Here is a 71,062-nt window from a genome sequence, read left to right on the forward strand (position 1 = left end):
TTGTGAATTTTGGCACATACCAGAATGACATATTATTATTGTTTAGTAATCAACCCAGATATTGTTAGCATTTGGGAGGCTCCTCTAAAGCCCTTAAAAGCAAAAACTGCACTGTATGGTGTGAATAAAATCCTTGGTATAATTCTAATTTTGCTTAGGATACACTTTATTAGTGTTTTCTGTTTGCTTATCTATCCTTCTGAAGACTATAAATTACTTAAGGCTATAAGAGTGTCTTAATGAGAGTATATTTATGGAGGCTTTAATTGTACCAAATGCATTACTAAACATTTTATGTACATAAACTTAATTAAGATTACCAGTAAAAGTATCCCTATGAGGTAGGTACTATCATATATGCATTGATAATCCTAAAATAAAATAGTGAACTGGGCCAAGATTTGATTTAAAGTTTATCCAATCCACTGTTCATTCTCTCACCCACTTAAAAAAGCAAATCTCTGTAATTTTAAACTAAGTGCATGTTCCTGATACTTAGTAAGTAGACAATAGCATCTTTCTTTCTCCATCTTAGTCTCTCTCTCACTATTTACTTACTTGTTTCTTGCTTTTCCTTTCTCTTTCTCTAACATGCATACACACAGACACACAGAAGCATGAGGGAAGGAGAAAGATTTTTAATTAAACTTTTCCTCAGGTTGACTTGTAATTTCTTACCAAGGGGATGAATCTGTCAAATCTTTAAGGAACAAAAACAGACAAAGACTGCTTTTATTTAAAAGAAAAGTAACCGGAAGTGCTAACTTGAAAGATGAACTATATTATTAGAAGATTTTAAAAAGTATAGATTCATCAGAATAATATCTGATTATTCAAAATGATTAGGAAGATGATCTGAGAGGGGAAAATATATTTTTTTTTTTCTGTTAAAATTTACTCTTTGCAAATGAAAAAAAAATCCTTGAAAATCACTGATAAGCACCTGTGTGTACTTTTCAGATCAATTTTAGATTAAAAACTGGTTTTAAATTAAATATTGCTTAAATGTGTACTTTATAATGTGTTGTCTTTTCAACACTATTAGCATGTTGTTGATTTCCATTCTATTTTTCCTATGTTATAGGAAATTTAACATTATGTGGAAACAAAGACTATGGGCACAATGGGTTAGGTGATGGCCTTTTCCCCTCTTTGAAGCAAATGTAATTGATGTAACTACTTCAGCAGTTAAAAACAGACACTTAGATGTTCTTATGCTAACATGTCATGTTCTTTATATGATTATGACTGCTAAAATCAATTTTTTATTGCAGGAGTTATTTTTCATCAATTTCATTTACAACTGACAACTTATAGTGTGGAGTGTTTTGAGATATTTCCTGTCGCCTTCATTTATTAGTGATCTGATTATAAAATATGCTATTTCAGTAAGAGATAGATTTTTTTTTCCCCATAAATTTTGTTTCTTTTCCTTCTGCTGAAAAGTCTTTAATACTTGCCAATTAAATTAACACATAAGCATGAAGCTGATTGTCTTATAGGCCAAATAAATCACTGCTAGGTGGCTTTATTATATATATAATTATGATGTACATTTATGTATATTTCTTTGAAAACTATCATCTTGATCATTGATAGATTAAAGGAATTTAAATAGTCCAGGTTGCTGAAATACAAAAGAGTAATAAAAAAATTTCCCCTGAGAGAACTGGTATCAAAAAAGATTAAAAAAAAAAAAAAAAAAAAAAGGCACTAAGTAGATGGTGAAAAGGACACCTGTTTGCAGTATGACACCTGAAATGAGGGTACATACAGCATCATCACCTTGTTCAGCCTCAGCTGGGAATGTGCATGTTAGATGACTCAATTTTATTACTGAATATGCAATAAAGCAGATTATGATGAGTATTGCAAGCAATATGCTAAAGAGATTGCAAAGACAGAAAGTAATTTTACCCTTTAAGTAGCCAAGCAAATGCAACCCATTTCATACATGTTCTCAAGATAAATAGATAGTCTTCAAATAAGGACTTGGCCAACATCATTTGTCATACATGATTCATCCTGAATTCACCTGGTAATTGGGATAGCCACCTGTTTGCTAAGTGCCTTTATCCAAAGAAAAAAGTTTTGAAGAGACACATCTGACTCCCGGTTCCACAATGTACCGGCTGTGTTGCGCAGGTAAGAAAACTCCGACCTTGCCTTTCCTCTACCGTAAAATGAGGCTCAACCAAGAAGAGTTGAAGGTTCTTAGTTTAAGACAGTTACTGCATCCCCTCCACCCAAGAGCAGAGGCAGGAGTACTCACTGGACGCACTCGTTTGCCCGGCCCTTGTTCTGATACTCCACGATACAGCGAATCAGCTGGTCATTCTCCTCCAAGAGCTGAAAGATCAGAGAAAGGGTCGGTGCAGAGCAACGGGAGGGCAGCGGGATGACTGCATGCTCTCTGCCGGCTGTATTTTCCAGGAATCTTTGCTGACTCCGTCCCTATCTCACCCTGTACGCCTGCAGGTCAACCATCTACACAAGTCTAGGCTCGGATGCCAATCACTTCAGGAAGCTTCCCGCTACCCCTCGGGATCCTTACTAAGGAACCTTTTCTCTAAGCCCGTGTCACCGCTCACCCGCTGGATAGTCTCTTGATTCACTTCCGCCTTGCCCCGCAGCCAGTCGGGTACGAAGGCCACCGACATCGCTGGACGCCTGGGTTGAACGGGACCTCAGGCCCCACAATCAGTTCTACACCTCGCCCGTGATCAACCTGCAGTCCCAGTCACAAAACCACCGCAGCAGGAACACCGGATAGATAGGGCTGACGCTCTCGACATTGATTGGGTTCTCCCGTCTACGGGGCAGTGAACGGAAGGGACGTCATCTCTGATTAGACGCCCTTGCGCAGCGTTCTTCTCGGGGCTACGCCTCTAGTGGCCCGGGTCGGTCAGGAATGCTTTGCACTTGCGCACTCTACGAAGCTGGCGGGGCCGGAAGGAGGGGCTAACTTGCTGGTGGTCAATTTTTAGCGCTTTAGGGGCTGTGTTCAGTTCATTTTCGGATTTCTGGCACCAAGTCCTCTGCAAGTCACTAAAGCATCTGACTGCTAACCAGAAGACTGGTGGTTCAAAATCCACCAGCCACTCCTCAGAGGGAAGACTGGGTAATCTACTTCCGTAGAGATACCGCCTGGGAAACCCAAAGAGGGCTCGCTATGAGTCAGATTTGACTGGATGGCAGTTTGGTTTGGTTCTGGTGCTTCCAAACCTGCATCTGGGCATTGCCACCTACCAAACCTTGGTGACTCCATGGGGGAGGAAGGGAAGGAGAGAGAGGAATTAGGGATGACTCCTGGGGTCTGACTTGGACAACTAAGAGACTGGTGATGCCATTTATGGAGGTATGGAACGGTAGGGTAAAAGCTGGACTGTAGGTGAGGGTGAAAAATTCAGCCGTGGACACGTACAGTGGAGATGTGCGAGTTGTGGTCCGATACTTGGGTCTGGAACTCAGGACTGAGAGCTGAAGTGGAAATAACAGCTTTAAGAGGCATCATTTTGGGAAGCTAATTGGAATCATGCAGTGTGTAGGACAGTGAGGAGAGTGTGTTGGTTCACCTCCTCACAGAGGAAAAGAGGCTTCAATGAAACTGGGAGTGAGGGGAGAAAGAGATTAGAGATTTAGAGGGAAAACCAGGAGAATGTGCAGTCATAGAATTTAAGAAGGAAGAATGACAGAGAAGGAAAGCTAGGACAGCAATACCAAATGCTGTTGGAAAGTCAAGCAAGGTAAGCATTAGATCTTTGATATCTGCGATGAGAATTGTTTCAGTGATGTGAGGGCATAAATCAGAATTGCAGGATGTTGAGAAATGATGAGAAAGGTGAAGTAATGCAATCATCAAATGTAGACCACTTTTCCCAAGAAGTAGGCAGTACAGCAGAGAAGGAAAAGAAACTAGTAACTTGGGGGAAAGGGGTTGATGAGAGAAGAGGAACATGACCTGAAAGAGGAGGCACCTTAAAGAGCAAGGGAGGATGAAGAGTAGATCTGGGAACCATACAAAAGACTTTGAGGTTGGTGTTGTGTTGAGTTAGGGAGAGAGCTGAATTGGCAGGTATAGGATGGCTAGGTGGTTTGAGGACCTGGTTGAGATTGGCAGTGTACACAGCACTGATCTCTGTGGTTGTATAAGTTTGTCTACTGGCATTTACTGCCTGGAATCAGGTTCAGAGAAGGTGGAAGGTTGGATTCTTCCAGGGTTGGAGTGTTGGCATGTAGGTATGACAGAAAAATAACTGTGTATGGGAGGCAAACATATTGGAAGAACGTGATGGGAATGATGAACCCTGGGCTCTCAGCTGGATGGGGAAAAAAGTTAAGACTGAAGAGAGTTGATAAATAGGAACACAGTAGTTAGGCAAGTGGACTGGGGATTTTTCTACAAGCCAGAGTACAGTGAGAAGAATTGAGTGAGCTAAAGGATAAGTCAGAAATCAGGTGTCTGCATTTATAACTTCAGAGGTGGAGCTGTTCTGTGGTAATGCAGAGGCCTACGGTGTGACTCTTGGGAATGAGGGTGCTGGAGAGCCCTGCAAGAGAAAGCCTTTCAAGACAATTGTGATCCTGAAGCCACAGTGACCAGTGGGTGGAGAGGAGGGCTAGTACTTTGGGTACCACAGCTCACCCCTGCTGCTCAATCCATCATTGTGTCTAAGCCACACCAACTGCTCTAGTCATGTGGTTTGGATCTGATTCTAAGCACTCAGACCTTAGGTTCTGAGAGGTCTGGCCTCTGTCTTTGAAAGCTCTGAGTTTTTATAGGTCTAGTGCCAATTTTTCCCTTTCCACCTAGACCAGAGCCGTTTATTTGGTGAGCTGTAGTGGGAAGAGCAGTGAGAGTGTGAATGTCTTAGACAAGGAATTAGTCCTTTCCTGGTACATACACTGCAAGGTTTTCCATTTCCTTTACTAACTACTGTGTTCCTATTTATCAGCTCTCTCCTGGTAGTTCTTCTTTGTGTTCTCTGCAGACTCTTCCTTCTCTTCCAGCCAATATTTGGAGATTTTTAGGGTTCAATCCTAGGCCCTTGTATTGATTAATGCCACATAACAAATCACCCCAAAGCTCAGTGGCATAAAACAACAATAATTTATCGTACAGTTTATGTGGGTCAGGAATTTGGAAACAGTTTGGCTGGATAGTTCTGGCTCAGAGTCTCACAAATGAGTTTGCAGTCAGGTTAGCTGGGGCTGCAGCCAAATGATGGTTGACTGGCGCTGGATAGATGGCTCACTCACATCTCTGGCAAGCTGGTGCTGGCTATTGGAGAGAGGAGCACTCATTTCTTTTTGTGTGGGCCTCTTTATAGAACTGCATGAGTTTCCTCAGGGCAAGGCAGCCAGAATCCCCTTGAGCAAGCAATCCAAGACTCCACAACAATGGCTTTTATAACCTAGTCTCACTGTCATTTCCATAGTCTTCTATTAGTCACCGCAGGCCAGCCTTGATTCAGTGTAGGAGGAGACTACACAAGGGTGTGAATACCAGGAGGTGAGGATCCCTGGTGACCATCTTGGAATCTATCACAACTCTCTTTTCATCTCTCTAGTTTTTCTTTGGCTATGTAAACCCTGCCCTTGGCTTCAGTTTCCACCCCTGTGCTGATGACTTTTAAAAGTCCTTGTTCCCCCCAGAACTCGGCATTGAACTGCAACCTGCAAATCCAATTGCCTCTGTTGAGATCCCAACCAGAAGTCTCAAAGGCATTTTCATATAACAGTTGTCTAAGATAGAACTAGTGATCGATCTTCTTTCCCAAATAAGATCCTCTTCCAGTGTTCTCCATATCTGTGAATCTCTCCACTATCCATCTATTCACCAAAAGTGACATCATCCTTGACCATTTTTTCCTCACCCCTTCACATCCAGTCCATCACCAAGTCCTGTTGATTTTGCTCCTACATTTCTCTCTAGCTTGTCCAGTTCTCTTCATCTTCAACATCATTCCAGTTCCTGCCGCAGCTCCATCCTCTCTTGCCCAGAAGAATCAGCTTTTAGGCTGGTCTCACCACACTTAGTCTGAGCCTTCTCAGATTTGATCTTCACTTCAACAACCAAAGGGATTTTTACAAAATGCACATTTGATCTGCTATTCACTGTCCAAAACTTCCCACCATGGCCTAAAATATACTACATAGTCTGGCTTCTTCTATTTTGTCCAGTGGCTCTAATCCCCTTCCTTTACTCTCTAAATTCTGCCTTTCTTTTAATCTAGCAGAGGAACCATGTTATCTTCTATACAAGGTTCTTCATACATACTGTTCCTTCTATCTGCCTCATCAGCTGCTACTTAGCTGGTGTCACATTCTTAGAGAAACCTCTGAGTCTCAGTTCCAGGCCAGAAGCGCCTGTAAATGCCTTCCAAAACGTTGCTCCTCTCTGAAGAACATGCACCTCAGTTTATATTTCCAGATATCTGTGTAATTATTTCATGGGTGCTCTCACACTGTCCTCCTCTCTTAACGTAGTTTTTAGTGCCAGGAGTTCCTCGCTGTGTTCTCTGTACGTGGTACAATGCCTGGCACACTGTAAGTGTTCGACTCGTTTAATGAATAGAGACAAAGTCTGCCTCTCAGTCTCCCGCCAGCAGGCCCTCCGTCAGCGGGTACCTCCGCCTCCAGACTGGGGCGTAGTCACTACGGGGTCGGACTTTGGCTTTGCGTCCAGGCTGGCAGGAGTCCGTGCTCTTTGGTTTGTCTATCTCAGGCCTCCAGCCCAGCCTCGAGAACCGCAGAATCCACGCCCCAGGCGTGTCACACTGTCACGCGGAGCCTTTCCGCCTCCGAACGTCAGCTCAATTCACTGCACCCGCAGGAATCGAGATTAGATGCTGAAGACTCCTCGCACCTCCGGACGTGGGACTTTCAGGCTTGTAAGTGCCTCAAACTCATGGGTGAGAGCCAGGAGGTGGGGAGGGAGTTGGGAAGGGCGCTCCCAGCCACGCCCTTCTACTTTTGGGTCTCAGCCCTTTAAGAAGCATTCTATTCGCGACCGTGAACACCACGATTGGCCAGTTCAGGAGGAGGGGGTGTGGGTGTCGCTTAGCAGCAGCCAATGACGTCGTAATGCTCGCACTTGCGCAGTACTGCCTACCTGCGCTCCGGCCGCCGGTGTTCCCAACTGGGGCTGCCGGGTGGCTAAGGTTGCTGGGGAGGCGTTGGGTAGCCTGGCGGTGAGGCAGGCGGGCGCTGACTCCGGAGGCCGCCGTCGGGGCAAGGTGAGGGCTGGCTCGCGGAGGCGGGCGCCGTGGCCCGTTAGTCAAGAGCAGGCGGGGTCGGGTGTGGCGCGGGGCGGGCTTGGAGGTAGTAGCAGCCCCGAGTCTGCCCCGCCTTCAGTCCCGGTCTACCCCTGTGGGGCTTTCCGGCGCCCTTTGTCACCTTTTGTACCCCAGGTTACTCCCCAGACCCGGGGCGACCTGAGGCGCGTGCCTGCAGGGACGCTTGGTTAACAGATGCGCTCTGAGCGCTGCCCCCGTAGGAGTAGACTGGGTGTGTCCAAGAAGAGAGCCCTGTGATTGTGTCCCTAATTATCCTCGGAGCGCACATCAGAGAATTGTTTAATTTTAACATCAAACTCCTGTAGCGGTCATATACAGACTTAGTTTACACTTCAAGTATTAGATGCACTGGAAAGAACCCTGGTGTCCCAATAGGTAAGCGCTGGGTTGCTAACAGAAAGGCCCGGCCAGCCGATCACCCCCGGAGAAAGATGTGGCGGTCTCCTTCATTAAAGATTTAAGGCCTTGGAAACTAAATGAGGCACTTCTGTTCTGTCCTATAGGGCTGCTATGAGTTGGAATCAACTAGAGAGCAGTGGATTTGGTTTTTGGTTAGATGCATAACTTTTTTGAACATCAGCTGTAGGCAGTGATGGACCTTTGTGTCCATTGTCGGTTTACACATATTCTAGCCAAAGCTAGAAGGATAAAGCCATTGGGTTTGTAGAAATCAAAGCTACAGAAGAATATTCCCACTAGTGCAAAGTAATTGGTGAAATTTGTGACATGATCAGAAAAAGAAAAGCTCAGAACCAAAGGATAGGGTAAGTCTTCATTAAATTTTACACAGAAATGAATAGATTCTGATAAAATTTTAATAAAATAAAGATGATAGGAAATGGTTTAACAATGCTGTATAGAATTATATTGGATTAATAGCATGTACTCTGGAAAAGGTATTTTAGACAATGTTGGTATAGCTCTGGTTAAGTGTTTGTATTACAACAGTGAACATCTTGGGGTCCTAGGGTTTTTATTCTTTGATGGAGCCTCAGGGATCAGCTACTGTCTCCCACAAGTTATTACTGATAGAAAAACTGATTTATTCAAGGTAATCCAGTGAGTAAAGGGCAGTTGTAACAAGTGTAACCCTAGGCTAGGATCCTTCCCCTATTAACAGATCTCTGATTAGTTTTGTGTATAAATAACATGATGCATGCAAAAATTCCCAGCACAGTGCCTGGTACATGAATTAGTGTAGTCCCTTAACACTTCTTAGCTCCTAATGACAAAGTTGACTTTCACCCTCGTCTTCACCCCATCCACAAGTGATGTGGAACAAGGAGTCTACGTGATACACAAATTTAGGTAAGCAGTTTCTAAGTCCTGTGGCTAAAGTGAATTAATTCAGTAAGGGTGACACACCTCAGTTTTGTCTTCTGTGTTTTGTGCTTTAGAGGGTGAACAATATGCCTTGTGAACATTTGTGCTTGAATATTTATGTTTTAAATGAAACTCATTTTTCGCAAGTCCTGGTCATTTAATGGAAGTCCCTGAGTGGTGCAAATGGTTTACACTTGACTACTAACTTAAAGGTTGGCAGTTTGAAACCTCTCCCGCCCCCAGCAGTTTGCAGAAGAAACCTGGCAATCTGCTTCTGGTAGGAGTAAAGCCAAGAAAACCCTATGAAGCAGTTTACTCTGTAACATACAGGGTCACCATGAGTTGGAATTGACTGGATGAGACAGTATGTTTGATTTTTGGTTTTGTCATTTAAAGCTGTTTTCTCTTTTACTTTATCTCTTTTTGGAAAGGGAAGAAGTGGTACATATGGGAATTTGAGGGAGAATTTACTGTAAAGGGAGGGAAAACAGTGGCAATGAGGGTGGCTTTCAGCACAGGCACCACCTCTGCCAGTAGAATAGGGATAATCTGTCGCATAAGCAGTCTACCAACAGATGCTGGGAAGAGGATTTAGAAAATGGGGGGGGGGTGCAGATTAAAATATATTTTATAAAACCTAGGTAACCAGTTCCAAAGGAGGTTTTTTTTTTTTTTTTTTTTTCCAATTGCTCCTTTACATTCTATTTTTAAAATTCCATCTAAACTTCTTTCTCTTTTTCTCTCCAAGTAGAAATTTATTTTGGAAGAGTATCCAAAATATAGATCAGAATTATGGCAAGGAATCTGGAAACTTATATCTTATTTCAGTGAGCCAAAATAAGGCAGGCCTTAGGTCATTCATTCATTCGTTTGTTTGGCAGTTTTTATTGGTTTTCCTAATGTGTGCCTGGAGCTCTGGTAGCACAGTGGCTAAGGCACTTGACTGCTAACCAGAAGGCTGGTGGTTCAAACCCACCAGCCACTCCTTGGGAGGAAGATGGGGCAATCTACTTCCGTAGTGATACTGCCTGGGAAACCCAAGAAGGGGTCGCTATGAGTTGGGTCGGACTCAATGGCACATAACAACAACAACGTGTGCTGTACATGGTGCTAAGTTACAGAGTCCACTGGCCTGGTGGAAGGAGCTGGAAAGTCCTGGAAGATAAACAGTCTCTCAGTCTTGAGTTCTGTGAGGCTGCCTTTGTCCTTGTTAAATTGTTAACATTTTTTCCTGTAAATATGACATAATTTCCTCATTCATAACCACTACTTTTCTTTTTTAAATTAAATACTAGTTATCTGCTAGCAGCTTCATTCTGATGAACCCTGAGATCAGAGTACCTTCCAGGTTGGAAATGTCATGTTTTGTAGTTGCTCATTATAGCACATGCTCTTCAACATTTGTGGATAAACCAGTAGAACTGCAGTTAATTACCACATACGATTACTCTTATTCTACTAGTAGAGATATTAGGGAGCTCTGGTAGCGTAGCGCCTAAGGCACTTGACTGCTAACCAGAAGGCTGGTGGTTCAAACCCACTAGCCACTCCTCAGAAGGAAGGTTAGGCAATCTCCTTCTGTAGTGATACCAGCTTGGAAACCCAAGGAAGGGTTGTTATGAGTTAGATCCGACTCGACGGCAGTGAGTAAGTAAGTAGAGATATTAAAATATGACATCTAAACATAAAAAGCAAGTGTGAGCATAAGTTAGATAAGCAGTACATAAGGACCTTTTCAACTTTTTATTTACAATAGTTATAGATTCACAGGAAGTTGCAACAGAGAGGACTTGTGTACCCTTTACCCAGTTTCCCCTATTGGTTTTATCTTATGTAACATGTCAAAAACACAGTATCAAAAACAGGAGTTTGACAGGTATAGAGAGGAGCTCAGGTGGCATAGTGCCTAAGGTGTTTGACTGCCTCAGATACCCAAGGAGGGGTCACCATGAGTGGGATCCTATTCGATCACAGTGAGTTTTTTTTTTTTTTTTGAAATAGGTATGGAGTGTGTGTGTACTGTATAGTTATCACATGTGCAGATTCCTGTAACTATGATACTACCCAAATCAAGATAGAGAACTATTCTGTCATCACAATGATATCCTTTATAGCCACACCCACGGCTGCCCCCTCCACTATCCCTATCCTGCTCTCAAACCACAAATCTGTTTTGCATCTCTATTATTTGGAAACTTAGATAAATGGAATTATATAGTATATAAATGTTTGAGACTAGCTTCTTTTTATTGCAGAGTGTTATTCCATGGTATGGATAACACATGGTATGTGTGTACCCCAGTCTGTTTAACCATTTGCCACTTGTAGAACATTTTGGAAGTCTCCAGTTTTGGACTGTTATAAATAAAGCTTCTGTGAACAATTGTGTGCGGGTTTGTGTAGACCTTCATACTCAGTTCTCTGGAATAAATGCCCAGGAGTGCTGTTGATTGATTGTACAGTAAAGGGCATGGTTAGTTTTTGAGAAACTGACAAACTGTTTTCCACAGTAGCTGTACCATTTTACATTCTCACCAGTAATGTGAGATTCAGTTTCTCCGTATACTTGCCAACATTTGATATTGTCACTGTTTTTAATTTCAGCTGTTCTGATAGGTATGTAGAAATACTCATTGTGGCTTAATTTGCATTTCCCTAAATAGCTAGTGATGTTGAGCATCTTTTCATTTGCTTATTTGTCATTTGTGTATCCTCTTCAATGAACTCTCTCTCCTCTTACCTATTTTCTAATTGGATAGTTTGTTATTATTTTTTCTGGTTGAGTTTTGAAAATTCTTTATCAAGATAGGAGTTCCTTATCAAATATGTAGGGAGCTTTTGTGGTGCAGTGGTTAAGGCGTTCAACTGCTAACCAAAAGGTCAGTGATTCGAATCCACCAGCTGCTCTGTGGGAGAAAGATGTGTCAGTCCGCTTTCCTAAAGATTTACAGCTTTATAATGTTACTTTTTATATGAAATCCATGATGTATTTTGAGTGTTTATGTGAGTTGTGAAATTTAGGGTAAGTTTTTAATTTTTTTGGTATATCCAGTTGCTCCAGAACCATTTGTTTTTTTTAAAAACTCTTTTTCCTCCATTGAATTGCTTTTGCACTTTTGCCAAAAATCAGTTGGCCATACTTGTATAGCTCAAGTTTTTAATTCTCTATTCTTGTATCTCTGGAATAAATTCTACATGGCCATAGTGTCTAATATTGCCGAATTCTATTTATTAATAATTAAGGAATTTTGCACTTAAGTTCATGGGGGATATTAGTCCACAGTTTTCTTGTTTGGTATTGTCTTTGTCTGGTTTTGGTATCAAGCTAATACTTGCTCCCTCCTCTCCTATTATCTGAAAGACATCGTGTAGAAATGGTGCTAATTCTTCTTTTGTGTGTGTACTAATTGTGTTTTAAAATACTTGGTGGATTTTGCCAGTGAAACCATCTGGTCTGGAGACTTCCTTTCTGGGAGTTTTTATATTATGAAATTTATAATGAAAGACATTTAGTTACAGGATTATTTAAATTATTTATTTATTTCATATTGGTTGAATTGTAACTCAAGCAACAGTTAATATCGTAGCCTTCAGTTAAGCATCATAAATATTTTTTACATGGGTATGGATTTCACTGGTTTGCAGTAGTAGTAATTTGATAGAACTGAGAATAGTAAGAGTTTTATTTATTTTGAATGTTAATGTTTGAGGAAAAGTAGATTTGATTACCAAACGGTGTGATGGTTGAAGTAGAAAACCAGGAGCGAACTTCTAGATCCTTGAGAGAGTGGCAGGACTGTTTCTAAAAATTGCTGCCACTTGGAAACATTACCAATTTCCTTTTTAGCACAATACCTGGCACCTAATAGATGGTCCAGCAAGATAGTACTAGATTCCTGTGTTTGTTCAGGAGCTGATTGCAGCCAATTGAAGATGTTTTGGCACTGACAGTGGAATAAATGCATACTGCTTTCCCTTAGAAGAGCATAAAGTTTACTTAGACCCACCCCTTCCCCCAAACGTCTTATTTTACTTTGTGGGGTTTCTGTCTAGTCTTTGACTCTCTGGATGTCTCACTGATTCACTATCTTTTTCTTTTGGCCTTAGTTCTGTATATTTTGGTTTAAAGCTCTTTTTGGAGTGATTGTGTAGATTCCAACCCTTGGTCTCAAATTGATCTTGTAGTCTGCACTTATCTCAGTTAGGGTTTTGTCCCCTGTAACTCTTTAAAAGTTGCTTTCAAATTGTGTATTTTAAAAAGTCACAAAAATATGGAAGGTAGTGCTGTTGACTTCCATATACCCACCAGCTGATCCCCTTTCTGGTGCTAGAAATCCAGAGTGGCTGCTTTACAACCCACAGTGCCTCTGGCCTTTGGCCTGGCCCTGCTAGTAGTGCTGGGAACTTAGTGGTCTCTGTGTGTGGATGTGCACCTGCAGGTACATGTGTATGAAGGAGGGGGCTTATAAGAGGGGAATAAGCTCAGTGAGGTAGGTATCCTTGGTGGCAGTGTTGATTGGATGGCAAGGGTATGGTTGGGGATACAGAAGTCAGGGGCCAGTTGTGCTGTCTGATTGGAATTTACCAGCTGCATGGGCCAGAAGGAGTGTCCACCCTGGAACATGAGAGTCTCATCAGGTTCTCACTTTGCAGGGAAGCTATAAAACTTAAAGGAAGTAGAAGGTGTGATTTTCTAAAAAATAGCTTTAATACTTCTCAAGCTATTTTATTAGTTTGACATTTAAAAATATACTACATATACTTTGGGTGGCTCATAAAGTATAATGGCTTTTGGAAATAGGAATGAAAACTTTTAGGAAGCGTTTTTATCGTTACTAGGAGTGGGTGAACCGAGGAGGTGCACATGCATGGTTAGAGACAATCAGAATGTTTCTGTATTTTTCCTAAGGCTTTTCACAGTTTACTCCCCAAATAAAAGCGTAGGGGGATGGACTGTATGAAGTCTGTTGACTGATAGATTAATATTTCTCTTTGCCTTTTCCGCATTCTTATACCATCACAGTTCCTACATGTGTAATATGGGAATAATTACTTATTCATTCCAGGTATGGTCTTTATTCTCAGTATTTACACTTAAGTAGTAGAAATGCTAAGTCACTAAAATAGAGAACAAAGAGGCAAATTCTCTGGGAACTTGAAAGAAGAAGGAAGTACTTCCAGCTGGGCAAGTCTAGGAAGGTTTCATAGAGAATAATGCAGGCAGAGATAGGATTTGGATTGGGGAGGTCTGGGAAAGGGCACTGTAGGCAGGTATGCAGAGGCACAGAGATGAAAAGAGCAGTGTGTCCCCCAGGGGGTGCCCATTCCTCCTGCTCAAAAGAGTTGGTATTATGAATAAGGTTATATCCCTACAATACTTTGGAAGAAATGTTCACCAATGTGATGGTCAACCTATTAACACCCTATCAAGTAAAGGACCTGACAGATAGGATCTGTGAAATAGGAGTGTGAATACATGGAGAAAGACTCATTAGAGCTGAAAATGGCTGCTTCACTAATCACTAGTCACAGGACTGCCATGTACAGTTGTACATGCTCTACACGAGCATCTTGCAGAGTTTACAACTGGAAAAAAAAAACAAAACCACTGCTGTTGAGTTGATGCCGACTCATAGCAACCCCCATTGGAGTTCTGAGGCTATAAATCTTTACAGAAGTAAATTGCCCCATCTTTGTTCCACAGAATGGTAGGTGGATTTGAACTGCCAACCTTCTAGTTAGCAGTCAAATGCCTTAGGCATTGCACTACCAGAGCTTCTTGCTGAGTTTAACAGATGGTGCTGAAACCCAGCCAGTGCTGTGCTAGCTGAGCTGCTGCAGGGCTGTGTTGACCCAGAGAGGTACCATTTTCTAATTGCCAAGGCATAATGGGGCCCCAGTTTGTTTCCTTTTGTTTTTAATGATGCTCACATATCATGGCCAAATATTTAGTATCTTCCTGTAATATAATTTGCTGAATGGCTTACTTTAGCCATCTGTAGGAACTCAGTCATCATTTTGAAGACTGGCTTTGTATCAAACATTTGCAGAAATTCAGGCCATATTCTGTTGATCCCATCTTTGCTTTCTGGTCTCCTTGCCACTGGCATTCAGTTAGATGCTCAGAATCTCTGCACTCTCCTCCATCTCCCAGGAAGTGAGGACATGCCCTGATCTTTCTTTGGTGAATAACGACCAGGGCCTTAAAAGCTTGCAAGCAGCCATCTAAGATGCGAGAATTGGTGTCTCCTCATCCGTAACAACCACCAGCCACTCCTCGGAAGGAAGGTTGGGCAATCCTACTTTTGTAGTGATACTGCCTTGGAAACCCAAGGAGGGGTGGCTATGAGTCGAGGCCGATTCGATGACACACAATAACAACAACAACAATATCCGGAAAAAAAAGAATGAAGAAAACCAAAGACACATGGAAACAATTGGCCCAAGGGACTAATAGACCATGGGAACCTCAGCCTACCTGATTGTGAGACCAGAAGTACTAGATGGTACACGGCTACCACTGTCAGCTACTCGGAAAGGGATCAAAATAGGAGATCCTGGATAGAGTCAGAGAAAAACATGGAACAAAACTCAAAATCTTAAAAAAGACCAGGCTTACTGCTCTGATAGAGACCGATGAAATCCCTGAGACTATGGTCCCTAGTCACCCTTTGGGCCTGGAATCAAACTCACTCCCATGGCTTCCAGCCAGACAGTAGACAGGCATATAAGGTGAACATTTACATCAGGTAGGTACATTGCTTAGAACAATCAATGATGGGAGATCAGAAGGGCAGTATTTGTACAAGGAGATAGCTCAGAGGGCAGAAATGCATGGGAATGAAGGACACAGGGAAAAGATAACCACAGGGAGGACATGGGAAGAGAGCTGTTACATTATGGGGTTTGCAATCAATGTCATGAAACAAAATGTGTATGAACTGTTGTATGGAAAATGAATTTGCTCTGTAAACTTTCACCCAAAGCACAATTTAAAAAATAAAGCTACTATGATCTTGGGTGAGCTTTACTCAAGCCCCTGCTGCTTCAATGTGAGGCACTTCCTGTCCCTTTATGGCTGTCTTGCAACCTGTGTTCTTAGTTTGGTTGCTGCTGTTTTTCCTGAGCCCTTCTGGTCCTGCTTCCCTTGCGTCTCTATTCCTTTCTCCTTCATCTTGGTTGGCTTAGTTCTAGAGAGAGAGAGATTCATTAGAGAGAGTGAAGAAGAAACCATTAGGATAATGAGAGAAGAAAGTGGGAGTGACAAAGCAGTAGAAGACAGGGAAATAATCATAAAAGCAGCATTTGCAGTTGTGGTGGGGTTGGCAGTTGGACAGCCCAGAATCAACTTTTCGGGAGTGTGTCTGTAGCATCCTGACCTGGCCCTCAGTAATAAGGTGTCTTTCTTTCCCTCAGGTGTCCTCATGACTTCTCTTGTGGACCATGTCTATGATCCTTTTTGCATGTGTGGTACGGGTGAGAGATGGACTGCCCCTCTCGGCCTCCACTGACTTTCACCATACTCAAGATTTTCTGGAATGCAGGAGATGGCTCAAGACATTAGCCTTGCGGCTGGCCCAGTATCCAGGTCGAGGTTCTGCAGAAGGACGTGACCTCAGTATCCAGTAAGCAAACATACTCACTTTTCCCGAACATTAGCAAAATTTGCATTACTTTTAACCACAGGTTGAGGTAACATTATGCTTATCACCAAACAAAAAACAAATTCACTGCCACGGAGTCAGATCTGACTCATAGTGACCCCTCCTTGGATTTCCGAAGCAGTATGGAAGTAGACTGCCCAATCTTCCTTCTGAGGAGTGGGTGGTGGATTTGAACCACCAGCCTTCTGATTAGCAATCAGATGCCTTAGGTACTACGCCACCAGAGCTCACATGCTTATCACATTGTGTGCTGAAAGTAGATCTGGCATCAGATAGTGGTCTGAGGTTGTGGGTGTTTACAGCAGAATCAAGGAAGAAGTGTTTCCCAGAACCTTGTGCATTGCTGCTCTGACTCTGCCCATGAGCATGGGGAAACCCAAGTTCAAGCAATTTTCATGCCTTTAGTTCCCCACTAAGATGCAGAGAGGTGGGAAAAAATGAGGCAAGAGTAAATTTTGGATTATAACATAGGGAAGGAAAAGGATGAGAATGAGAAAACATAGAAAATAAGGAAAAAAAGTAAGAGCTTGCTTACAGCTCTTATTCAGGAGGACAGACTCCATCGACTCCATCTTTGCCTTCTGCTTTCCTTGCTACCAGCATTCAGTTAGATGCTCAGAATCCTTCCACTCACCTCCATATTCCTGGAAGTGAGGACATGGCCACCAAACTGCTCAGACCTGATCTTCCTGGTGACCTGGAAAGCACAGGTCAAGGACCACACAAGTTTTTGATTTTTAGTTATTTCAGCATTTATTAGTTGATAGGAACAGTGGAGTGAAAAATAAACAAGGCTAGGTCTCTCTTCTCAAAGAGCTTAAAGCCTAATGGGTTATAAAAGAAATATATAACTGAATGGAATACAGTAGGGAAAGTGCTCCAGTAGAAGTAGGGATCAAGTGGTCACCATGACCATAATAAGAATAGCTAATACTATTGAGTGCTTTCTACGTGCCAGGCATTATTCTAAGTGCTTTAGGTTGCTTGTGAAGTATGTAATAGTATTACATCTGTTTTATAGAGGAGGGAACTGAGGTTAAGTGACTTACCTACAGTTATACCATTAGTAAATGGTAGAGCCAGGATTTGAACCCAGGTGATCAGGCCCCAAGATCTGTGTTATATCATTTCCTGTTCTAAGATGATGGAGAGTAAGAAGCAGGCCACTCTGTGGCAGGGCTGGTGGTGAGGTAGGCTTTAAAATACCAAAATGGCTTTTATATTAGTGTTACAGGTTTTATATCTGTCTTCCAGTATTTAGGCCCTTCCTTATCAAGTCTCTCTTTTTCTCTCCTTGCACAGTAAATGTTTAGTTGACCTAATAAATTGGGTCTCTTTTAAGGGAATTAAGTCTCAGAATCACAACACCAAAAGTAGACATCCAGGCTAGACACCAGTCTCTGGAGCATTGTCTGATGAGCAGGACCATGGTCTGTAGGGGGCCTGGTGGCAGATGCAGGCAGCTGTCATATTGGGGGGTGCTAAATGCTCAGGAGGAAAGGCTAAGCTGCCTCTGCCTATATTTACAACTCCTTTTCGGGGGGTCAGAAGCCACCTTCCTTGGTGGTCCCTTCCTCATTATGCTGTCATTGACTAGCATTCTATGGGGACTTTGTGCTATACCTCAAATAGGAAACCTCTGCTCTGTCAAGGATGGGTTTTCACAGAAAAGATGCTCTACTCATTTGTGTTTTGAATTAAATATTCATCTTATTTTCACAGAGGATAACAGGATTTCCTTTTTTACAGGTGAGCAGTACCATAGCTTATTTTATAATTGAGGACTTCTCTTTCATATGGAACTATCTCCATCCTAGAGAGATGTAGAGCCTTCTGGAGAATTCTTTTTATAAGCAGTGGGGGTCATCTTTTTATTTTGATTGAAAAAGTTTTTATGTACAGACTTTGTAGTTACAAAAAGATGGTAGATTGATATAATCTAAAAACTTTCTTGCCAGGAACACCTAGAAATGTGGGTAAATATATGTCAACAATTATTTTAAATGTATAGCTGAGCTTACAAGAAAGAAACCCCAGGTGCCAGAATAAAAGAGGAGGGGGAAATCAAGGTCAATTGGCATAATATAGTCCAAAAAGACAGTATTCTACATCCTACCTTTATAAATAGTGACAGAGGTCTTAAAAGCTTATGAGCCATCTATTGGTCTCTCTCTGCCTGGAGCAAAGAAGAGTTAAGAAAATCAAAGACTCATAGACACAATGAATCCAAAGGACTAATGGAACACGTGAACCCCAGCCTCCATAACCCTGAGACCAGAAGAACTAGATGGTGCCTGGCTAACACTGCCAACCACTCTGAATGGGATCACAATAGGAGGTTCTAGATAGAATAGGAGAAAATCATAAATAAATTTTAAAAAAAGACCAGGCTTACTGGTCTGATGGAGCCTGGTAGAACCCGCGAGACCTGTGGCCCTTAGTCACCCTTTAACCTTTTAAGCTACCCCCTAATTATTATAATTACTGTATTTGAGCCTAATAATAGAGAAGCCTGTAAGGTGAACAGTAACATCAGGGATGTACATACTCCCTAGAACAACCAACCATGCGAGATGAAAAGGCAGCATTTGCCCAGGGATAAAGCTCAGAAGGCGGGAAGGAATAGGAAAGAAGGATGAATGAAAATGGTAAACAGGGAGGAAATGAAAGAATGCTGTTGATATTGTGGGGATTACAATGAATGTTACAAATCAGTATGTGTATGAATTATTGAATGGAAAACCAATCTGCTCTGTAAACTTTCACCCAAATTGCAATAAAAAAATTAAAAAAAAAAAACTGGAAAGGGGAACAGAATATCAAGATAGTAAATCAGGATAGCAAATATGTAATGCTATGGCACTGGGGTAGAGTCTTGGGACTCAGACCCATGCATAAAGGAGAAGATTCTTGTCAGCTATCATATAACCCAGGAGCTCTGGTAACATAGTGCCTAAGGCACTTGACTGCTAACCAGAAGGCTGGCGGTTCAAACCCACCAGCCACTCCTCAGAAGGAAGGTTGGCAATTTACTTCTGTAGAGATACCACCTCAGAAACCCAAGGAGGGGTCGCTGTGAATTCGGTCCAACTTGACAGCACACAACAACAGCATCATATAACCCTAGTGAAATGATAATAGATGAGGGTAGCTCATCTCTACTTGGCTTTGGATGGGAAGGAAGAATAAAATCTTACTGAAGAAATTGAAACCCTGATCCTTTGCCTCATACAATGTTAGAGTTTGAGTTTATATTCCCTGAAGTCTAGGAATTCCCAAGCTGAGGGTCAGCAGCATCAGTGTTGGTCGTAGTCTGATGCCTCTCCTGGGGTAGTTGGCCAAAGCAAATGCAGAATCACTATGGAAGAAATGTACCACAGTGCAGGCCTTGAAGGATTCTTGAAATAACCCCACAGTGATAAACTCTCAGTGAAAAATGACAAAGCACATAGGAAATAATCCATAATCAGCAGGGAGTCAGTAGACACTACAGATAGAAGAGCTAGAGCTTCCAGAACGTGAAAGCATAACAGTCTGGAAAGGAGTAGAAAATCCCCATATTCATTGTATCAGACCAGAATAACCTTGATACCACAACCAGATGAAGAGAGTACAAGAAAGGAAAATTATAGGCCAATCTTCTTAGCATAGACATGATTTAAATAAAACATTAGCATCTAAATCCAGCAGACAAGTGTGCATGAATATGTATAAATTCACAACCAAAAGGAACCTATTTTCAGGATGCCAAGATGATTTAACATTAGAAAACCTATCAATGTATATTAAAGAAGAAAAACATTGTTTTGAGAAGATGCATAGAAGTCTAAGGCTAATTCCCTCTAATGGGACATGCATCCCTCATGCATGAATTAATAAGAGTAATCACACACTAAATTGAACAGATCATGAAAAAATTACCAACAAAAAAAGTCCTGGCCCAGACGGTTTCACTGGAGAATTCTTCCAGATATTCAGAGAAGAACTGACATGAGTCCTATTCAAACTGTTTCTGAAACAGAAAAGGATGGAATCCTCCCAAATTCATTTTATGATGCAATCATAACCTTGATACCAAAGAGTGATTGCACACTGTCAGCGATTAATAGTGCTAGACATTTTAGAAGCAGTGTGAGAAAGGTACAATCTGAGGAATAGGTCTAGCTGAAGATACAGTATATATGCCACAAACTGCTGCAAGGTTGTATATGAATGTGGGATGGGAATACATAGGGTCTGGTTCCTAGTAGAGGTCCCTGAGTGGCACACATGGTTAAGCACTTGACCACTACCTGAAAGGTTGCTAGTTCAAACTCACCCAGAAGTGCCTCAGAAGACAGGCTTGATGACCTACTTCCAGAAGGTCACAGGCTTGAAAATCTTAGGGGAACGGTTCTTTTCTGCAGCATGTTGGGTTGGTATGAGTTCAAATCTACTGAATGGCAACTGGCTTTTTGGTTTTGGTTCCCAGTAATGTAGATTTTGCCCTTTTGTTTCAGTTTTTCTTCTTCGGGGGACGTGGCCTGCATGGCAATCTGTTCCCGCCATTGTCCAGCAGCCATGGCCTTCTGCTTCTTGGAGACGCTGTGGTGGGAATTCACAGCTTCCTATGATACCACCTGCATTGGCCTAGCCTCCAGGCCATACGCCTTTCTCGAATTTGGTTTGTAACCTTCTTTCAAATTTATCATTCTCTTCTCCAGCATTGTATGTGTATGGCTTAGAGTTGAGGTTTGGCTTTGACCATCAAGGAGAGCATTGGAAGGGCTATAACTAACTGGTCATGAAGAACAGCCCTGTACTGAGACATTTCACAGTGATCAAGTGGCCTGGAAAGCTTCAAGGTCTACCACTTGCTTTTCATCCCTTCAGAGTATGGAGGCAGGGCAGAGGGATGGTGAAACCTGTATAGAATGTTCACCCCAGTCCTCTGGAGCAGGGGTCAGCAAACTGTGGTCCACAGGCCAACCACCTGTTTTTGTAAATATAGTAGAATACAGCCACATGCATTCTTCTCTACATTGTCTGTGGCTGTTTTTGCCCTGCAGTGACAGAGCTGACTAGTTGTGACAGAGACTGTATCTCCCACAGGCCTAAAATGCTTACTATCTGATGCTTTAAAATAAGTTTGCTGACTCGTGCTCTAGAGCAGTACCACTCAAAGGGTGGCATGTGAGTTTGTCCTTCCATACTAAGGTAGGTACTGAAAGTAAGAGTGTTGAGAAATTCTTAGTGTAATTTGAGATTGTTGTGATATTTCTAATTGTATTTTATGCAAGTGTCAGTGTGCAGCAGTTTGGAAATGAGGAAAACCTGGTCCTCACAGATGTTTGAGAAGCACTCTAAAGGTGGCTACTTTTTTTTTCCAGGCGGCGCCTGAGAGACCTTGTAGAGATCAGGGGCTTTGGAATACAGCTTGTTAGTCATACATAGCCTGTGCTGTTTATCTCAGGTATGAATTAAGTCACACCTGGGATAATGAGCTACTGGGATAATGGGGGTAGATGTAAGAGTGGGGGACATTCTGTGGTCTCTGTGTAAGCAGGCACCACCTCTGTGATGCTCTTGAACAAGGAGCTGGAAGCATTTGGTACACATGGTCTGGTGCAAGACCAGCACTGCAAATGTTGCCACATATGCTTTTTGTCAACTAGTGCCTTCACATTCCCTTATGGGGTCTACAGGCTGGCCCATCAGGGATGAGGGCAGCACTCTCTTTTGGTATCACCTGAAGGTGCTAGGGAACTCCCTGATACAGAGGTCTCAATCTGGAAGACCTGTGATACAGACAGAGAGTTCTGCCCAGTTTCCTTGTGAGGCCTAATCAAACCACAGCTCTCAGCCTCTTCTTCCTGTGAAGAGGCCACAGCACCCGAAGAGATCACAACTGTAGCACCTCTTGGCTGGCTGTTAATTTGGAGCTGGCTGGGCTTGTGTTCTTCTCTCCCCACATCTTTGTAGGTGTCTTCTTTCCAAAGCAGTGTGTTTGCTCTGCCAGGACCTTCCCAGCATCATGCTTCTTCGTTATTGAGCAGGAGTAGAATATGAGTATTAGTATATTGATAGGAAAATTATACATGATTTTTTTTGCCAGACAATATGGATGAAACTTCAAACACGTGAAAAAACTTGGTTAATGAATTAATATTAAAATAAAAAAGAAGAATTAATTAAAACCAATACCCTTCAAATACATAGTCTCAGTTGGCTCAGCATATTCCCATTCCCTTGGGATTTTTTTCTCACAAATCTTTTTTTTTTTGAGATAATCAGGCCTGAAATAACTGTCCCCAGTTTCCAAGCTTGGAAATACGCTGTGGATTGTGTACAATCATACTATCAGAAATGGTTGATTTAAGCCCTTATCACTCCTATGCTCTCTTTTATTTTTTCTTTATTGGAGGATATACAACAAAACATTCACCAAGTCAATAATTTCTAAATGTATAATTCAGCAACACTGATACATTCTTCATTTTGTGCAACCATTATCATTATCCTTTTCCTAATTATTCTACCACTATTAGCATAAACTCATTACCTTCTAAGTAACCACCACCACCCCAACCACTATAATTTGTGGTTTCTGTATAGTTGCTTATTTCATATAAGTAATATCATAGAGTATTTGTCCTTTTGTGACTGACTTATTTCACGCAACAAAGTGTTTTCAGGGTTCATCCATGTTGTGGCATGCATTAGGACTTCATTTTTCTTTATACCAAAAAAAAAAAAAAAACACCTCACTACCATTGAGTCAATTCCAATTCATAGCAACCCTGTAGGACTGAGTAGAACTGTCTTATAGGGTTTCCAATGCTGTAAATTTTTATGAAAGCAGATTGACTCTTCTTTCCCCTGTGGGGCAGTTGGTGGGTTCAAACCACTGACCTTTTAGTTAGCATCTGAATGCCTTAACCACCGCACCATCAGAGCTCCTTCATTTCTTATAGCTGAGTAATATTCCATTGTATGCCTACCCTTCTTCACCGAGGTTTCTATGATGTATTGTTGCCTTTTCTGTAAACACACTATCCCATTCTAATTATTCTGCTTGGAGAGATTGATTAGATTAGGGTTGACACGGAGTAATCTTTTGACTTTTATGCATAACTTGACACTCCACAGAATCTAGCTAACAGTTGCTTTCTTAGAAATGTGAACTACATTTTACAGTATGTTGACTTACAGTGGAGCCCTAGTGGCACAGTGGTTAAAGCATTTGACTGTTAACCAAAAGCTCAGCAGTTTGAATCCACCAGCTGCTCCATGGGAGAAAGATGAGGCAGTCTGTTTCCATAAAGATTAACAGCCTTGGAAACCCTATGGGGCAGTTCTACTCTGTCTTAAAGGGTTGCTATGAGTCAGAATCTACTTCGATGGCACTGGGTGTGGTTTTGGGGTTGAATTATAACACCTATTCTGATGAAAAGGAGCTCTCATGGTGTAGTGACTAAGGCATTTGACTGCTAACCAGAAGGTTGGTGGTTCAAACCCACCAGACACTCCACAGAAGGAAGACTGGGCAGTCTACTTCCATAAAGATTTACCACCTTGGAAACCCAAAGTGGATCGTTATGAGTCAGAATTAACTCGATGGCAGTGAGTTTGGTTTGGTTTCCTTTTTTTTTTATTTTGATGAGAATGCTCAACTTGAGTTGCTCTGTTTTTACAGACAGCGTCATTCAGAAGGTGAAGTGGGAATTTAACTATGTAAAATCCTCGCAGATGGAGAACAGCTTGGAAAAAATTCAGGAGGAACTCGAATTCCAGCCTCCAGTAGTTCTCACACTGGAAGACACAGATGTGGCAAATGGGATAATGAATGGTCACACACAGGTGCATTTAGAGCCTGGTAAGTCACCTGCTGCTCTCTGATGTTGATGAAAATGAGGTGGTGGTATGCATTTCAAATGGCCATTGAATTTTACTAGAAAGGCTATTGTTTTGGGGGATGGAATATATGGTGTGTCATGGACAAAATTGTGTGCCCAAAAAATATGTGTTAACTTGGGCAGGACATGATTCCCAGTATTTTGTGATTGCGCTCCATGTTATGATCTGATGTAATTATCCTCCATTTTGTGATGTGTTGTAAACCCTAACCTCTGCCTGTGGTTAATGAGGTAGGAATGGATTGTGCTAAAAAGTATTAGGTTCTGTTTATTATGTTAATGAGGTAGGATTAGGGTGGGATGTATCATTCTTACTTAAGTTACAATCCTTACTCAGGTTACAGCCCTGATTCAATATAAGGGGAGTTTTCCTGGGGTGTGACCTGCATCACCTTTTATATAACAAGAGATAAAAGGAGAGAGAACTGAGCAGAGAAGTAGGGATCTCAGTACCACCAAGAAAGAAGAACTGGGAGATGGGTATCCCTGAGCTAAGAGCTCCCTAGACCCAGGAGAAGATTGATGTTGGGACGCATGGAGATTTCAACTGTGAGCCAACAGGCAGAGAAAGCATTCCCCTAGAGCTGATGCCCTGAATTCAGACTTACAAGTCTCCTAAACTGAGAAAAAACAAATTTCTATTTGTTAAAGCCATCCCCTTGTGGTATTTCTGTTATAGCAACACTGGATAAATAAGACAAAATTTCATACCAAGGGTGGGGTGCTGCTGCAACAGATACCTAAAATGCAGAAGCGATTTTGGGATTAAGTAATGGGTAGAGGCTGGAAGAGTTTTAAGGTGCATAATAGTAAAAGCCTAGAATTGCCTTGAAGAGACTGTTGGTGGAATTATGGATGTCAAAGGCAGTTCTGGTAAGGGCTCAGAGGGAGGTGAGGAGAGATGTTAACACTGGAGATGGCACAGACATCAAGAAGCATCGGCAGAGAAATGCCAGCAGCAGAACTAGGAGACCAGCGCAGGAGCTGACCCATGGAGGAAGAGAGCTGAATGCCTCTGGATAGGAGGCTTCCTGGAAGAGTAGGGTTTCTCCAGGTACTTGTCATCAGAGCTAGGCTTGCTGATGTACAGGGTGAGAGAGCTGCGTGCCTGTGGGCCAAGGCTTACTGGTGGAATGGGGTTTCTCCAGGCACTTAATGATAGAGCTAAAGGGCTTTATAGCGCTTGCCTGAGCAGGGCAGAGACTTGGCCAGCCTGAGGGGCTGAGAGGCCAAGGAAACAGGAAGCAGAAGATGAGGAAACAAGGAGCACAGGAATTATAGCTACCTCAGTTTCAAAGGGCAGGGTCATGGCCTCTGGGTCTTAAAGCCTCCTGGGTTTCAAAGGGTGGGACCATAGTTTCCTAGGTTTCAAAGAGTCAGATCTTTACCAACTCCATTCCAGAGTGTGGGGTTGCCATTCACAAATCCCAGGGGCATGGACCCAGAGCTGCTGCAGAAAGCTGAGGGAGTGAGACTGCCCTACTCAAGGGACAGAAGAACCAGGGCTACCTGAGTTGAGGGGGTGGCATTGCCACTTAGTTGGACTACGAGACTCAGTCCACCTAAAGCCAAAGGAGCAGAGTCGCCATCCGAGTGGGCTTGAAAAGTGGAGCTGAGGCCCAGGCCGGAGACCTCCATCCAGAATCCAGAGAGCATGGCCAACACCCAAAGTCTGGAAGACAAAGCCACTGCTTAGATGGCCTCAGAGAACAGAGGATTGTTTTTCAAGCCTTGAGACAAAAAAACCAAACCCACTGCCTTTGAGTTGATTTTGACTCATAGTGACCCCATTGGATTTCCAAGGCTGTACATCTTTACAGAAGTAGATTGCCTCATCTTCCTCCCCAGGAACCACTGGTAGATTTGAACCACTGACCTGGTCACCATCCAAATGTCTTATCTACTACATCACCAGAGTTCCTTTTAGTGTATATTGTTCTCCAAGGTTTTTGACTTGCTTGGTGCGTGTTATCCTTCTCTCTCTCCAGTTTCTCCCATTTGTAATTGCAATGTTTACCTAATGCTTGGTCACCATTGTACCTTGGAAGCAGGTAACTTGTATTCTAGATCTCACAGATTCACAGATGAAGAATTTTGCTCCAGGATGGAATTTGGACTTGGAGGTGACTTAAGACTCTGGAATGATATGATGTGGTGAAAATACTGTACACGTGGGAAGGTCATGAATTTTGGGCTAAAGAGTGGAATGTCATGGATCTAGTTATAACCTCAAAAAATGTGTAAAGTAAGGGAGGCTATGATTCTCAGTATTTTGTGATTGTCCTCCATTTTTTGATCTGATGTAATAATTATCCTCTATTTTGTGATACGTTGTAAACCTTAACCTCTGCGTTTGGTTAATTAGACAGAATTAAATTATGTTAAAGTGGATTAGGTTATGTTTGTTATGCTAATGAGGCAAGATTAGGGTGGGATGCATCACCTTCACTTAAGTCACTACACTTAGGTTACAGCCCTGATGAGTTTGCCTGGGGTGTGGTTTGTATTACCTTCTATCTTACAAGAGATAAAAGGAGAGAGAATGAGCAGAGAAGAAGGAATCTCAGTACCCTCAAGAAAGAAGAGCCAGGAGTGGAGGGTGTCATTTGCATCTGGGCTCCTTGCTCTAGGAACCTCCTCGACCAGGGAAAGATTGATGCCAAGACAGATGGAGATCTCCAAGGAACGCTGGGTCACAGATCCTGAAAGGAGACAAGAACCTTCTTCTTAAACTGTGAGCTGACAGAGAAAGAGAAAGTCTTCCCCTAGAGCTGGCACCCTGAGTTCAGACGTCTAGCCTTCTAAACTGTGAGGAAATAAATTTCTGTTTGTTAAAGCCATCAACTTGTGGTATTTCTGTTACAGCAGCACTAGAGAACTAAGACATGGTGTATATACAATATGTGGGAGAAAATATGAAGTGATCCTGTTTCTGGGGGGTGGTTATAAAACACTTGACTAGCAGCATTATGTCAGTGGGTTGGTCTACAGGGAAGCTGCTCTTAGGATGAAATTCAGGAGATGAAGAGTTATTGGCAGGTTGTTTTCTGCCAATAACTCCACCAGAATGGAGCTTTGCAAATTTAAATGTTATAAAGGAGATCCATTCTCTTTTGCTGGAAGTCACTTATTAAACTGTACAGACTGGGCATTCTTTATATAGTTTTTTCTTTGACAGTGAATCCTTATCACATCACTTAGTGAACCACTGCAGTTTCTCAGCCCAGATCTCCACTGAGACACCTCACCCTCCTTGTTGGAGGGAGGCTATAGGGTGAGAGTGTTTGGGTAAGGCCTAAAGCCTGGGCTTCTAGGGCTCTCACTGTCTAAGGACCTTCCTCCATCCCTGTGGATTTCAGAGTCCTCATTTCAAGAAGGAGGTGTTAATGGACATGATCAGAGTGCTGTGGCTTTCTGTGACTTAGTCTGGCATTAACACCATTAGCCACTCAGTTGCCTAGCACATACTGAAGCATAATCTTTTTTGCATTCCCCGTTTACACAATTAAACCAATAATAGTGGATATTTATAGTCTAAGCATTCTGAAATGGTGTAAGAGCTAAATCCTGTCTACAGCATTCCAACTCATACCAACCCTATGAGAGAATAGAACTACCTCATAGGGTTTCCAAGGCTGTAATCTTTATAGAAGACTGCCACATCTTTCTCCTGGGGAGTAGCTGGTGGGTTCCAACAGCTGACCTTTTGGTTACTGTCTGGCTTGCTTAACTACTGCACCACAAGGGCTCCTTCTACACTATTGTGTAGTCTAATTATTTTGTTTTAACTGTTTATATTAAACAAATTGTTAGGGTGTTTAAAAGTGATGTGTTAAAAATGTTAATGTTTTTGGCTTAGTTTTATATTTTTATTTAATCTGTTTCAACTAGTGAATTCCTGTGTTGGCTCTCATACTAGTAGATCAATAAGTTGTTCTAATTTATGTTGGGAGTAAACTTAACTTTCGTGGAAGGAAGATTGAGTAAATGAGCATGAAGCTTCTCCCTTGTCATATATAAAGATAGGGATAACTTTGTATTGTATGTTTTGTTTTTCAAATACTTAGACAAGAGAAAAAAATCCAGAAAGTGTCAACTTGCCCATCTGTATAGGACATCTTACTGTGGTTTAACTCACCCTATTGTCCTGAGGCTAGACTTTTTACAGGTAGCATGTTCTGTTCTAATGGGAATTTTGGATTATGCAGTAGAAACTCTAACACACTAACAGTAGGCATCTGAGCTGGATTGTGGCTGGGTATTTGTATGTGTGTGAAATGTAAGGACAAGAAAGGATGATTTAAGAAGAGCATAGCAGGAAAATGTGACCCAGAATCAATTTCATGAATTACGTTTGAAGAGAAAATGATCATTTGTTGTAATTATAGTTCTAGAAACAACTTGTAGCTTAAATAATCAATGGTTCACTCCTTTTCCAAATTATTTTAGAATCTAAGAAATTGCATTTGCCACAACTTTGCTCTAGAAGCACACGTGACATTGAACGTTGTCCTTGTCAGAAAAAGAGTGGAGCGTTTTACAAGCTGAGGTTGAGATATGTAGATGGATGTACTTTCAGAATTTGACAGTCCATTTACACATAAAGCCACAGTTCTCTCTGGTGGCATAAGAAATTATTTGGAACCAGAATTTCTCAGCCTCAGCCCTATTGACGTTTGGGCCAGATGATTCTCTCTTGTGGGAGCACTTTCCTGTGCACTGTAGGATGTGTAGTTGCATCCCTGGTTTCTACCCTCCAGATGCCAGTAGCACCCTTACTCCCCACTTGTGACAACCCAAAATGCCTCCTGCTATTGCCTGATATTCCCTAGGACACCAAATTGCCTCTGACTGAGAACTACTTCTTTATACAGAAAGGAAATTAAGCACTTAAAATCTGTGCTTGCCCAGAGAGGGGGTGCTTATTTATGGAAGAAATTCAACCTCGGGTTCCCAGATCCATTCTGTCCTTCATTTCTTGCTTTTTTCCTCCCCCACTTAACTTCTACTCCTTTTCCAATTAATATGTTTGTCATTCTGTGTTTAACATAATGAACCTATTATTAGTGGGAGTCTTTCATCTAGAAATTATTTACACTAGACACCTTTTTCTTTCTTGTTTTTAATTGTGAAGCTCCTCATTTCCGGATGGAGCCAGTGACAGCTCTGGGTATGCTCTCCCTGATTCTCAACATCATGTGTGCTGCGCTGAACCTCATCCGTGGGATTCACCTTGCAGAACATTCCTTGGAGGTACCCTCATCTTGACAATTTAAATTGAAGGCCTTGTGATAGAAGAAGTTAAATAGGATACATTTTATTCATCAAAGTTTCCAAATTTTAAAAATTCAAATAAAATTTGTATTTTTAATTTTAATCCTTGTAGTGAATTGAACAAATGTGGAAATAGCTCTTTTGTGTCCTTTGTCCTAAGTAGACAGAGGGGGCTGCTTGGGTCAGACCACTCCAGGGCCCTCGGGATTCTAGGACTCACTCCAGGGGCTGAATTGCTCACCCACGTTGATTCTCAGACTTTAAGATTCAGGCTTTTTTCCTTTTCCTGGGAAAAAGTTGTCTAACGATCTGACTTAACGTCATGTAGATATATATGTAGATCAAATATATTTGCAGTATGTTATATAATACATGCAATATAAATACTCACTGTGTCCTTATCAAAGAAGTGTATCATGAGAAGTTTATTTCCTGGCCTGCTCATCTCAGAGCAACTTTCCATTTCAATTCTTTTTAAAAAACAGTTTATTAAAACTTTGAAGTATTTCAAGCACTTTAAAGAGCACAGAACCATTATAAACATAAACAGATAGATGGTACTTTGAAAGATAGAACCATAGTACCATATGTAGTGGCTTACGTCCACAATATGGCTGATGGTGAATCTCAGGGGGCTAATGTAGACTGACCTGTGTGCAAATGGAAATGGCCACTGGTCTGTGCTTTAAGCACGGTAACCACTGTTACCACATCCCGTCTCTGGCCATGTGTAGTGTGGTTTCTACTCACAGTTTTCAACCATTCATTAGCTCCTTAACCAGATACCTACCAAGTGTCCATTTGTACCCACTAGAACAAGTAGTTGGCCAACAATATGGCTAAGACATACTTGCTGCTTCAGGGGCTCTTGTGGCACAAAGCGGAACATGGTAACCGTGCTAAGGAAGGGTCAGTGCCTGGTGGTGTTGGGAGGCGGGGGTTAAGGTAAGCTTAATATTGAAAGATGAGTAGCATTTTGAGAAGTGGTGGGATTGAGGGCTTAGTGCAGAAGCATGGAGACAGGAAAGGACACGGTGTGTCCAGACCATTGAAAATGGGTGCTTTTCAGTCCCTGATCTGGCATATAAAAGGGACTCACCCAGCCAGAGATTTTGGTGCTGTCAACTATACCAGACCTAATAAGGAGTAAAGTTCTTCATGTTATGGTGTTTCTGTTCATCTAAATACCCTTTCCTGTCTTCTTCATACCTATTTTAGATTGCCCAGGAAGAAATTGGAAACATTCTCGCTTTTCTTATTCCTTTTGTAGCCTGCATTTTCCAGGTGGGTAAAACATTGATCCTGTGGTGAGTTTTTCTGTTGGAAGCATCAGCAAGTTTCTGGATGGTTTTTTGTTCCTCCAAAGTCTGGGGTCAAATCATGGACAGTATCAAGCTCTTAAGTATCAAGCCCTTAGTAGAAGGGCCTTAGGTCCACCTCATTTTCCAAAGGAGGAGCTTTTGAGCTCAGAAAAGGAAAACCACTGACCCAGTGTCACAGGGCCATTGGCAGCAGCCAAACAGAAATCAGGAACTTGGTTTTGACTCACAAGAAAAGTGGGTTGGGACTGCAGTGGGGATTGGGCTGGGCCTGAGCAGTGTGAGGCACTGCCTGTTGCCAGGGAGTCCAATTACAGAAATGTCCTTCTGCAGAGGTAACATCTATGCATATGTGATTGTTTAAACATGGGATAGGTCATATGGAAAAGTTGCTGTCTTTATAGCGACACCATCTGACTCAAATCTGTTCTTAGGAAATGACACAAAAATTAGAACATTAACTAGAAAACGTTGATTATTATTTAGTCATTTTTCAAATAAGCTGTGTACTTAAGAGGTGGGGTAGAAAGAATCTTTTGATTACCCTTTAGGCAGAATTAATTCTAATACAAACCTGACTCTAATTCTCTTTCCTAATCCTCCACATGGGCTGGGATGTTAATACTTTCTCTGCATGCTTAAGTTTGTTTTTACTTTTTTCTTAATTCCTGTTCTCAGGGCACTGCCATTCTCTTGCACTTATAATTGATTCTTGTTATTTGCAGTTGTTATGTTCTATAAAGTTGCTACAGACACAGAATTAGCTAATACTGAACTATTACTCCTAGGAAAATACAGGGTTAAGTTCCTGGGAGCCTCTAGTCACATTTTCATCAGCTGATCAATACATGATCTAATTTTTGTGTGTGTTTCTGTTTAAACATCCCTTATTTATTATATGAGGTCTCCGGATGGGGCAAACAGTGTGCACTTGTCTATTAAACTAAAGATTGGCAGTTTAAACCCCCCAGGAGCACTGAGGAAGAAAGGCCTGCAGTGTTCCCTAAAGATTACAGCTAAGAAAACCCCATGGAGTGGTTGTAGTCTGTAACACATGAGGTTGCCATGAGTAGGAATTAATTCAGTTGCAACAGGTTTGGTTGGTTTTTGGCTTATTATATATCATTGATCCATTAACATTGAACTCACAGCCAACAGCACTGTAACTCATGTCTGAACAAAGTTTGTATAACCCATGTATTTTCTCCATAAGGCACATCTTAGCATTCTTCTTCTTCTTTTAAAAATATATATTAATTTTATTTTGATGTGGGTCAAAGTTACATCTCAGCTTTCTTGTGCTTAAGAACATTAGACAGCATTTCTGGACAATGCTTGGGACACATTTTAAACAGTGAAATTACCAACTAAAACCACAGAAATGCAAAAAATATGGCACTAAATAACACTGCAAAAGGACACATGTTTGTAAGAGCTGAAACAAGAAGGTACAGCGTCTCCTTGTTCAACCTCAGCTGAGAATTTGTGGGTTGGGCAACTCAAATTCATTGCCACTCTGCGTATGTCTGCAAATGACCCCAAAAGGTACATGAGTATTGATTTGGGGCTTACAAATAAATTTTAGTGAGTAGGTAAATTTGCAGATATGGAACCCCCAAATAATTAGGATCAATTGTATGTCCTAGAACAATTTATTTTTAAGAATTGTATGATTGTGCAAAAAGAGAAATTTTCACCCAAAGATTGAAAATGCACTAATTTTTCAGAAAACAGGGCCCCCAAACCTTGGGCATTGCTAGTGGAAGTTCCCTTGAGCCTGCACTGTAGGCCTTTCAGAGCTGCGGGAATCTTACCATTCCTCCTTCATACCTTCAGCTATATTCCTACATGGATGGCTCCTTTGTTGGGGAACTCTCCTTCCCACTATACCTTGAGCTTTTGTCAGATTTCTTGTGTTTGAGAATATATGTGTATTTATTTTTTTATACATTTTTTTAATACATTGAAACAAAACTATCTCTACCTTTTGTAGAAAAAGAATAGCCCCTTTTCTATGTGGTGGTGTTTTTTGCTGTTGTTAGGTGCTGTCGAGTCAAAGCTGAATCAAAGTGACCCCATGTGACAGAGTAAAACTACCCCATAGGGTTTTCTAGGCTGTAATCTTTATAGGAACAGATCACCAGGGCTTTCTCCCATGGGGTTGCTGGGTGGGTTTGAACTGCCAACCTTTTGGTTGACAACAGCGTTTAACTGTTGGATCGTCAGGGCCCTCCCGTCTTTTTTTTTTTTTTTTTTTTTAATTGTGATTTGGATGAAAGTTTAAAGAGCAAATTCATTTTCCATACAACAGTTCATACACATTTTGTTTCATGACATTGACTGCAATGCCCATAATGCAACAGCTTTCTTCCCAATTCTTCTGTGGTTACCTTTTGCCTCTGTCCTTCCTTCCTATGCATTCCTGCCCTCTGAGCTATTTCCCTGTACAAATACTACCTTTCTGATCTCCCATGGTTGATCATTTTAAGACGTGTACTACCTGGTGTAAATGTTCACCTTATATGCCTGTCTGTTTGGTTGGAAGCCAGGGGAGTGAGTTCAATTCCAGGCCTGAAGGGTGACTAGGGGCCTTATTAGTCTCAGGGGTTTCACTAGTCTCTATCAGACCAGTAAGCCTGATCTTTTTTGTGAGTTTGAGTTTTACTCCACATTTTTTTCCTACTCTATCCAGGATCTCCTATTTTGATCCCTTCCCAGGTGGTTGACAGTGGTAGCCAGAAGGGCCCTACACAAAATACAGGTCACTCTCCCTGCTGTGAGGCCTTTTCCTGACTCAGAGAAGCTTTTGAAGAGGCCCTAAGGAGGGTATCTGGGGAAGAGTGGCACTCAGTGTAGTTGTGGCTGAGGAAAAACCAAAATAGTAAAAGCACTGCTTCCCCTCAGCTCCCTCTCCCCAGCTTTCTTGCCTGTCATGGCTAGAGTTTCTCCCACTCTACGGCTTCCTGAGGGAATGCTTTATTTGGAGGCTAATCAGTCTTGTTTGGGATCCTGGTCTGGGTGTCTGCCTCTCACCTACATCTCTTCTTTTTCCACACCCCTATTAAATTATTAAATTTCTTTCAGGAATGCCAGGTACCAGTTCCTCTGTGACATCCATTTCACTTTCCTTCTGTCTTCCAAATCCCCAGTTGTCTCTTGTCCAGTGACTAGTAACCTCTCCAGTGGGCCCAAGCATCACCTTAAGAGTGCTCTTCAATAAGCTTATGTGTGCAGAGAGTGACACTGTGGGTAGTACATTGGGAGGTGAGTCTTGATTCTGACCTGGTGTCCATTGCACTGCCTCTGATCAGATCTGTTGTGGTGTCCTTTCAGTGTTATTTGTACCTGTTCTACAGCCCAGCCAGGACTGTGAAGGTGGTGCTGATGCTGCTTTTTATTTGCCTGGGAAACATGTACCTGCACGGGCTGAGGAACCTCTGGCAAATCCTTTTCCACATAGGAGTAGCTTTTCTGTCTTCACATCAGATACTGACAAGGCAGCTTCAGGAGAAGCAGTCTGACTGTGGAGTGTGAGGATGACGCTGCCATGGGAGGAATGGACCCTTGGATTTTGAGGATCAGTCTACTTCCCTTCTTGCTTCTTGACTTCATGTTTCCATCCTTGAAGTTCCTTTCAACCAAACTGGACTGATAAGCCGAGGATTTGGGATTTCTCACTGGTGCAGTTGAAGGCATGCGGAGGTCCCTTGATAACAGCCCTGGTTCTGTGCTGAGGGTTCCTGCAGGATCCTCGGCTCAGCACATGGCTCAGGACAGCAGCATCTGGGGCCCTTTGGAAAGAGCATCACTGCAAGATCAGAAGGGGTTATTTTGGACTTTTAGATTAAATGATGCAATAAACCACTAGATTCAGTTACACTAGTTTTGGTAATTGGCAGTTGTCCCATCATCCCTCTCCCCACCATAAATAGATACACAGGGTCCACTTTAAAATCCAAATCAGCTTTCTAATCTAAATGTGTCCAGTTAGTTTTCTTAAGAGGGTTAGTACAGGGTGACTTAAAAAGTTAAAAATAATGTTCATAAATGTAAGCTAGGTAAATTTTGTTTACATTTGTTGGTAACTTAGGTTTGATATGATATCTTTGGAATATTTAAATATATTTTGGATATCAATTGAACTATTCTTCATTGAGGGTGAGAACAAACTTAAGCTGAGAAAATGGTTAAAAAAGTTTTTTAATTTATATACAGCCTTTTATGGTGATGGGAATGTATATTAAAGATAGTGAGTACAGAAATGTTTGGTATTTATTTGCAGGGTATATCTGAATTTTTTAAAATTAATTGAGTAACCAGTATTACTGGGGTCATAAACTTACAAGTGGAGCAGAAATGAGTTTCCAGATTCCTTGCAGTTGGCCACAAACTAGAATAGATCAGTAGCACAGATTCAGTGGCGCATTCTAGACAGCAGAGAGGCTGCTGACATCAGCCTTTTAAATAGTAGCTGATTGCCTCCCTTCTTAATGATGACGGTACTTGACCCCAGTCCTTGTACACAGAGGGCCTCCCAAATTTATTATTCCTCTATACCCAATCTTTCCCAATAATCTTATTAGATCAAGAGCTTCATTTTCTTACAAGCAAGCATTAAGTCGATGTCAATTCCACCCCCCCTCATTTTATAACAATATCATTAGCCTTGTGCTGTAGAAAATTACTTTCTTTCACTGTCAAAAAATTGATCATAGCCGTCTAAAAGATGAATCTGAATAAGATCCCTGAGGTCTCCAGAAATTTCAACCTAGGTCGTCCAGTACTACAGAGGCCATTTCAGGAATTTTCCCTTTGGATCATTCTTGATGGACGTCTGGAATCTGAATAGCTCAACCCCTATTGCATGGAATATTTGGAGTTGAATTATGTGGTCTTGATAAATAATTTAAAAATCCTATTTCAATAGTTTTTAAAGTTGAAAATCAATGTAAGGGATACTGTGTAGGTGGGGAAAGCAAGAATATAGCTTCAGGGAATTTAGTTGTTCTTGGTTATTACTGGTGGTGTATTACTACTGAGCTGTCATGCTATTACTTTAAGAAAAATAAGTTTATATGCCTGGGAACTGTGTTAGGAAAATGTTGCCATAGTGATTTCATTTTTTAATAACAGAATTTTCTATTTTTAATCACCCATGAGGTATCTGGATATGAAAATTATGTTGGCAGCAGCCTCAGATATAGAACATCAGAGCTGTCTTGCCGTTGATTTCACACTTGCATGATTTCTGCAGCAGGTGAATCTGAAGGCCCTCGGAGGTAATTTTGAAGAGGTGGGAAATTAGAATGAGAAGCTGAGGAGGGAGAAAAAACCCTAAAGGTTGGAAGCACACACACACACAAAAACCAAAACCAAAAAAAACAGCAACAAAATGCTTGAAAAGCTTTATCAAAACAGCTCTCAAATGAATCGTTTTCTTTTCAGGCCCTTGTGGTGTTAATTTTACTGGGTGGGCATGTAATCCCAGATGCTCTGAAGCCTGACCTTCCCATCCACACTCAGCAAGCAGTAAAGGACCGGACTTGAAGATGAGTCCCTCCTGCTGCGTGCTTCCTGCCCGCTGGGAGATGTGACCCACATGTGGCTGAGTGTGCTTTTAGCCATTTAACGTCAGTATGGGATTTGAGATTGATTCACTTTTGTAAAAGGGAAAATATGCACTAGAAAAATAGTACAAAATGATGACCACAAACACATCGTTTAACCTAAATCCAGCTAAAAAGAAGCCTCAGCTAAGGTATGGAAGAGACTGATGACAGGAAAGTTTTGAAGACTTAGTCCAAGGGAAATCCCAGTCTCCAAGTTGACTTGGTGTGGGCTCGGAGGTAGTCCTCTGTGTGATCCTTGATGCTGGAAAGTTGGCTGCGAATCTCTGGAGTGACCCTCCCTCCACCATGGTCTCCCTGCTGTTGTAGCACTTGTGATTTTTCAGTACTACCTGCCCAGCTGACCTCACAGGTCTAGATCTGGGACTAGATGAAAAAATGTTGAACACAAAATCTTAAAAGTGCCTTCTGGTAGCAGATGCTGCAAGGTAATTGAGCATCGAGTGTTATATTTTGTTTACTATATCAGGGGATATGGCTCAGTGCCTTGGGCCAGCTTTCCCAACCAGGGGCCCGAGCCCAAAGGGTTTCCCCTTCCCCGTGTATCCTCATGAAGGAAACATGTAGAACCTGGCTTTCTTTTCCCTAGGCTAGCCTTGCTGTGATGAGGACCATTCCTGCATGTCCTTTTCCTGGGTGGAGACCACTGGGGCACTTGTGAGGTGGTGGTCCCTATCAGTGCTACAGCTCACGGTCTGCAGAGGGGGGAATGTGACCACAGGCTGCTGGGTTTGCTTCTCCGGTATGCACCTCTGTTACTTAGGAACTCTGCTCAAATGCCTCTTGAATCAAGGCTCAACATTTTAAAGCTCTTTAAGAGGTGGGAGAAGGATGTCTGGAGAAGTGCTGAATGGAAACATTTAATCATTTTTAGTTGAGCTCTTCCTTTCTTTCCTAGGTACCCCTGCTCTCCAGGTCTCTGCTTCTCCTCTTTTGTTTCACACTCCAGCCCTGGGGACAGAGGCTGAAGCTGGAGTCTGTAGGGAACTGTAGAGCCACTTTTAGTTGTAGTCAATAGAGTGAGGGAGTAGATTGCACTGAGCCTCCAGGGCGCCCCTGTCATTTGGATCTACGAGAGTGTGGCACTTTGGTGGTCAGCACTGCTCAGAATTAGAGACCACAGTCAGCAGCAAGGCCTTGTGGGGCCCAGGAAGTAGAGGTCAGGTGGGAAGCAGAGCTGGGGCTCTCTGTCTGCTAGAAGACAGCTGCCCCTTGGCCGGTGGGGCTGCACGCTGAACCTTTAGGCAGGGCTGGTGTTTGTTGTTGCTTGAAGAACTCAGCATTCATTGTAACGTGCAAGACAGGTGGCCTTCAGAGAACCTGCTGTTTACACAGGGCAGCGCAAGTAAATCCAAGCAGGGATGGGAGGGTCTGGCAACCAGCCATGGCAAATCCCTGCTCTGATGTTGCTTACATTCCACACGCTCCTACACAGAGTCCTGCATGAGTGCAGGAAAACTCTACCTGGGCACTATCTGTGTTGATGATGGCAGAAGGAGAAAGAGTAGATGTGCCTTTGAGCAATGAGATGAGAAGACACATGCAGGTCCCTGGTCAGAAGACCAGAAGGCAGGCTTGGCTCTTTCGCCCAGTCCTGTATGACAGTGGTCGGTCATTGCCCCTCTGGCCTTACTGTTCTTATCTAAATGGTGATAAAAACCTATCTGCTCCCTGGCAGGCTGTGGGTCAGAAGACATAGCAGAGGGCATGCTGGGTGAGTTCATTGTATGAAGGAGGAGAAAGGTTTTGAGCTACCTGATACAAGGAGGAGGTGGTTCTGCATGCTTCAGGTGGCATGGCCATGTCTTCTGGCCTTTTTTAAAATGGGCATTATAGGATGTTTTTGTTGTTGAAAAGAAGCCCTTGGTGGCTGCTAACCAAAAGGTATGTGGTTCAAACTCACCAGCCACTCTGTGGGAGAAAAATATGCAGCCTGGGAAACCATATGGAGTGGTTCTACTCCATCTTACAGGGTTGCTAGGAGCTGGAATTGACTCAGTGGCAATGGGTTTGGGTTTTGTTGTTCTGACTCATAGCAGCCCCATATTGACAGAGTACAATTGTCCCTTAGGGTTTCCTTGGCTGTAATTTTCATGGAAGCAGACTGCTGTACAGCAAGGTATGTTTTCATTGTTTCACTCCAGAAAGGTGGAGGCCCCTCTTCCTTCCCCTGGACCTGCCTCCTGCCTGCCAGGCACGGAGCCTTTGGTACCATTGGTGTTTGGTCTGTGCCAGGCTCCAGGGAGACAGGTTCTGCTGATAGGCCCAAACTTCAAGGTCCTTCCCGGACCAAACTGAGGAGAGCTCCGTTTCTCCCGTCTGAGAGCAGTGATGTCAAACTTCTTTTGCTGGGAAAACCTCATTGGCAGGGAACCTGTGGAAAAGGGCTTGTCAGTAAAAACTGGGACTGGGTAGATACAGAAACTTCTGGTATGTGTATCAATAGTGGAGCTGTTGCCCACAAACACTTTTCATTTTGGGTAAAATGATCCAATCCATCCTGATCCTTCAACCCGTACTTGGTACAGGTGACCTCCTTTAACCCATATAGTATATGAAACTTGGGTTGCTTTAGAAATGTTATTTAACCAATCACTCTTACGACTTGATCCCCAGAGTTCTGTTTTGTTTAGTGGGCTTTTCTACTAAGAGCAAAAAAGATCAAGGCTGACTTAGCCAGTGTAAAACCATTCATTCCACACATTCGTTTTGAATGCTTGGTATTCGAATTACACAAACTTACAACTTTTTTTTCACGTAATAACAAAGATCTATTTTGAGGAAATGATGGGTACATTTTAATAAACCTTCACATAGTAGTAAAACCTAAACTTGTGTTAATAATGTAGGTAAAGAATGTTGTGTAGCCATTTATATACTATGTATATATAAATTAAATGAGGTGACTTCAGAAGTGGGGAGAGAATAAACCGAAGTGTGTATTAACTTGTGTTTATACTTCTGTGAACATTTCTGAGTTATGGGCCCCTTATTCTAGGCAGTGTGATGTGGGCCTGACATGATAGGGGTGGAGGCACTGAGAGCAGTAAAATTTAAGTCTTCTTACCCAGTGAAGTATAGATAAGTGCATGGGCTCACATATTCTCTAGCAATAACCTCCAGATTCTAGAATGGAATCATGGGTCCAGGAAAGATCTTGGAAAAGCCAAAATGGCAGTCACAACTCTGCCCTGGGGGCTGCGAGACCTGCCTTCTGTCCACGCCCTGCTCCTGACCCATGGGGTGGCCCTGGGCAAGCATCTTCCCTGCTCTGGGTTCTGGGCTCCTGTCTCTGTGAGAGTGATGTTTTCATTTCTCAGGAGCAGCCTGAGGAATGGCCACCAGAGGGCTCAGTCACTGGCCACATCATGGAGTTCCCAGACCAGGGGACTGTGCCCCTTTGCAGAGACTGTTTCTGTAGCAGCTGATAAAATTCCCAGAAATGAAACAAACACAGCAGCCTTTCCTGACCATCCTCTAACCTGCTGGAGAACACTCTCCAAGCTTCTCGACGCTGTCTATCCTGAGTCAGAAATCTTTGGGAGGAAGGCAGAGACTTCCAAAATAACTAAGGTTTTAGGTTCTGGGATTTGGGAGTTGACAAGAGTCTTCAGATAGCATCTGGTTCAGTCTCCTTATTGCTCAGATGGGGAAACTGAGGCCTATGCCAGGAGCCAGTGACAGTGTAGTCTATAGTTCTGTCACCTGGGCTAGGTCAAAGCAACTGTCTGTCACTAGGCAGGACCTACAAAGGGTGAAGGGAGTCCTTGGCTCACAAAAGCTGTCCTTTCTATGCCAGGAGGGCTGAGTGAGTTGCTGTGGCGCAGGGCATTGTTTGGTCTGGCTCTTCTAGCCATGGTCTTTGTGATTTCCACCGAATAGGCAGGGCTATGCAAATGTGAGGTGTTTGTGGCCTGCCAAGGGGATAGGACACCTTGTTAATAATGTACCAAGGCGCCTAGCACCTTTGGTCGGGGTGGGACCATGCAAATAAGGTGTATGGAACCCTGATGTGGGTTTTGGGAACCCTGACATGGGTTTTGGTCAGCTTGCCATCTCACTAGCCTTAAAATGGGCTTCCAGAGACAGGAAGGGAGGAGTCTCACTACAATCAAGAAGAGTCAAAAGTAGAGTATGTCCTTTGGACCCAAGATCCCTGGGATGAACCTTGTTGATTCAGGAGACAGAGCTGTGACACCAGAGACGGCAAGAAACAGCAGCAGAGAAAGGGCAGTAGCAGAACCAGAGACCTAGCAGAAGACCCAGTAGGAGGCCAGCACGAGACAGTTGGGGGCTTCCTGACGCACAGAGTGAGAGAGCGGAGTCCCTCTGGGCAGGAGGTTTACTGGTGCAGTGAGGTGCCTCTGAGCACTTACTGACAGACCTAAAAGAGCTTTGTAACACTTGCCAAGGGCAAGGGCAGAGGCCAAGGGGCTGTGAGTCTGAGAGGCCACAGGCCAGAGAAAGGTGTGCCTGCAAGAACTGCTGAGGAGGGGCTGTTCTGATTGAAGAACTATATCCTGAGTCATTTCTAATCCTAAATGGTAACCTGTTACTTCCCTAATAAACTCCATAATTGTGAGTATTGTCTGTGAGTTGTGTGTGGCCATTGCAACAAATTATCTAACCCAGCAGAGATGTAGAGTGCCATGGGAGGGATGGCTGGTGTCAGAATTGGTAATAAGTTTGGAGGATAGATGCATGTCTGACCTCCACCTCATAGGAATCAGCCTTGGACTGTGGATGTTGATCTTCCTCCTCCCTCCTTGTGAAGTTGGAGTAGGTCAAATGTCATGCCATTTTTACTGTTGCTTTTTTTTTTCCCCGAGCCCTACCTACTTGCTGGTAGCATAGTGGCTAAGACACTTGCCTGCTAACCAGACGGCTGGCGGTTCAAACCCACCAGCCACTCCTCGGAAGGAAGGTTGGGCAATCCTACTTCCGTAGTGATACTGTCTCGGAAACCCAAGGAGGGGTCACTATGAGTCGGGGCCGACTCGACGGCACATAACAACAACAACAACAACAACCTACTTGCTGAAGGCAGTCCCTGGGTGACGCAAATGGTTAAGTACTCAACTACTAACTGAAAGGTTGGTAGTTGGAACCGACCTAGAGGCTCCTTGGAAGAAAGCCCTGGTGATCTTTGAAAACTCCCTGGAGCCCAGTTCTACTCTGTAATGCATGCGGTTGCCATGAGTTGGAATCAACTTGATGGCAACTAGAACTGGAACCCCATGAAGGGGGTCAGGTAGCAGAAGTGCTACATGACATTTGCCAAGCCCCCTTGGGCAATCAGTTGCCCTTGGAGGGGTGAGGCTTAGAGAAGAAGGGGCTGCCTCAGTGCAGTAGCCTGGGGGCTGCTGCTTGGCTCTGCTGAGTCATCTCCAAGGCAGGACTGGATCAAATGACGGAGGCAAACACTGTAAAGTTGATCGAAGAACTTTGTAACTTTAGGGCGGAAAATGCTTCTTAAAAAATAGCAGAAGCACAACCCTTAAGGCAGAATGATTGATTAATATGATTTCAGGATTTCAAGGGCAAAGGTAAAAGAATGGAAAGGATATTTGCAATGTGTAAAACCAGTCAGGGATCAATTTGTAAGCAATTCCTGTAAATCAGCAAGAAAGACAGCAATCTCAATAGGAAATAAATAAATAAACAGGCAGTTTACAGAAGAGAAAACCCAAAAAGTGAATAAGCATATTAAGAGACTTAAAATCATTAGAAATATTGAGAAATATATATTAAAACAATAATAAGATGTCACTTTAAATTTATTCATTTGGTAAAACTTAGAAAGCCAATGACACCTAGTGTTTGTCAGAACACGCACAGGGACACAGGACCGTGCTCACTGCTGGGAGTGTGGGCAGGCACAGCCAATCTGGAGAAGAGCGCCCCCAACCCAGATTAAGTGTATGTACACTTTATGAGTACACTTTATGACGCAGGAATTTCACTCCTGGGCATATGTCCCAGAGCAGTTCTTATGTAGATCCTCAAGGGGCCATGTATAAAGATAGATGTTCCCTGAAACATTCCTTGTGTTGGTGGAGAGTTGAAGGCAGTCTGTCCATCAGGAACACCATGCAGCAGGCAGAAGTCCCACAATGAGAACAGAGATGGGTCTTCAAAATGGTATTGAGTGAGAAATAATAGAATGATTAAAAAAAAAATATGTACAAACAATTATAAAATATGCAAGAATGGGAGTTAGGTGCAAGGATGATAAAACCAGTTGCATTGAGTTGAGCCCAACTCATGGTGACCCAGGTGTGTCACAGTAGAACTGTGTTCCATAGGTTTCTTTTCTTTTTTTTTTTCACATTGGAAATTCAGAGAACTTTATTAAAATTAAAAACATATTCTTCAAACTGTATTTAGAGTTAAGACTCTTCTGTTACGAAAACCATAAAGTGTATTTCTAGGTTAACAAGCATATTTGACTTTGGACTTTATTCTTTTTTCTTTTTTTTTTTAATAGTTCATGTGTAATTTAATGACACTGATTACATTTTTCAAGTTGTACAACCATTCCCATCCTCCTTTTCTTAGTTGCTCCTCATTAACATAAACTTATTGCTCACCCCCCAGGTTCATATCTAATCTTTCCAGTTGCTGTTGTCAATTGAAACCCATATGTATATAGTTCTCAAAAAGCACAATGCTCAAGACTTTTTTTATTTTTTAAACTAGTTAAGCTAAGCCCTAATTTGGTTTTAAGAAGATTTCAGGGGATATTTTTGTTTTACGGTTAATTATCTTAAGGCAGTAGTTTCAGGGGCTCACCTACCCTCCATGGCCCCAGAAAGTCTAGAGTCCATGAGAATTTGAAATTAAGTTCTGCATTTTCCCCCTTTTTATTAGGATTCTTCTATGGAATCTTTGATCAAAATGTTCAGTAATGATAGCTAGACACCATCCAGTTCTTCTGGTCTCATGGTAAAGAAGGCAGTTGTTCATGGAGGCAATTAACTATCCATTCCATATCCTCCTCCTGTTCTTGATTCTCCTCCTTCTTCTGATGTTCCAGGTGAACAAAGCCCAACTTATACCTTGGATGGCCACTTGTAAGCTTTTATGACCCCAGGTACTATGCAGTGAACATCCAAGGCCTCTTCCGCAGCCACTGCCATCTGGTCTTGCACTTCCCACTGTATCATGGGGCTGAGGAGCTCATCCACCTTCTGCCTCATGTTAGCCAGCGCCAACAACAGGCCCTGGTAAGGGTCAGCACCGCCTGGCGCCTCACAAGACACCCGTAGTTGCTGCCGCTGCCTGTCCTGCCCGACAAATTTTGCCAATAGTCCCATGGAGACCACTGACGGACGCCACAGAAAAAAATGAATTTTATTCTTTAAACAAATTGTAGATAGTAGAGAAAAAATAGGTTATTTGCAGAAAACAGTATCTACATATGTACTCAGAGGTACAAGTTTGGTGACAGAAAGATTAAGTACATGCTGGCATCTCAGAAGCAGTCCTCAAAGAGCCTTGTTTTATTTTCTTGGATTTTAAGTGTGCCTAAGATCCTTCTTCATCCTTGATCTTGGGAGCCAGATCAGCCATTATCAGCAGTTTTATCTTGTACTGTTCTGGTTACCTCTCTGCTGTTCTAACAGAAAATACCACAAACGGGATGGCCTTAACAAACAGGAGTTTATTCTTATAATTTGTTGTTGTTATATGCCATTGAGTTGGACCATTCTTACAATTTGGAGGCTTTAAGTCCAAGTTCAAAATACCAGGCTCTAGGGGCTGGGTGAAAGCCCCTCAACCTTGGGCTTCAGCTCTGCCTACTGCTCCCGGCCCACTGGAGCTAGAGGCTTTTCTTCACTCAGACAATTGCTGGCTGCTGAGATCGACAAGCCCAAGGTTGACAAGTAAAAAGGCACAGTCCCGATGTTACCAAACCACACGGCAGGCCATTAATTCAAGTCCGTTGAAAGTCCCAAGGTAGGAAGAGCGTGGTAGGCTGCTGAACAATGACACAGCAATACGCAGAGTTCAAGCATGCCATAAGGTAAAGACCATTCCCCAAGGCTTCTCCTTATATACAGGAAGCAGACCACATCCCTAAGACAGCTACTCAGGTGCTCACAGTAGATTCCACCATGGAGTTGATTATCAGTCTCATCATGGGGAATACTGCCACCCCCTGCCCAGCCAGTCAACCAGGCCCAGCCAAGTTGACACACAAACTGAACTACCACATCTACAATAAGGGGTACATCTGCAGACACACTGAGTGTTACTGTAGGAGAGAGTGGAGTGGCTTTTGTGAAGTTCAGGTACCTAAGTGCAAAAGTTAGCTGAACTGGTTCATTCATCTCTGTGGTACAGCCTCCTCCACTTCAACATAACAGGCAGTCCCCGGGTTAGGAATGAGATCCATTCCTAACTGTGTCTTTAACTTGAATTTGTGCTAAGTTGGACCAGGTGCAGAGGGTGCTTATTTAAATCATGGAAGCCTTTTCAGTGATTTAAAATCTGCATGTGCAGCAAGTGAAGGTGATTGTGATGAAGAATTTATTGGGAGTGGGGATTGGTTCATTTTTTTAGGGCAAATTTACATAACATTAAAGGGCAAGTATGAAAATCTGACATTCCTAATCCCCAGGACCTACTGTACTTGTTGTGACAATTTCCTGTTGCCATTTCCAAGTTCTACATTTGGAGAAAATTTCACTCAATTTTTTTTTGCACAGGAAATTACAACAGCATCTCCAATATGATAGATTTTGACATATACGTGCAAATTCACCAGAAGGTATCTTTACTACACAGCTATACTTCTGTTCTGGAATTCCAAGTTGTTCAACATCTAAATCCATTAACTTCATTTTGTATCTAAAACCTTTTCTTGGTTTGATGCTTCAAATACTAGTGTCAAGGTGTCCGGGTTATCTTCAACCCTTGGTGTAACGATGTCTTCATTGCCAGCACATTTTAGAATATTGAACATGCTGGTGAAATTCACACTGGTCGCTAGATTGTGATCACAGCAGTAGGTGCACAGGGTGTGCTGCACCAAGGAGATGTGGGATGAGTCCATACTCTGGAAGTTCATGCTGCTCCAGCTGATGTCCCAGCAGGCCTCATTGATGAAGTCCTTGAGCACTTAGCACTCTGTTCAGAATGGAGCCTTGAAGATGGTGGTGGAGTCACTATCGACGTGGTTACAGGCTGGTGGGAAGGAGGAAGGTCTAGCTGACTGAGGACTCACAAAGATCAGAGTGAGCAGCATCAGAAGCTTAAGACCGAGAGGGACTGCCACCAGCCATAGGGTCTGCAACTGTTTAATCTCCATAGGGTTTTCAGTGGCTGATTTTTGGGGAAGTAGATTGCCAGGCTTTTCTTCCAAAGTGCCTCTGGGTGGACTGTAACCCTTGATATTTCAGTTAGCAGCCAAATGAGCATGTTGACTATTTATACCACCCAGGGACTCTGTAGGGATAATAAGAGGTTGTTTTTTTTTTTTTTTTTTTTTTTTAAAGAGGGCATGTTAGAGTCAGCAGTCAGGTCTGAGTCCTAGGAGAACCAGGTGGGCCTACCTTGCCCTGGGGGAGATCCTGTCCTGGGTGTGCCCAACCCTGGACACTTGAGTCTGGGCAGATCTGCCTTTGGGGAAGGAACTCCAAAGTCCACATGCTGCCAGAGTGTTTGAACATCCAAGGCTGCCTTGGTGGGTGTCAGGGGGATTGAAGAAGAGACCAGGGCTGTAGGGTCAGAGAGGCCTTGCAGAAATCATGGAGGGGGAGCATAGAAGAGGGGACTCCAGAGGGGAATGTGGTAGGATGGGACCCCGCTCTGACCACAGTCTGGGGACTCTGCTTCCCAGATTCAGGCTGTCTGACCAGTAGTTTTCCTGGCGGAGACTCTTTCCCACATGAGGCACTCAGCTAAAGGGCTCTCACAAGGACAAGGAATAGAGCTGCAGGGGGACAGAGGTGCTCCCAAGGCAAGTCCTTCCTCCTACCCCAGAAATAGCCTGTTCTGGCCACAGAGTATGAGCCTGAGGAAGTGAAGCTGGGGTGGGGACTGGGAGAGGAGAGGGTGACTAGAACCACCATTGCCCTGAGGGGTTGTCCCAGGCATATTTTCTGAGGCCCCAGGGGTCAGAGCAAGGGCCAAGGGCAAGGGACACAGGGCCAACATTAGAATGACCTCTCTCACAGAGCCATCCAACTGGAACGGAGAGGTAGTGAGCAGTCCACAATGGAGGTGTGCAAGCAAAGATGAGATGCGGTGGATGGGGCTTTGGAACATGCTGTCCCTATCTCACAGACACTGCCTTGTTCTGGGTGCGGTTGTCCACAGGGACATTTGCCTATCTCTTGGAGTGCCTCCTGTTGTGGCCATCTCACGGGGCAAGTCAGACGCCAGTCACAGGAAACAGGCTGTGCCAGCTTCCATTTGAAGAGTAAATATTAGTTTTTTCAAGAGCTGCCTGTTCTCTGTCACTTGGCACTGAGGACACTGAGCTGGGGTAGGGGGACCTCTTGGTCCCCATGCCAAGATGCGGTCTATCAGCCTGAAAACCATGCCTCGATTTCACCAGATCCAGGCAGCCATCCTCTCCCGATCATCAGCCAGCAGTGAGCCCCTTCCCAGTGAGAAGTGCGGGGAGCCATCCAAGGCTGCTTCTGCAGAGGAAGGGAGTTGAGTGTTTTGACCTGGGGTCAAGGTCTCTGGACCCCAGCTCTGGTGCATATGGCTTAAAATCCTCTGGTTATAGAAATAGGAGAGGAACCTGCTCCTGCACAACTGTCACCTCCTTTGGGAGGCCTCCTGAACACACTGACCCCAGCCCTCACCCTTCTTGATTTCTTTTTATTTTATTTTATTTTGGGTGGAAATATACACAGCAAAACCTGCTCTCATTCCACAGTTTCTAGACACAAATGATCCATGACATTGGTTACATTCTTCACTTTGTGTCAACATTCTCCTTATTTCTGTTCTAGTTGTTTCACTTCCATTTATTTAATCTCCCTGCCCCCAAACCTTCTCATCTATGCTTTAAATTAGCTATGATCCTTTGGTCTTATATAGATAATTTTTTTTTCTTCAAGAAACATGATACTCAAGCATGACAATCTTTATAGGCTAAACTGTTAGTTTAAAGATGACTTTAGAGAATTTAAATTCAAGGTTTGAAGAGCGACTCAGGGCCATGGTCTTGGGGACTCCTTCAGCCTCAGTAAGTCCTTTAAGTCTGGATTATTTGAGAATTTGAAGTTCTGTTCACCTTTTTCTCCCTTTTTCTCAAGGTTCGTCTATTGTGCTCCTGATCAGAATGTTCAAAAGTTGTAGCTGGGCACCGTCTAGTTTTTCTGGTCTCAAATAGAAGAGACAGTGGTCCATGTGGACAATTGGTCCTGTAGTCCAGGTGCTTCTTTGATTCTTGGGTTTCGTTCTTTCTCCTCTGTCCCAGATTCACAAAGAGACCAAGAGTTGTGTCTTAGATGGCCACTCATAAGCTTTTTTTAGTCCCCCATGATTATCACTTATGTGATGGATTACATTGATTGTTTGTCTAATGTTGACCCATCCTTGCATACCTGGTATGAATCCCACTTGGTCATGATTTCTTATACAATTTTTCTCACTCGTGATCTGTCTCCATCCTTCAAAGTTCAGCGCCATGAGGGCAGGAGCTCTGCCTGTTCTCCACTAGTATCCTCAGTGCCCACAATTGTGCCTGGCACATAGGAAGTGCTCCACAAATATTTGCTGTATGACTATAGGGTTGCTAATACTTTGAAAATATTAAATGAATATTTAATATTTCTCATCCCATCACCTGTGAAATTATGTTCCTCTGAAGCTATTCCCTAATGGCATGGTGGTTAAAGTGCTCAGCTGCTAGCCAGAAGGTCAGTGGTTTGAACCCACAAGCCACTCCACAGGAGAAAGATGAGACAGTCTGCTTCCATAAAAATTTACAGCCTTGGAAACTGTATGGAGTAGTTCTGCTCAGTCCTATAAGGTTGTGATGAGTTGGAATTGACTCGACAGCAGTGGGTTTTTTGGAACCCATTCCATCATTATGACCCCAGGGAAGGGTGAATGCCATTTCAGGAAGGAGGGGGATGGGAATTAAAGGGAGGGATGGAAGCCCACCATTATGGCTAGTGAATGGTGAAAAGGAGAAGGAGGAGAATCTGTCAGACATAAATGTTCTAGTGCCATCCTCTAGGCTGAAATCTTGAGGAAATAAAATTGGAAAGCTGTGTCCCACTCTGCATTTGGAAGACAATCCTCCAGGCAACCTGTGCTTACTTTTAGGGTGGTCCTGCCATTTTAAAACAATAGTGCTATGGATTTGAGGACAAGAAGGCCAGAGTGAGCACCCCAAGTCTCCCTTTGCTTCCAGAGGCCTAGAAGGGAATCAGAAGTCCCTGTGTGCCCTGTGTGCGAAGGAAGGTGTCAGGCTGGACTGGTGGGCCTGCTGCGGCACTGCCATGGTGAATGGTGAGGTGAGCCCACCACAGAGGCCATGGTGTGGGTGGCTCTCACTCAAGGTTGGATAGAAGCATGGCTGAGGCCTGAGTGGCTGAAGTGAGCTAAGGTGGTGCAGACCCTGGGACCCTGGCCAAAAGAACAGGCTACAAGTCTGCCAGCCAAAGACATCAACAGCAGATGTGACAAGTGTCCATGAAGACACTCATGCAAAGGGAACATAAGACTTTTGTGCGAGGGTTCTCTTCTCTGCCATCAGGATATATCAGAGATCCTATTGACCTACCTTCGCCAGCTTCCTACAGGAATAAACTGACAGCTCATCAGCTCCACTGTACCCATAACTGCCCCGAGTTCCTCTGACACTATGTGTGGGATATTGTAGGGACCCACTTGACCCTCATGCACGCCCAAGCATAGAAGTCTGAGGGAGCTGATATAGCAAAGCCTTAAACTATGGAGGATGGAACCAGTGGTCACTACTCCTCTCTTGTGTATCTAGAGAGGATAATTCTGAGGCCAGCTCCTTAGACTGCCTTAGTAGAAATGAGTGACCATCTCAATATCACCCTTATATTGACTTTTCCTACTTCCCTGTTTCACTCTTCTCTGTTCCCCATTCCGGTTTCCTGATTACAGGCTTTTATCTCAGTCTCTGCTTTCTGGGATATTTGGGCTACAATGCCACTTGAGCTCCTATTCTAGCAATTATCTATTGGCATTTGGCACCCCTCTTAAGCCCCTTCTTTATTCTTCTGTGTTGCAGGGAGTGGAAGGCTAAAGGCTACCTTTCCAGAGTCCCTTGCTTCTGGGGATCTGGATGCAATTTAGTCTCTGCCAGAGAGACGCACTCATAAGAGAGTTGGAAGGCAGAAGTGGGTTGAAGGCCATTCTTCCTTGGCATGGTGGCTAATGGGTGGGACTTGGCACACATAAGTTTTTGCAGCAGCAAGACATTCTGTTCCTTCTACTTTGTTGTTACCAGCCTAATGGAGATGGGGTGACTGAAATGATGACAATAATTTCCTGAAAGCTGTGGTGGTGTAATCTTGAAGGGGAGAGGTGGAGGCAAGCCCTAACTTCCATTCCACCAAGGCTTCCTACGTGTAATTTCCTACGTGAAATCTCTTTCTGCATGAAATACCTGGAGTGTTTTCTGTTTCCTGTATTGAACCATAACTAATTTGCACTCTCCCCTACCTTTCTACACCTCTACCATATGCTATAGCACCAGGCTTAGATTGAGGAAACCAGCAAGATCACACATTTACTCAAAGAAGCATCCCCAAAAGAGACAGTGTGTCAGACTCTGTTGATTGTGTACTAAATAGCCATACCCCTTTCTTTCTTGGCAGATCAACTTTTGTTATAGAAACCTGGCCTCTCTTGAAGCCAGGGCTTGGGCATGTTACCTAATCCTGGCTAAGGAACTTGAGGGGAGTTTGCAGGGTGGTAGGTTCTGGTCTATCAGGTTATCTTCCCTGATAAAAGGAGATACACTCCTCCCTGCCAGTGGATGGGGTTCTGTGAGAACATGAAACTTGGGGCAGTGGTAGCCATCTTGCTATCATGAAGAGAAAAGTTTGAGGAAGAAATTCAACAGACTGAGGATTGCAGAATGACAGGTATAAAACACCTAGGTGTCATAGAATAGGCCAGGCTTACTGGTCTGATGAAGACTGGTGGAACCCCTGAGACTGTGGCCATAGACACCCTTCAGGTTAGGAACTGAACTTAACCCCTGTGACTCAACTGACAGCCAAATGATAGACAGGCCTGTAAGGTAACAGTAATATCAAGAGAGTATGCACTCATTAGAACAATCAAGCATAAGAGATCAAGAGGACAGCATTTGCCCAGAATAGAGCTAAGCTAGAAAGGGCGGAGAGGATGGGAAAGAAGGATGAAGGGAAGGAGTAGGTGCAGGGAGGAAGTGAGAAGAATGCTGTTACAGTGCAGGGATTGCAGTGAATGTCACAAAACAATGTGTATGGATTGTTGAAGGCTCTATAAACTTTCACCCAAATCACAATAAAAAAAACAAAAACCACCAAAGTCTATGATGATATTTGTTCTAGTTACCTAGTGCCATTCTGACAAGAATATACCACAAATGGGATGGCCTTAACAAACAGGAGTTTATTCTTACAATTTGGAGAATTTAAGTCCAAGTTCAAAGTGCCAAGCTCTAGGGGCTGGGTGAAAGCCCCTCAACCTTGGGGTCCAGCTCTGCCTCCTGCTCCTGCCCCACTGGAGCTAGAGGCTTTTCTTCACTCAGACAGCTGCTGGCTGCTGAGGCTGCCAAGCCCAAGGTTGACAAGTAAAAAGGCACAGTCCCAATGTTACCACACCACACAGCAGGCCATAAATCAAATCCATTGAAAGTCCCAGGGTCAGCAGAGCATGGCAGACTGGTGAACAACGACACAGCTACATGCAGGGTCCAAGTGTGCCATAGGCTAGAGACCATTCCCAAACCCTTTTCTTATATACAGGAAGCAGACCACATACCCAGCTAGCTACTCAGCCACTTGTGGTAGATTCCACCATGAAGTTGATTGCCAGTCTCATCATGGGCAATAACTACCACCAGCTGCCTAGCCACTCAACCAGGCCCAGCCAAGTTGACACACAAACTGACCACAAGAACATTGTTGAGTTGATAAATTAACCCTAGAGCTGCCTATTTCTAATAGGATCATCCTAGCTAGGCTTCCCTCTGACCAAATGGATCCTGGTACAGAGTTCTCCGAAGTCTTCCAGTCCCAACATCCTGGGATTCGAGGGTGCAGTGGCTCTGGGGGGCAGCTGGGACTAGGATGAGATAAACCTCAGGTGACCTGGTATCAGGGTGAGGTAAAAAATATAAGAGGACACCAGGAAACTCAGTAATCAAAATAATATTTTAATGTAATATTTAAAAAAACTTAATGCAAAAATACATAATGAACAAAATATAAAAATTCAAAATTGTACTGATACATGCTATGATGTGGATGAACTTTGAAAACATTATACTAAGTGAAAGAAGCTAGATGCAAAAGGTCACATATTGTATGATTCCATTTATATAAAACACCCAGAATAGGCAAATCCATAGATATAGAATGCAGATTGGTAGTTACTAGGAGCAGGGAGGAGGGGCGAATGGTAGCATTTGTAACAGGTACAGGGTTTCCTTTTGGGGTGATGAAAATGATTTGGAACTAGATAGAAGTGGTTGTTGTAGAACACTGTGAATGCACTAAATGTCACAGAATTGTTCACTTTGAAATGGTTAATTTTAGGCTATGTGAATTTCATCTCAATTTTAAACAAGAATTAAATAAAGACAAAATCAGTGTCCACAATTGGGTCTGTTCCTCTAGTGTTCCCCCACAGGGTACTCCAATCAAGTTCACCTGTGACAGTCCACATGCTGGGAGAAGCAGGGCTCTGGGATCGGGAGAACTGGGTCCAGGGCTGGGCTCTGCCAGTGACTTGCTGGAGACCCTGAGCAATCCCTTCTCTTGACATTGGTTTCCCCTCTCTGTCCTGCATGTCAGCTGGGGCAGTGCTACCATGGCCTCCTGACCTGTCTTCTTTATCCCCATGGCCTGCCGAGGCTACTGTCCCTCTTACTGGGAGGCTGTGTCTCCAGGGTCATCGACTCCCAGCTATTAATATCTCAGCCATCCCTGGCCTGATCAGGGTGTTTAATGACTGCCAGCTGTGGCTCCTGCCCTCTCCCCCGGGAGAGATAAGACCAGTTCCTGTTCCCACATGGGGGGGTGTTTAGGGGGAATCTGGGTCATTGCTCATTAAAACAGGCCCTGGTGAGTGGTGGAAATGGAGGGGCTGATGCTACTCCTCACCCCTCCCATCCAGCATGCCAGATGGAGGTGCCTGGGGCTTAAGACTCTTTACATACCCCTCCCCCACACCGAGGGTCTGTCCTGGTCTCCCCAGCCCCTGCCTGGGCCCTGTCACTTTAGGTCCTGATTCAAACAGTGGTGGGCTTTTCCCCATATGTCCCACAGATACTGCATTTCAGCATGTGCAAAACTAGGTCGTCACCTCCCACACCTGCTCCTCTTCCTCCCTCTCTGGGATGATGGACTGGACACTTTTCCCAGGCCTGCTCCTGGGGCCCTTCAGAGCAGCCCAAACCCACTCTCACCCCCTCAGCCTAAGAAGCCTCCCTTGTGTTCCTGTCAGAAAGGGCTCCTGGTGCTGTTTACCTGGATTCAGGAACCCAGAGACGCTACCTAGTCCTCAGAGACCACCCCAGTGTACCTCACCCTGACTGTAGACAGACTGACTGTCCTCCTCCGACAGCCTGAGTCCTGAGTGGCAGGAATTATCTACACGGGTTGGTTTGCCATCCACTCGATGGCAGCCCTCAGTGCCGGGTGAGAGGTTTCCTTGTCGTCTTTGTCTTTTCAGGAGATGCCCACCTGAGTTAACTGAGTTTTCCCTTAGGGACTGGGATCAGTCAGGTGCCAGGTTTCAATCTAGACCAGGGCCAAGTCCTAGCCTGTGGCTAACCAGAGGCAGGATCTACCCGAGGTCACAGCTGGATCTGAGGCATGGATCCTACGGTGCAGCAAGATCAGGCTCTTGGGTATGAGGCCCAGGCCCTGGGTTTCCTAATCCCCAGACCGACCCTGGGTTCACCAGTCCTCTGCCTTGCTACCTCCCTCTTGTCTCTCACTCTGAAATGCAACTGAGAGACTCCTGTTCTGTGTCACTTGGCCTCCTTGACAGGGGCCTGTAGCTAGATCTTTAGGGCACTAAGACCCTCCTTGGTGAAGTTCTCAAAGCACCCATCAGGTGGAGACAGAGATGAACTGGCCTGGACTGACAAGTGCTCTGCAAGGCAAGAGAAGGATACCAGGACCTAGGGGTGGTGGGGAAAGAGGAATCTTGCTCATGGGCACCCCTACTCCATATCTATTTCCAGCTTGTCATGCTGGCGCACAAACTCTGCTGGTCCTAGTCTGTTTTGGCTTCACTGGGCTTTTCATCTTCTGTCGCAGAGGGCCCTACCTGTCTTCCCTTTTGTTGCCCATATCTTGGGTATCTTTGCATTTCGTTCACTCTACGCCCTCTTGGCTGGTAATTTTCCCCCCTCCCCTGTGCTCTCTGCCTTACCCTGAAATCGTGACACATTGATGTTGGGATTTCAGGAGCTGTGCTGGATGAGGTAGGCTCAGCTTGGTCTGGGGGTCCCACCTGGCCCTCACATGGCTCAGGCAGCCTGTGAAGTCCCTTTCCTCTGCATACACCTTGCTTCTAGGTTCTTTTGGCTCCTCAGGTTTCTGCTTCCCTTCCTCTCTTGCAGCAGCCTCAGCTCATCTCTGGAGATGGAGCCCCTCCAATTCTTGGACCTAGTTCTCCGCACAGTCTCCATTCTTTGTGCCTGCCCTGGGCCCTCAGGTTACTTGGGGTTCTCCATTCAGCTACTTTCTTCCTTCCCAGAGCTTAGAGGGCAGAGCAGGTGGCAGAGGACTCCGAGCAGCTGCCATCTTGTTAGCCACCCAAGCCTTAGCCAGGAAGGCTGTGGAGAACTCGCCACGCAAACTAGGACTAAACAACCAGGGCTCTGTCTTCTGTCCCTTTCTGAGGTGTGTAGGAATGGACAAGGTATCTGGAACCAGAGTAGGAGGGGGGGAATCAGAGAGGGTGAGTGGCATGCCTAGCTGGGTGATATGGTACATGGACTCCTTGCCTGTCTCCTCTTATCCCCCATGCCTTGGAGTAGCAGGAGTATGAGACCCTCAAGGAAGAATGGAAGTTCCTGATGCTTTAAATTCCTGGCCCAGGTCTCCACCACCAGCATCTTCCTGGAACTAGAGGTCTCTCATTGTAAGTTGCCAGACACTGCTGGCCCAGGGATGGGGGAGCTGAGACTGCTCCCTCCAGAAGTCCTAGGAGTGCTTGAGGCCAAAGCTGGGAGCACTAACTCCTCTATCCTATAGCTGACCATACACAGGGTGGAGCCTAGAATGGTTGTGCACCTAGATGGAGGCCATTCGCCACTCCTGGATATGCTGCACAACTGATTGAAGGATATTTGTTCAGGACTGCCCCTACCTCAGGCTCACAGTCACTCTCATCCTGAGTGACCACCAAACTTGAGCCTCTGCAGGCTGGGGCTGTCATTTGGTGGTGGGTCCTGGGGTGGCTGTGAGCAGAATAAGGCTTTGAAAGAGCTTTGAGGATAGATATGAGCTCTTACCAGCCCATTCTGGTCTCTTTTTACCAGCTTGGCAACTCTTTCTTGCAGCAAGACAATCTTTTTGCAAGTTTACAGGAAGTGGAACCCAGGAGGTGAGCTTGGGCAATGACTCTGGAGACAGCTCTTGCTGCCTGACATCATCTACTTTGCCCTACTACTTATTTCTAAACCTTTCTGTCAGTCTGTGCTATTCATTTGTTTTGGTGACATTGTGCTTTCCCCTGTCTACCTCCTCTTGGCTGAACCTGGGCAAGGGTGACATGGTCATCTCACACCTCATCTGCTCTTTCTCTGCAGGAATGTCTGTGGCCTTTGGAGTGCTCCTACTTAACCATTTCTGGAATCTCCAGAAATTCTGTCAGTTGCTTTGTATTGATCCAAGCATAAAACTATCTCCCCTTAGTGGGAGAACCACTGAGGCCTGAGGAGTGGGTAGGCTTTGTCTGAGGCCCCTGCATGCCTTGATAGCAGTCTCCTTACTTCCCAGAGGCTTCAGAGTTCCCAAGTCCTCAAAGGACATCGTTCCAGCCACAGCCATGGTCAGAGAGGGCCCTTGGGACCCCCAGCTCCATTTCAGAGGGGACTAGAGAGGCAGCTGTGCTCCCCAAACTGAACCTCTGTATTACCTCACAACTGAAACTGCCTGAGGTAAAGGAACTCATCTGCTGAACTGTGTTAGCTCAGAGCAAGCCCTGAGGAAAGGGGAAATGCAACTCAGAGAGATGGGTGAATGGTGATGCTTAACCCAAAGGAACATGATAGCAATGGTGAAGTTTTAGGCACTGTCAAGGTGCTGGTGGTGGGTGGTGACCTTTCTGGGGAGGATCTTTCTCCTCTCAGATCACACCGACACCATTTGAGGATGGGTGCCTGCCTTCCTCCTGTTGGTCAGGAGAGATAACAGGATCAAAGACAGAGTATGCAGATTTCCTGCCCTAGATTGGCAAAGGGGGCCTTTGGAGGAGGAATCTGATAATTGTTTTCCACCCCATATCCTGCAGGGTATGCGCTTCTAGCTCATCTAGGGCTCTCCTACGTCTGCACCCTCCTTAACCCCAGGCAAGCGCAAGGGCTGTACTCTCCAAGGAAGTCGACACAGAGCTGAGGCTGACGGCGCTAGGGCAGACCTCTCCCCCGATGCCACCTGAGGCAGGTGGGGATGCGAGGGCCGCCCTGGGCGTCTGGCGGTCAGATCAGAGAGACTTCGGCCTGGAAACTGGAGGAGCGGCGCGCACCTGGGCTGATGCGAGTCAGCATGGAGACCTGCGTGCTGTTTGTGGCGCCGTTGCTACCTCCCGATGGGTACTGGTATTTAGGGTTCGAGCCCAAGATGCCCAGCAAGTGCCAGCGCCGCCATTTCCGTCGCAGCTCAGCCTGCACCTGAGATAGAGGGAGGGCGGTGAGTTTCGTCCCTGGAGTCTCCTTTGCTGCTGATTGGGCTACCCTTGACTGAGGGCGTTTAGCCAGCCAATCATATCCTCCTTTGGAACTCTTAAACTGAGAGCCGGGATTGCTGCCTTGGAAGTAGCAGTGCTGTTAAGGGGTTGGGGTCAGGGTCAGATCACCACCTTGGAGAGGGGTGACGGGGAGGCACTCAGAGGATCAGAGAATGCAGTCCAGGGAGGGAGAGGGATGCTGTCTAGGGGTGACTTTACCCCATTCTTCAATTCTCCACCCTCCAGCTCAGATGAACTCTTCCAACTGGATTTTTGTGCCTTTTAACCAGGGCACCACAGCAACTCAACCTTTGCTTACTGGCCTTCCTCTCCCCACTCTCTGAACACAAAGTCACTTAAGTAGACACTCCTCAAACTCTGATATGCATGTGAATCCCCTGTAGGTTTTGTTATATTTCAGATTCTGAGTCAGCAGGTCTGGGGTGGGTCTAGAAATCTGCAATTTTAACACTGTACTAAGTAATACAGGAGCTCTGGTGGTGTAGTGTCTAAGGCATTTGACTGCTAACCAGAAGATTGGTGGTTCAAACCCACCAGCCACTCCACGGAAGGAAGACTGGGCAATCTACTTTTGTAAGGATTTACTGCCTCAGAAACCCAAAGGGGGTCGCTGTGAGTCAAAATTGACTCGATGGCATTGAGCTTGGTTTTGGTTTAAGTAATACAGATGCTGCTAGCCTAAGGACCTCTTTTGGAGTAGCAAGGTACAACCAGCCCTTGCTCTGTACATGTCCATCAGCGTTTCTGGGTCCCAGGCCTAGATGGGTTTCTCTGTTCCCTGGCCTCCAAGGTCTGGGGGGGCTTACCTCACCATTGAGGAAGCAGTATAGGATGGCCACCACAAAACCCTGGAGAGAAAGCAGATAAGTGAGGTAGAGTAGACAGATCCCGAGCTCTCAGCCCTGCCTCAGCCCCAGCCCCTGAGGCCCCCTTGTTAAGCATAGGGCCAAGCACACAGTAGGTGCTCAATCAATGTTTCCGCAATGAAGGGAGTGGAATCCAGTAACATGAGACCAAGGCCCCAGGTTGAATTCCCATAAAGGCCAGAAGAAAAGGCAGCCTTAAGTCAACAGCTCATACCTGGAAAGACCCTACGACGAGCTCAAAGACCATTTTCACTTCAGCCTTAAAGTTGTCAGGTAAGAAGGCGAACATAATGTAGTGGACTCCAAACAGGGGGATCAGCAGGAGTGTGGACTTGGCCAGCCTCCTGGGGACACAGGGAAGGGGCAGTCAGTAGGTGTGTGTGTACTTGTACAGATAAGCTTGGGCCTGGTGTAGGGGCAGCTGGGGCTGGGGGCCTAGAAGATGGAGACAATAGCTAGAATGTATGAGGATAGACTTTTGGCTGCAGTAAACATGTCTGCAGTGCCGTATCTGCAGAACCTCTGCCCTGTGTCTTCAGTGGCCCTCCTGATGTGGAAGGAAACATGAGAAAGAAACTCCTTCTATTCTCACCCCTCTAGAAGAGAGTATAAAATAGAGCCAGCGATGAACCCTGAGGATGTCAGAACCTGCAGCAGCTAATGAGTAAATGGTCTCAGGCAATAGGAGGTCCTAGTCCATCCTCCTCTGGTCTCAATTTTCCCATCTGTATAATGGGGTAAATGTATTCTCAACATGGTCAAATTACAGAAATGAAAGCTCACTGCAAACTCTAGTGCTTTGGGTGCTATAAAGTGCACTGCATTCATGAGACACTAATTCCCTACTGGGAGTGAGGACTTCTGGGAAGGAAGCCTTTCTAACTGGGGTGCTGATCAAATATGCCCAAGGCCACTTGGGAGGTGGTGGGTACCCACCTGGTGCTCAGTCACCAGGGTGACTCAGGGTCGAGCCCTCTGTCTTGGCTTTTTTGCTGTGGCCACTTCTCCAGGGGTCACCACCTTCTCCAGGATTGTACCTCTCACATGCTCTAAAGGACCTTCACTCCCAGCATGCTCTAAAGGACCTTCACCAGCCTCTGTGCTTGGCAGAGTCCAAATTCACTCCAAATGACTTTCCCCTCTCCCATGGAGCAGGGCTGATCCTGATTCAAGGTTTCCTACCCACTTGATCTCATAGGTGGTCTAGGCAGTGTGAGCCCATGGTTCCCTACTGGGAGAGGCCTGGGGTGAGGGTGGAATGGGGTGTCTCTGCTTCTATCTCTCCTGCCTTGGCAGTATGCCTAGGCAGGCTGAGCCCTGGGCCTGAGGTCCCACATAAATCTGGGGAGAGGAGGAACTCATCTTGCCCTCCACTGTACTCTGAATGTGGTTCTCAGCCATACCAAGATCCCAAGCACTGCCCATCCCTTCCAGGCTGCAAACCTATCCCACATGCCTGAGGCTGACAGATGGAAGCTTTCTTTAAATTGAAGGCTTATGGGGAGGTGGAAAGTGAGAGCTGACAGCCCCTCTGCCAGGAGCTCTATCTCCTACTCCCCCCACCCCTTCTGCTTGCTGACAGCTGTTCAATTTCCATCTCACCCACGCAGACCTGGTGATGACCAGCTCCCTCTGCCTCAGATGCAAGCTCTCTTCAGTGGTTGTACACTGGGGGAAACGAGGATGAGAGTGTGCAGACCCAATGTGTTGCCCTTCATTATACAGCAGACCTCTATAAGGCCTCCCTTCTCAAATAGGAAGGGAAGCTCCACCTACTCACACAGCAGGAGAGAATTCTGTCACACAGGGGAACGTGAGTCTTAGTCTCATCAGAGAGAATCACACAATTCCAGAATAGAATCCTAAATCCAGCAGCTCGTGACATTCTAACCAGGAACTTTAGAACCATAGCACAAGCTCCCCAAATGAGATTTCAGGCCCAGAAGAACATTCTAGAATCTCAGAATTAGAAGGTCCTTGTAAGATGCCCCAGGTCTGTCTGATCTGCACAGCACTGCACTGATTATCAATCATCTGTGGGTGTGCAAACTACTACTCACCTGCCCACAGCCATGCTGTCCACATTTTCATATTTCTTTAGTTCTCCCTGCAAGTCTTATTGCTCCCATGAAAACCCACTTGTTTCTCTAGCCCTTCTAAGCACAAGGAACAGCCCCCACACATTTCCAAGCAAAGGAGTACTGATCACATCCTATGGACTCTGTACCCCTTCCCCCCTACCCCCAACTGCCCAAGGAGACTGCATAGGCTTTGTCAGTTGAGGAGGAGGAGAAGGCATGTCAGTTTCCTCATCTGTAAAATGGGTATCTTTTTTTTTTTGGGGGGGGAACTGTATGAATGAAATGAAATGATACATGGGAACCCCTTAGCCCCTGCCTGGCACTAAGTCAACTGTAGATGTCATTATTATTATTGAGGAATACGGAGTCCTGAGCATGGCTGAATCTTTGACTGAGGGCCCATGACATTCCTCCACTGGGCATTTATTGCACTTTCTTTGTGACAGGCACATGCCAGCTACTGGGAACAAGTTGTGAAGGAGACACATATTATTTAATGTCTTCTGAATCTCCCTGGCCTGGCAACAGTGGCATACCTGGGTTAGATCATCTGCTAGGTGAGTCATGAAGAAGCAGACATGGGGCACTGAGGCAGCCTGGTGAAGGTGGGGTCTGGGTAGGGAACACTTACAGGCTGATCCAGGACAGGGGGTTGTTGTTGTTGTTATGTGCCATCGAGTTGGCCCCAACTCATAGTGACCCCCACTTGGTTTTTCAAGGTGGTATCACTGCGGAAGTAGATTGCCCAACCTTCCTTCTGAGGAGTGGCTGGTGGGTTTGGCCAGGGGGGGTAGAGGTGCGTAAAAGCAATGTGGCTTATTGAAAGTTTAGGATTGAGGACCATAAGGGGATGTAGGATGATTTGAGGACTGGGATGTGGGGGTACTGGGGGAGCCAGGGCACTGGGCCCACACTCACGAGTATGGGCTGCTATCACTCTTCCCGACATCTGGGGGCCGCAGTTTCTGAACCAGGATACGGATGATGCAGATAAACAGGATGAAGTTCACCTGGTGGGTGGGGCTGTGGTCAGGAGTCAGAGAGAGGAGACGGGGGTGTCTAAGTCCCCTGGGCTGATGATGGCCTGTTTTCTCCCTCAGGTCCCTGCTGCCCCTCTATCTTTCCTTCCCCTCCCCTTATCGTGCCCACTCTGGGCAGCCAGTCGGGAACTCTACTTCACTCCCTGAGGACTATGCCTCCTCATCTATTTTTTCTACTCTTGAGGAAGAACTGTTTGGGGAGGATATGGAGAGGATCCTGAAATGGGCATTGGGAAGCCTAGGCTTTAGTTCTGACATTAGACACTGATTTCCTGTATGACCTGAAGTAAGTTCCCTCCCTAGTGTGGGCCTCCATTTCCCCATCTCTAAGTGGTAGGAGAAGGTCTTACCAAGATGGAGGTGAGGATGGGAGCCTTAATGATCCACCACAATGAGGAGGTGATGGTGTCCCAGCACCTGGGCAGGGGATGATGGGGGAGAATAAGAGGGTGTGCTTAGGCAGAGTGTGCAGGTAGAGTCCCTCTATCAAGATAAGAGTCCTCCCAATTGTCCCCAGCTCTTCCCTAAACCCTTTAGAGACTACAGGTCCACAGTCTGTTGCTCCCCAGGGCACTCTCCAGCTATAGCCCTCCCCATGTGGAATAAGTGCTGTGGTTTGTCCAACTGCCAAGCTTCAGTAGCATCATCAGCCCACCAAGGGGGGAGGGGGTGGAGTGACAGCTTACCCATAATCCTCAAAATGGATCCTGATGATGGTCCACACCATGATGAAGGTGCTGGGTACCCCTGTCAGAGCCAAAGGAGAGAGAGAAAGAGGAGAGGGCCCAGGAGGCAGAGACAGAGGGAGTGAGGGAGAGATTTAGGAGGAAGACAGAGTCAGAGACAGGGAGGGAGGGAGGAAAGAGTGCGTGGGTTTCCAGAGCTGCCACCTATGGCTACGTAGGTTGTTGTGCAAAGATGCTTCACTGAAGAGTGAAGCTGTATGCTTGAGGGGCTGTGTTCACCTAGAGGGAGAGTCTCTAATTTTGACAAAGACACCTTATAGACAAACAGCAGCCCTGTGTGTTTCAGGGGCTGAAAGGGAAATGATAGGATACTCATAAAATCTGTCTGCCCCACAATTAACCCTAGGTGCAGCTGCAGTCTGAGGGCACCTGCCTGGGGCTCAGATAGTTAGGGACTTTTTACCAACTTTTGGCTGAGAGCCTTATAGACAAGACCTGCAGCCCAGCAAGACACTAAGTGTGCAGGCTGGGTTGGTGCCCTTCCCCACGTGAGCTCCCCAGGCCCTAACCCCACTGTCCCCAGCCTGGCAGCCCTCCCTGGTACCATACCCCAGCCGATGAGTATGTACCCCCAGAAGTACTTCCTCTCAGAGAAGGAGACTGCAAGCAAGGTGTGTAGGTAGAGTCCCTCCACCAGCAGCCAGAAGAAGTTGGCCATCACACAGTACTGGAATAAGACAACGGCTGCCTTACAGCCCACCTGCAGGGAGAGGAACAAGAAGGGAGCTCACAGGGGTAGCCGGGGTCCCTGCCTGCCCACACCTCTCTCTGAAGGGACATATATCATTTTGGTACAGCCAACTTAATCTATTTGTTGTTTTACATTATCTCCTTTAAAATACCTCAGTAGTTTTCCCAGTATGCTTGATTTTAGATCATCTGATGCTTTACGATAAGCTGATAATTTTAATTTTCCATCCATCCATTCATCATCTAGTCACCTTCCTATCTATCTGTCCATCTACCCATCCAACTGCCCGCCCACCCATCTATTTATGTACCCACCCACCCACCAGACATCAACTACCATCTCATCTCTCATTCATGCATCAATTAATTATATATTCATCTTCCCATCTATCAACCCATCCGCCACATACCTACCTCTCTGTTCATTTACATACCCATCTACTAGATGCTTACTTGCAATCCACCCACCTAACCATCCATCTATTCATCTACCTACCCATCGATCCACTCATCCATCCATCCAATCACCTGTCTACCCACCTACACATATACCCATCATCTATCCAACTTTCCTTACTTTATTCATCTAACCTTCTACCTGTTCAGCCATTCACATACCCATTTACCCAATTACTACCTATCCATATACTTAACTACCCCTAGCCCATCTAGTCATTCATGCCAATTAGAATCAAAAGTATCTGGAAGATTTATGAGGGAGAATTCTTGCTTGAGTTTGCAAGAGTCCCCTGAATGTGTGGAAGTCTGAAACTCTGGAGTGGAGTCAGAGTTGAGGAGAGACAGGGACTGAGAAGAGGGAAGAGGGAGAAGTAGAACAGAGAAAAGGGAGGTGACAGAAGGGTGGTCATTCCCCCATGGGACAAAGGAGTAGAAGAGTGAGTGAGGATGACAGAGGAGTCAGGGAGATCCCTGAGTAGAACAATCTAGGGGCTCTGGATGGCCCACCTGACACGATTGGAAGGTCTTCTGGGTCCTTCTGTCACCTGTCAGAAACAGTCTTCCATTTTGGATCAAACTCAGATGCTTGTGAGCCAGGGCTTAGAGCCACCCTCCTCCAAGAAGCTTCTAGCTTCCATTCCTCCCTGTAGCCTGAACATGGGTTCCCACTCTTCCTTCCAGTGCCCTTGGCTTTGAGACAACCTCAGAGAGCAGCCTTCCCTACTTTCCCCATGACTGGAAAGCCCTTCTTCAGGTTGCACTTCAGTCCCTCCAGGTACAGGCATTTCTCCCCGCCCCATTTACTTTACAAGAATAACTTTACTCTTTAACAAGCCAATTATCTGTGTTTTTCCTTGCCTTAGAAAAGCTTCACAGAGCTGCTAATAAATCAGGAAGCCAGTCTCCATGATTATCCTTAACAAAGTGCACTGGAGGCTGCTCCCAGACTATGTGGCTTACGCTTCACCTGTCTGATGTGGCCCCCAGATCCTGGGCTGGATCCTCTGAGGAGTTGTGGGAATGGCCAAGGTTGCTTTCCTGGGTTCCCTCTCTCCCTTGTTGAGATACTTGAGGTCCCACCATCCTCAGTCCATTCTTTTGGGAGAAGGTATTGCTGACTCCTGAAATAATGACTGCCTCTGGGGTCACTTGGGATGGTCAATGAGTATTTGACCACAAGGAATGGGTGGAGGCCAGGGCTGGTCTCTGGCCCGATCTTGAGGTAGAAGCTGGACCCTGAGGGCACTCAGTGATGGGACCATGAGCTCATAATCAGTTGGAGATAGACCCCTCAGTGACAGGAGATGAATTCATAATCATCTTAATCTCCCTTCCCTAGGAAGTCCCAGACTGGACTGGCTGCAGGGGAAGAACAAAAGAGGGGTGCTGCATGTACATGTGTGTAGTGACTTGAGAAGACAAGGGGAGGGACAAGGGGAGACAAGGGTAGCCTGTTGAGCAGAGCCCTCAAGCATCTCATTTACATAGTTGGGGCAACTGAGTCAGGGGGTTCCCCAAGTTCACAAGGGCAGTTAGCAACAGAGGTGGGGTGAGGGATCTGGGCTCTGGGCATGAAATGTCCCATTTCCTACCAGGGGAGAAATTGTCAGGGGCAGGTCTGTGGGCTCGCTGATGGCCAAGCAGCATCTCCTTCCACTGAGAAGAGTTTTGAAGAGCTGCCAGGAGGGGGTCAGTGGAGGTTTGCCCACCCCTTGGGAAAGAAAGAAGGAAGAAAGGGGGAAAAGGATGAAAGAGGAAGGGAAAAGAGGAGGAAGAGAGAGGATAAAAGGGAGGGAGAGAGAAAGGGAGAAAGAAAGGGGGACAGAAGGGGAGAGGGATAGAAGAGGAGATTCAAGTCAGAGAAGAAGGCGAAACCTAGGGTTGTAGGCTGGATGGGGATCCTCACCGAGCCCGCAGAGCAGTGGTCTGATTCCCCGCTGTTGAATAGGGCCAAGTCTTTGATGAAGACGGCGGCAGCCCTCAGGATGAAGGACATGAAGAGGTGCATGTGGATGTAGTTCCTCGTGCAGTGGAGCTTCCTGCGCAAGTCAGGCAGGTCTAAGAGGCCAAAGGGGCCGTGGACCCCCACCCCAACTAATAATATTTGGAGTTCTGAGCAAAAATGGGATGAGGCAGGACATAGGCTCTAAGTGCAGGCTCTGCCCCAAATGGGGTCTCATCTTGCATGTGGGCCCTGTCCTCACCTATCTCATCCCTATATTCAGCCCTGCCCCTGGTGCTGTATCCCCAGTGCAGGCTCTGCTCCTGGGAGCCCCATCCCCACATGCAGGGCCGTTCCTATGTGGGACTAGGCTGTGGGCACCTCTAGAGTCCCCTGCCTTCTCCAGGGGTGGCTGGCCTGGCAGGGGTTGAAGCAGGGGACTATGTGCTGCCTGGCGGGTGATGTTGGGCAGATCTGTTCTGAGACCTGTTGCTCCACCTGGGCCTCACCTGAACAAGCTCAAGATAGCCATGGCGATCAGAAGGGCTGCAAGGGATAGGCTGTAGCCGATGGTGTAGCCAGTCTTCACAGTATTGTAGAATATTGTCTGCTGTTGCTAGAGGGAGCAGGGCAAGGATCTTATGTGGGTATGGGCACCCCCTAAGGGATGTTGGCAGGAGTGAGGGGCCCTACACACTGTGTTTCCATCCTTGCCTTGGGTACATGAGGAGGCTGAGGCCCAGAGCCACTAAGGAGAGCTCTTCAGATCCCTGGCCCCTTCACTACCAGATTCCATAGATAGGATAGGACTGCTTCTCAGGGTGGGGGTGGGGGTTGAATTAAACTCCCTCTCACTGTTTCTTCAGAAGGGATATGTCACAGAGGGAAAGAGTGAAGACCCCACATATTCCATTTGTTCATTTGCTCATTCATTCATTCTCCAGTCATGTGTTCAGCACCCTTTGTATGCCTCACTCTGGGCTCAACATCCTAGGGGACTGAGACTCTGCTTTGCAGACCCCCACATGAGGTCCCCACACTGTGTGGCGAGGAAAGATATTCAGGGAATGTAAAATGTTAAAGAAGACATTGTGGGGCTAATTTCCCATTTTGGGCTCTTGGGCTGGGGGCAGTAGGATGAGACAATCTGTCCTTCCTGGGGGAAACAGACAAACCTGGGCCCAAAAGGGTTTCTTGTTGGACCCTTTCTCCCCATGCCCTCCTTATGTTCACATATGCTGAGTGATAGTCACTGGGCTCTGGTAGCATAGTGCCTAAGGCACTTGACTGCTAACCAGAAGGCTGGTGGTTCAAACCCACCAGCCAATCCTCAGAAGGAAGATGGGGCAATCTACTTCTGTAGTGATACTGCCTAAGAAACCCAAGGAGGGGTCGCTATGAGTTGGGTCCGACTTGACGGCACATAACAACAACAACAGTCACTGGGCAAGGCCCCTCCCTCTTCTCCATTTCCCATCCCTGCTTGATTACAAGCAAATGGTTAAGAGGGCTCTAAAGGAGCTCTGGTGACCTAGTGCTTAAGGGATTTGACTGGTAACCAGAAGGTTCGCAGTTTAAACCCACCAGCTACTCCTTGGAAGGAAGATTGGGCAATCTACTTCTGTAGTGATGTTGTTGTTGTTATTTGCCATCGAGTCAGCCCCGACTCATAGTGACCCCTCCTTGGGTTTCTGAAGCAGTATCACTACGGAAGTAGGAATGCCCAACCTTCCTTCCGAGGAGTGGCTGGTGGGTTTGAACCGTCAGCCTTCTGGTTAGCAGTGAAGTGCCTTAGGCACTATGCTACCAGATACTGCCTCAGAAACCCAAGGAGGGGTCCGACTCTTTTTTTTTTTTTGGTTAGGGGAATTTGGGTCTGAGGCTCCAGTGGGCTTCAATGGCTTCTAAGGAAACTGCTGCCCCCTTGGAGAAGCAGAAGCCCCAACTGAGAAGGCTGTCTGGGGATGGGGCAGATGCCATCACAGACAGACAGACAGGTAGACACATGCATTTGCACACCAGAGCTGAGGACTCCAATTATACTCCACTCTCCCATCAATGTACCTATCTGTCTCTTGGGCTCAAATCCTTACAGAGATCCCCTATGTTGAACCTGCTCTGGAGGCAGATCCCTAGCCTGGGACTGAGGTCTTTTTTCTATCCCTGACCCTACTGGCTCTTGGGTAACTGAGGCTAGTTCCTTTCAGGATCTGTACCTTGGTTTCCCTTCTGGATGGGCATGAGAGTATCTGCCTGCCCTGAGGCTCCCACAAAGCAGCAAGGTAGCTTTGCTTGGGGCTGCTGCTGCAGCTTGGCTGCTGTGGGGATCCCCTCCTACATGTCACCTTCATGAAAGCTCCCTTTCATACCCTGTTGGGAGTAGCCAGAGGATAAGCCCCCAGATATGCAGGCCTGAAGAGGGAGAAGGCTTGGGTAGGGCAAACCTCAGGAGTCCTGGTTCCCACACAGACAGCAACCTCATCCCTTAGTGGGGGTAGGTGACAGGAACTAGCAGGCTAGGATGCTCTAGGGGTGAGTGCCTAAGGCTCTAGGGATTAGGTAGGGGTGCTCTAAGGCCCACCTCGTCCAAACTTGATGCCTTGTCATCCAAGCCACAGGCAATAGGGTATGGGCCAGGCTCCAGTTGTGTCCAACCCTCTTCGGTGCAGCTGCGGCTCACATTGAGGCCTGGGGGAGGGCAGGGGTAGGGAGGTCTGTCTGTCTCTGCTTGGCACAGAGAACTCAGCCCCACTTCCACCAACCCCTGGTGCTGTCAGGCTCCAGCTGTCTTGACCTGGACACCCAGGGCATCATAGGGGAACCTGGGGCAGGGAGAAACCCCTCCACAGTCTCTGGATACCCACCAACACAGACGACAGAGGCAGAGCACAATCCTTGGCTCAGTCCTGCCCCTTGTCATGGTACAAACCTGACCCGAGGTGCAATATAAACTCTGACTTTGTCACAGACCAAGGCTAGATCCTTGTCACAGAATGGCCCTTGACATTTGCTACTAGCTGAATGCTGATCCTTGTCATAGATGGAGGTTGGACCCTGGCCTTAGATATGCAGGACCACAGAGTACCTGGGGGTGTGGGGTCTGGGCCTGCTTGGTCCTCCTTGGTCTGCCAGCTTTGTAGCCTTGGGCCTGGGTTGCCTCCCACATCCAGTGTGGCTCAGAGGTGCTTCTGGAGATGAACCAATGGTGCGGGTAGGGGAGGCCACCTGATAAAGGCACAGATCTGAAATCCTTATCAATGGAGAACCATGGGGTTCCTGGTAGTGTGTGCAAAGGGAGTCAAGCTGCACAGCACTGGAGGATCTTGGGGCAGAAACAAGTTGAGGCTGGGGCTCCAGGGCAGCTGTGCTCCCTGCAGTCCTAAAGAGTGGCTGCAGCAAAGGGACAGGACTGCTAAGGCAGTATGTGAGGCAATGGGTACCACTGAGGCCCTTATTCTCCAGTGCTGGGGACGTGTCCTGTCTCCTGCAGGGAGAAGAAGGGTTAAATGGACAATGGGTAAGCTAGAGAAAACCCCTTCTCCTCATCCCAAGACTCATTAAGAGGCACTTGAGTCCAGGAGAAAGCTGGTCTTGTTGGGGTGGAAGGGAGGCAGAAGGAGGAGAGGAAGGGGAGGCAGGGAAAGGAGGGAGAAGGAGGAAAGAGGAGAAAGGGTAGGAGGAAGAGGAGGGAAGGAATAGTTGTAGGGAGAGAAAGGTAGGAGAGGAGGAAGAGATGAGGAAGGAGATGGCTCCTAATACCTCTGCCCTCTAGTTCTTTTCTCATGGGTTCCACCATCATCACTATCACCGTCACCATCATTATCAGCTTCATTACAATGACAAGTTCCAAGAACTTTTTATGAGTCAGTGCTGTACAATGCATTTTATGCGCAGTATCTTGTTTAATCTCCTTTACCATCCAATGCAGAAGGTAACCTCATTTCACAGTTTAGAAGTGGAGGCTTCAAGTGGCTGGTCACTTGTCCAAAGCCACACAGAGAGGACATGGTACAGAAAGTCTGGGTCCCAGAGTCTTCTCAGATAACCTGTTTTGGGTGTTCAGGTGCAGGACCACAGGTGGGGTTAAGCTGTCCTGTGAGCTTAAAGAGGGTCACTGTGCATGTGTGACCTTGAATATACCAGATGGGTCTAAATTAATTATTTCCATAAATCCTCTTTGCTACCCTTTGAAAGAGGTTTTGACATCCCATTTTATGGATGAGGAACTGAGGGATGGCTGAAGGGCGAGGAAGAGATAGTCAAGAAGGAGCAGGACAGAAATTTGACCCTAATCTGGGTCTGTTTCCACTGCATGGCCTCAAGGGAGGGCAGGGAGGAGCGTTGGGTTGCACTGGTTTCCTTCTTTGGCAGCCCCTATTCTGCTCATGCCTCCAATACCGCACTGCTGCAAGAAGCCTCTGGGACAAAAGTCTCCAGTTGCTCCTTGGTTTCCCACTGCTGCAGCCAAAGGTGGGCCTGGCTGAGCCTTTCAATCCACCTTTCATCAAACCAGTTCTTGCTTCATCTCCAGTTCTAAAGAACTCCGTCAGCTAGTTCACTTTGAGGCCATTGCCCACCCCTTAACATCACATTCTCTTGGGAATCTGCTCCCCTACCAGGCTAGGGAGAGTATAAAAGTGGGGACAAGGCCAAAACAACCAGCCTTGAAGCTGGAAAACTAAAGTCTTGGGATTTGGACCCCCCATTCACTGGAAGGAACAGGACTTGATGAGGTCAGGCCCAAAGACACAGTGGGCAACTGGTATATTTATGGAGTTCCTGAGTGGTGCAAACTGTTAAATGCTTGGTTATTGTAAGATTGGTGTTTCAAGCCTATCCAGAGGCACCTTGGAAGGAAGACCTGGCAATGACTTCCGAAAATCAGCTATTTATTTATTGAAGCTTTTTCTTTTTAAATTGTCCTTTAGGTGCAAATTTACAGAGCAGAGTTTGTTTTACATTCAACATTTCATGTACATTTGCTTTCACCCCCCAATTACCATGCCCAACCCTAACCCAGTCTCCTCCCCTCCCTTTCCAGTAACCCCCTCCCCAGTGCCCCTCATAGTTATGCACCCCTGTGTGTCCTGCATTTCCTCCATGCGAACATGCGAATGTTGCCCCTCTGGTGCCCTGTGGTCAGTTGCTCCAAGGGATGCATCTCCATAGAGTATGTGGGTACATCACCCTGGGTTGAGTGGTCTGTGAGTCTGTCTTGTTTACTATTGGGCTGAGAGCCCTGGGAGTGAGTTTTATTCTAGGCCTGAAGTGTATCCCAGGGCCATAGTATTGGGGTCTCACCAGACTCAATCTGACCAGTAATTCTGGTCATTATTGTGTTTTGGATTTTGTTCCACGTTTTTCCTCCCACTCTATCCAGGATCTCCAGTTTTTATCCTTTCCCAAGTGGTTGGCATTGGTAGCCAGGCACCATCTAGTTCTTCAGGTCTCAAGGTCCATCATGTCCTATGTTGCTTCCAAATGTCTTTGTTTTTTTTTGCACTCTTCTTCACTGATAGGAGACCATTAGCTGCATCTTAGATGGCCACTTGAAAGCTTTTAAGACCCCAGTCGCTACTCACTGATGTAGGTTGTGGAACAAGATTTTTATGTATTTTGTTGTGCCAATTGTGTCTGGTGTTCCCCAATCCTATGGTCCTGAGTCAGTAGATCTGTTGGATCTCTCTCCCACAGTGTCTGGCTATCTGTGAGGAATTGCTCTATGTCTGTCTTCTGCTGTTTCTGTAAGGATTGTGGGTATTTTGTATCACTGGTATCTGTGCAAGATTAGCCTCAGCTGAATCTATCCTTGGTCTAGAGTGTAATCCTGTTCACTGACCCCCATCTGATCTTCTCAGATGTTTATGTGTTTATCTGTAGCCTGGTGTTTGGTGTTAATGGTAATATGGGTTGCTATGAGTTGAAATTGACTTGTCATTACAAAATAACAATAACAACATGAATTTCACGAGTAACGCTGGGTCATTAGTGTCTACAAAGCAACTTTATATTCCTTATGTAGGGAATGCAAACATTAATGCATCACACTGATGAGGAATTTCATTACCTCCACTAAAAGAAGGTGATCTCAAGGTTAAGAGAGGTTAAATGACTTTTCCATGGTCACACAGTAAGGAAGGGTCAGTCTTGAGACACAGACTCTGGTCAGCCTGACTCTGGGAGCTTCTTGGGCTCCTAGCAGTGACTGAAGGGGCATTCTGTTGCCAGGAGCTTCTGGTTTCCCTTGATGGTAGCGGAAAGGAGGAAGTATGGGCCATCTTCAGAGGGCTGTGCAGTCTCTTTGAAGAGCTCTTTGAAGGCCTCAAAGGAGACTCCTCTCAAGAGATCTCAAAGGTAGTCACCATGGGATCCTGAGAAGCAGTCTGGGCCTGGGAACCAGCAGGCCTTGTGTGTCTGGAGGGGGATTTGGGGAAGAACTTTAGCCCTGAGCTAGGTGGGAAGCCCCACATTCTTCCAGTCTCCTCTCACCCTGTCTCAAAAAGACAACCCCTACCATTCCTCCAAGGGTACTCCATTGCCTGAAAGGTACCACATAATGACTGGAGCCAGAAATCAGAGTAGGGGGTCATGTCTTCTAGCCTCCCTTAAGTCATCAGTTTTGTCCCAGTTTTCCTTTCTTTAATAATGCCTTCCTAGGTTGGGCCACCATTTGGTCTACCCTGGATTAGGTAG

At 45.2% G+C, this 71,062-nt stretch overlaps 3 protein-coding genes and 1 pseudogene across 3 annotated transcripts in view; 1 reads left to right on the plus strand and 3 right to left on the minus strand.

Annotated features, from left to right (window-relative positions):
• The window catches only part of SS18L2 (SS18 like 2), a 9,082-nt gene extending 6,422 nt beyond the window's left edge, over positions 1-2,660 (minus strand). The window contains exons 1-2 of the mRNA XM_007949688.2: positions 2,592-2,660; positions 2,273-2,349 (exon numbers count right to left, since the gene is read on the minus strand). Of these exons, the coding sequence (XP_007947879.1) occupies positions 2,273-2,349; positions 2,592-2,660 (146 nt within the window). The remainder of the gene's footprint in view (positions 1-2,272; positions 2,350-2,591) is intronic.
• A 13,404-nt stretch (positions 2,661-16,064) lies between these two features.
• Positions 16,065-34,307, plus strand: SEC22C (SEC22 homolog C, vesicle trafficking protein). The gene is made up of 6 exons (XM_007949689.1): positions 16,065-16,246; positions 20,785-20,948; positions 23,961-24,140; positions 29,315-29,433; positions 30,673-30,738; positions 34,107-34,307. The coding sequence occupies exons 1-6, from the start codon at positions 16,065-16,067 to the stop codon at positions 34,305-34,307; spliced, it is 912 nt and encodes a 303-aa protein (XP_007947880.1).
• A 9,620-nt stretch (positions 34,308-43,927) lies between these two features.
• Positions 43,928-45,713, minus strand: LOC103204512 (annotated as a pseudogene).
• Positions 45,714-56,276: 10,563 nt separating this feature from the next.
• Positions 56,277-71,062, minus strand: part of VIPR1 (vasoactive intestinal peptide receptor 1) — a 24,569-nt gene continuing 9,783 nt past the window's right edge. Inside the window, exons 3-12 of the mRNA XM_007949693.1 lie at positions 66,951-67,057; positions 64,879-64,985; positions 64,334-64,466; positions 61,828-61,978; positions 61,219-61,279; positions 60,883-60,949; positions 60,411-60,502; positions 57,626-57,755; positions 57,352-57,393; positions 56,277-56,468 (exon numbers count right to left, since the gene is read on the minus strand). Coding sequence (XP_007947884.1) covers positions 56,277-56,468; positions 57,352-57,393; positions 57,626-57,755; positions 60,411-60,502; positions 60,883-60,949; positions 61,219-61,279; positions 61,828-61,978; positions 64,334-64,466; positions 64,879-64,985; positions 66,951-67,057 — 1,082 coding nt within the window. The remainder of the gene's footprint in view (positions 56,469-57,351; positions 57,394-57,625; positions 57,756-60,410; positions 60,503-60,882; positions 60,950-61,218; positions 61,280-61,827; positions 61,979-64,333; positions 64,467-64,878; positions 64,986-66,950; positions 67,058-71,062) is intronic.

Source organism: Orycteropus afer, unplaced genomic scaffold (assembly GCF_000298275.1).
Source record: "Orycteropus afer afer isolate SDZICR_OR568_19922 unplaced genomic scaffold, OryAfe1.0 scaffold00250, whole genome shotgun sequence".
In the NCBI taxonomy this organism is placed as follows: domain Eukaryota; kingdom Metazoa; phylum Chordata; class Mammalia; order Tubulidentata; family Orycteropodidae; genus Orycteropus; species Orycteropus afer.

Bases quoted from the DNA above. Each gene is read 5' to 3' on its own strand.
- SEC22C (XM_007949689.1), top strand. From the start codon at position 16,065: ATGTCTATGATCCTTTTTGCATGTGTGGTACGGGTGAGAGATGGACTG. The intron at 24,141-29,314 runs GTAAGTCACCTG...TTAATTGTGAAG, and splicing joins ACAGGTGCATTTAGAGCCTG to CTCCTCATTTCCGGATGGAG. The intron at 29,434-30,672 runs GTACCCTCATCT...TACCTATTTTAG, and splicing joins TTGCAGAACATTCCTTGGAG to ATTGCCCAGGAAGAAATTGG.